The sequence below is a fragment of the Natrix helvetica genome, assembly GCF_964273705.1.
Source record: "Natrix helvetica genome assembly, chromosome: 3".
Classification (NCBI taxonomy): Eukaryota; Metazoa; Chordata; class Lepidosauria; order Squamata; family Natricidae; genus Natrix; species Natrix helvetica.
Genome location: NC_138549.1, coordinates 89,017,077 through 89,089,165, shown reverse-complemented (window position 1 = coordinate 89,089,165; position 72,089 = coordinate 89,017,077).

The window sequence follows — 72,089 nt, the reverse complement described above, 5'->3', positions numbered from 1 at the left end:
TTTTAGGCCCAGTACTCGTCAACATCTTCATCAATGATTTGGATGAGGGAATAAATGGGGAACTCATCAAATTTGCAGATGACCAAGCTGGCAGGAATAGCCAACACTCCAGAAGATAGGCTTAATATACAGAAGGATCTTGACAAACTTGAACATTGGACACTATCTAATAAAATGAAATTCAATGGTGAAAAGAGTAAGGTTCTACATTTAGGCAAGAAAAACAAAATGCACAGGTACAGTATAGGTGGTACCTTTCTCAATAGTAGTAACTGTGAAAGGGATCTTGGAGTCCTAGTGGACAACCATTTAAATATGAGCCAGCAGTGTGCAGCAGCTGCCAAAAAAGCCAACACAGTTCTAGGCTGCATCAACAGAGGGATAGAATCAAGATCACGTGAAGTGTTAATACCACTTTATAATTCCTTGGTAAGGCCACACTTGGAATACTGCATTCAGTTCTGGTCACCACGATGTAGAAAAGATGCGGAGACTTTAGAAAGAGTGCAGAGAAGAGCAACAAAGATGATTAGGGGACTGGAGACTAAAACATATGAAGAACGGTTGCAAGAACTGGGTATGTCTAGTTTAATGAAAAGAAGGACTAGGGGAGACATGATAGCAGTGTTCCAATATCTCAGGGGTTGCCACAAAGAAGAGGGAGTCAAACTATTCTCCAAGGCACCTGAGGGTAGAACAAGAAGCAATGGGTGGAAACTAATCAAAGAGAGAAGCAACTTAAAACTGAGGAAAAATTTCCTGACAGTTAGAACAATTAATCAGTGGAAGAGCTTGCTTCCAGAAGTTGTGAATGCCCCAACACTGGAAGTTTTTAAGAAGATGTTGGATAGCGATTTGTCTCAAACGGTATAGGGTTTCCTGCCTAGGTAGGGGGTTGGACTAGAAGACCTCCAAGGTCCCTTCCAACTCTGTTATTGTATTGTATAACTTGCTACACAGTGAAGTGTTAGGCTGAACCATTTACTGGCTTCCTGAATGAAGCAGGATAAAACTTGGTTATGTCAATGCTGATAGTGTTCAAATGGTGCTCCAGATGTTTTGGAACTGCACCCAAGACATCTATTGGTACTGTCTATTTGTTCTACTTCTGTTTGCAGGTCTTTATATTTTGTGATTTCCTTCCGTTCTTTCTCTTCTATTCTGCTGTCTCCAGATGTTGCAATGTCCACTAGACTTTTTCTTACCAACAGTTGTTACAGCTGGGGTTTGTGTGGCAGATGCTTGTCTGTTTGTATCATTATGTCACTTGATTGCACAGCCAGCCAGATGTTTAGGTTGGTTTTGGGACTTTTATTCACCTGTCAAGCACTTCACAAGGACCTGGAATAGGCAGGTGTTGTTTGATAGTGTTAAAGGTATTGTCAGAGGAGATGACTTTGTCCATGCCAATGGTGTTCAAGTGGTGCTCCAGATGTTTTTGAATTGCACCCAAGGCACCTATTACTGTTGGTAATATCTTTGCTTTCTTTTCTCACCATCATATTACTTCTACTTGCAGGTCTTGTATTTTGTGATTTTCTCTATTTATTTCTCTTCTTTTCTTTCTCCAGGTCCGGCAACATCCATTATCCAGACTTCGTCTATTTTATCAACAATTGTTAAGTCTGGAGTGTCTGGCAGGTGTTTGATTGAATTTTAAAGTTCCAGAGCACTTTGGCTTCGTTTTATATTACTTTTGTTTATTTATGATCCTACCAGTTCTTGCTTGCAGGCAAATGTTATTTCTTGCAGATATTCCAATGCACCATTGTTGCTACTTTATCATGCTGTTGTTTATAGTCAGTCTCTGCGATCTTCTACTTAGGTAATCCACTGTCAGCTTCTTCATAGAGGTGGCTTTTTCTGTTGCTGTCCTCTTAATTCTGCCTTTATATGCATTTGTTCTTGGTTTTGTGCAACCAGAATTAGCCCCTCTGTCTCTTTCTTTAACTTTCCTTCTATTAGTCATTACCAGGTCTTCTTGTTTTCCTCCTTGCTTGTTATTGTTTTGCATACTGGCCATGAAATACTTTACCTTCCGTGCTTCTTTTCTATTCTTCACTTGGACTTACTTGTAGGCCACTTTGGTCTCTTCAGTACTCAATAAGTCTAATATGCTAGCTTCAGTGCAATTTAGCTCCAGTGCATCATTTTCACTGTCCTTCAGATATTCTTCTAATGTCCCTTTTTATTCTTTTATCATTATTCTTATTCCTGGGTTAGATCTAAGGAGCTACTGACTAATGGTGGCCGTAGTGGAGACTGCAACAATTAGTGCGAAAGAGAGAGTGAGTTTTCTTGACTGCTGTTTCATGGCCATTCCAAGAGCTATGGTGGTGCAGTGGTTAGAATGCAGTATTGCAGGCTAATTCTGCCGACGGCCAGCAGTTTGATTCTCACCAGCTAAAGGTTGACTCGGCCTTCCATTTTTCCAAGGTCAGTAAAATGAGGATCCAGATTGTTGGGGGCAATATGCAGACTCTGTTAACTGCTTAGAGAGGGCTGTAAAGCACTCGGAAGCGGTATATAAATCTAAGTTTTATTGCTATTCTAATTCATGGAACTGTCAAGATGAAACAAAGTAGAGGAGGCTTCTGAACTTCTGGAGGAAAGGTAGGATATAAAGCAAATAAGGACAACATGTTCACACACAACTCTTATGTACTGGCAAAATTAATTTAGACAGATGATTACCCTTCCCAATCTAGCCATATGTCAAATACACCTCTTCTCCCAGACCTATTCCATATGAAGGAGGAGCTGAGCAGGGACGTGCGGTCAGGGGAGGCAAGGGAGGCAGAGCCTCACCGCTCTTCATGAAATAAAAGTATATAATATTATATTATATTATATACTATATACTATATACTATATACTATATACTATATACTATATACTATATACTATATACTATATACTATATACTATATACTATATACTATATACTATATACTATATACTATATACTATATACTATATACTATATACATATACATATACATATACATATATATATAATATATTATAATATTATATACATCCGCCCGGCCGCGCCCGGGAGCTGCAGAGGCAGAAATGTTGTTGGCGCTCCCGGATGTTCTCGTCGTTCCCCAGTTGCTTTCGTGGCTTTGTCATCCCGGAGCGCCGACAACATTTCTGCCTCTGCAGCTCCCGGGCACGGCCGGACAGATGTAGCCAGAGCGACGCCAAGGCGGTCCGGGCGGACGAAAGAGCGAGCGAGCGAGCGATGGAGGTCCTCGGTCGCTCGCCCGCTGGACTGCCTCGGTGCCACTCTGGCTACCTCCGTCCATCTGTGCCCGCGAGCTGCGGAGGGAGAAATGTCGGTGCTCCCGGATGACGAAACCACGAAAGTGACTGGGGAACAACGAGAACCTTCCTGCCTCTGCTGGACTGCAAAGTGCAGCAGAGGCAGGAAGGTTCTCGGCGTTCCCCAGTCGCTTTCGAGGACTGTGGAGCGCGAGCCGGTGGAGCACACTCAGGAAGGCGGGGAATGGGATCACGTGTGCTGGAGGCTGAGGCAGCCTCAGCCTCCAGCACATGTCCCATTCCCCGCCTTCCTAATGACGTCACCAGCCTCACCAGCCGTAAACCTCACCGCACATCACTGGAGCTGAGTGGATATTTTTCCACCGGGTGGGGATATTTGATGGAAGAAAAGGGAAACAAAACAGTGAATCTATCAATCCCTGCCCTTAATATGATCTGTATAACATAATTAAGAACAGCCTGTGGGAGGATGGAGATAATCAGTGGGAGCAACGTATTTTATGCTTGCATAGTTTTCTGTTGGCTCAAGGACTGGTGGAAAGCAGTTGGACATGAGGGAAAGCCTTTGGTGTCTTCCAGAGTCATCCAACCCTACTTGTGCTGAAATAACATAATGAGGGTATAATGAGAACAAACTTTATATCAGTTCAGCGATGACTGGGAGATACTAGAAGATAACTCCAAGGCATTAGTGACAATTTAAGTCTGCTTCACTCAAGAGATGGAGATGAGATGAGAGCATCATGTGATCAAGCGGGGAGCTAAGATTCTGAGGCCTTGTTGCGCCCTGGTAACTTCAACAGAGAACAGTTCTTATGATCACCCCAGTTCTGAGTAATTATTTAAAAACATTTCCTTGTATTGCTTCTTGGGTTGAAACCCACAGGATTAGGCTGCTGGTCTGTAATCATAAACAGCAGGCCCATAAGTATCATTGACATTAATGAATGAGCTATTTCTCTAAAGGTGCTTTTTTTTCTGAAGTAAAAGGGGCGATTTATATGGGATTGTTGTTTCTTTCCAGGCTTCACTTGGTCGTTGGGATGTTGACGAAATACCTACATTTTATGCTAGGAAGAAATAAGAGACTTTAATCTGACCTGATAGACTATGAAACAGAAGGCAAGCAGGATGCATTGTATTGAAGTCAGAATTAAGCCGAGGTTTACAGTGGCAGCTAGGACTACAGTCCTACATGACAGTAAGTACAAGCTTACAAATTCTATCAACTTCTGTTTCTATAAAGTTTACCAAATATTTCTTTAAAAGTAAAATCAAATTATTAATATTATGGCAATTTACAAATCTGCCACAATGTTAGTGATTCTTATGTTTTGTTAATCTGGCATAAGGAGCAAAATGGATGTATTTAAATAGCAAATAGCAATTAGATTTATATACTGTACTTTACAGTGCTTTATAGCCCCCTCTAAGCAGCTTTACAGTGTCAGCATTGGCCCCCAACAATCTGGGCCCTCATCTTATCCACCTTGGAAGGAAGGAAGACTTGAGCCGATGAGAATCATTTTCTGCAGCAGTAGCCAAAGTGAACATTTGAAGGAGAGTAGAAACTGAAAAGAAAGATAAAAGAAGTGCTAGAAAATGGAATAATTTTGCTGTTGTCATTGACAAAACAAATGAATTTGCTAAACCATTGAGATAATTGTGTGGCAGGCTGTTGTTTAAATAACTAAATGTGATACCAATAGAAGAGAATATTGGTAGCTCATGGTTGAACTGTAGGGTCCCTTGGTGCTCTCTGAGCTTAGTTGTTTTCTTGCAGATGTTTCATTACCTAATGAGGTAACATCTTCAGTGCACTGCTGAACATTACTTCAGAGTAATGAAACATTTGCAAGAAAACAACCAAGCTCAGAGAGCACCAAGGAGACCGCAGCTAAATGCAAATTGTTCGTGCACGCATGCATGCATGCACAAACCCATACAGAGGTAATATTTTTTAAAAGTCAGCTCCCTACCTTAAAAACATGGGTGGGTCTCTTGAATTATTTTTCAAACTATGATTGAAGTGGGTTTATTCAAACTTTCTGCAGCCTGATTTCATAGGGCTTGAGCTATATACACTTGTACGCTTTCTGCTTCCTTCATGAACATGTGATTTATTATTTAAGGCTGTTTAAGGTGATGAGAGATATAGTAATCAAAACTGGAAATTAATTCATATATGCAACTTTTTTTGGGGGGGGGCATCCATTTCTATGGGAGGGAGCCATTCCTTGAGTAGGCCATTTCATTGGCTTTTGTTTTGTATAATTTATTTTATTTCTTGGATTTCTAAACCGCCCCCTCTCCCAAAAAGGGACTCCCCTTTACAGACATAGAAGAGCCAAACCTGATTGGCAAAGGAGAAACAATTAAGCTTGCATACCTTATTAATGGGACATAAATATATACATACATAAATGGCAGCTTGCCTCTTCTTGGTCCATGAGGATCCCTTATTAATTGCTCTTATTTCTAATGAAAATGGCCACACAAAGCTATCTGCTTAGCTATTCTGCCAGCCAGAATATATGTAGGCTTTCTTTTCATACATTGTTTTGTTTTTAATAATTCTGGCCATTTGTAAGTAGCTGATGTTTTGTTTGGCTGCTGTTTTATTTGCTGTCAGAAAGGATTTGATGCAGAAACCATTTAAGCATGTGTACAATCCAGGGAGGGATTCATTTGACCTCATTATACTGCAATAAAGAAGGAATCCAGTTTGTTAAGTATCACCAAACTGCTTGTATTTTGCATCAGATCATAGAGCTGGGTTTCAAAAGGCTTTCCCAGGTTAGTGTGTCTGTTTATTTATTTATTTTTGTAAAGGAAGATGGAATGGGTTAATTTGGCTTGCCAGAAGGTATTCTGACAAACACAAGAAAAGGGAGAGAAATGCAGCCCACTCTTAGAGCAGAGCCACTGCAGGAAAAAAAAAGATTTATGCTTTTTAATTAATGGCAATTAAACCATGCCTGTTGGCTTGGCCTATGGCAATTGTTCCCTGCAAAAAAGGAGGCCGAGCTGGTGACAAGCATTTGAATCCGCTAAGTTCTGTCAAGGGAGCTGACTCTGCAGGCATCAAAACCAAACTAAATCAATAAAAGAATTAAACTTTTATAAATTGCATTTTGACAAGTATCAGATACCGTTAAGCTTTGATATTATGAATTCCTTGGAGGTGATGCAAACAAGAAGGGCCGCAGTTAGAGATCCAAACAATCAAAGAGGCTTGTTAACATGCACTGTCAAATGCATCAGTGCTATTAATTACTACAAATTAATGTGACTCTCTCTCTTCCTCTGGTGATTGGAATAATAATCAGATGGCTTCATGGAACGAGCACAGAGAGCATATGCAACCCTGCCAAAAATAATAAGACAAGAAACCAGCAGACAGTTTGCAATCTTTCAGCTCACCAAATTGATAATTTGCTGAATAACACTGTGGCCCGTTTTAGCCAGTTGCACTGATGACTGAAGAAGGGGGGGGGGGCTCCTACCACAAAAATGGATTGCCTCTCCAGAAAGAGGGCGCTGTATTAGTTTACCAGTCCAGTTCCAGTGACAGTCCAGACACGGGGAACAAATGATATCGAAGTCCTGGAATTTCCCGTCCTGTTTCTAGAGCTCTAAAAGGCAGATCTATGCAAAAGCAGGCTAATGCAGTGGTGGGATTCAAATAGCCTAACAACCGGTTCTCTGCCCTCATGATTTCTTCCAACAACCAGTTCACCAAACTGCTCAGAAAGTTAACAACCAGTTCTCCCGAAGTGGTGCGAACCGACTGAATCCCACTACTGGGCTAATGGCTGCTCTTAAAAATGGAGTACTGGGTAAAAGAGACCCTTGTTTAAAGTTGTTAGGCATTGCTTCTACCACTCGTATTATTCATACAGAGGAAAGATTCTTGTTATTCTCCAGTGGCATAAATGGGCAGGAGTCAGAGAAAAAAAACTGTGTGAAAATTTACCATCGTTCCATGCTCACTGGACAAACAAGAATGTCATCGGCAAAAGTTTATCCCTCCTTGTCAGATGAGAAGATCGGGGGAAATTAATTGGTTCGTTGCATTTAAATATCCCACTTTATTCTCCATAGAACTCAAGGTGATTGACCTCTGCTTCCTATTTAGGCCCTGGTCACTAATATAGAGCTGACCAGCTAGGTGGCAAACGTAGCTGACCTTGTGTAAGTTCAAAAAGCTAAGATAACAATCTTGGTTAGAGCATCGGACAATACTTAGATTGGGAAGAATGCAGGTTACAAATAGGTCTCTGTGGTTGCAATACTATAAAGAGGTCCATCCAAAGAAGATCTTACTTTCTTTATAGGCCCCCTTAACTCCAACATGTTTTTTGCAAGTCAGACCAGATTCTATTTTGTATTAAGCCAGACCAGCAAGCTACCATGGAAGAAAGAATTTCACATATCATGGTAGTGAGCCTTCTTTTTGTTTAGAAGATTGGTATGGTAAATTGGCCAAACTTAATGGGATTGTTACTTAAATGCATCAACTGGAGATAGACAAACTTTCTGGCTTTAGGTAAAGATAAAGGTTCCCCCATACATGTGTGCTAGTCGTTTTCGACTCTAGGGGGTGGTGCTCATCACCATTTGAAAGCCAAAGACCAGCGCTGTCCAAAGACTTCTCTGTGGTCATGTGGCCGGCATGATTAAACACCGAAGGTGCATGGAGCACTGTTACCTTTCCACCAAAGGTGATCCCTATTTTTCTACTTGCATTTTTTACATGCTTCTGAACTGCTAGGTTGGCAGAAGCTGGGACAAGTAACGGGAGCTCACTCTGTTACACGGTGCTAGGGATTTGAACTGCTGACCTTCTGATCGACAAGCTCAGCGTCTTAACTACTGAGCCACCACATTCCTATTCCTGGCTTTAGGGACCATAACTATTTGGAAGCTGCCCATATATGTTCCTAGTGTCACAGACTCTTGTTCCCTAAACAGTATCAAAGAGACTACTAGAGAATAAATATAAAGCCCACAAGTCCCACCTATCGCTAAATCCGTTCAAGTTAAAATGGCTCTTGATTTTCTGGAAGGTTGTGTCTGCCAGGGTTCAATCCTCAGCACAGAGTAGAATTTGATGCTCAAGATTTTGTTTGGTTTGGAGAGTCATTGATGGATCTTAATAATGCCATGGACATGTTTTTCTTGACCATAACCCTAGATCAGACTCTTTAGTATGTTAATGATAATCACAAGTTCTGACATTCCTAGGGAATCTAATAAGCACTACTGCTTCAAGCACAGTTGAGTTACCAAGCCGTAAACTTCCCCCACTATGAAAGGAAATCAAGCATTAGTTACTGAAAAGTCACCTATTTTTATGATATTTTGTGTGTTGGTCCAAGATTTCATACTATTTCAGGCAATAATGCTAGACAATGATAGGCATTAAATTTAAATTTATCACCTTTCTATATGTCAACATTTGCCAACTTCACAATGGGATGCTTTGTTTATCTGACCAAAGTATTTACTCTTATAAAAACCTGAGTTTATCTCTTTTAAAATGAGATTTGAATAATGCTCCCTCCTACTCAAAGGGTATTTCTTTTCTTAATTTCATTTATTTTCTCTGCTTCTCCCTTACCCCAGCCCTTACCTACCTACCAATATACAATACTAGTTCAGTGATGGGTTCCTACTGGTTTGCCCCGGTTCGGCTGAACTGGTAGTTGTTTGGCAGCCTGGGTTGCTGGAACCAGCAGCGACCCAGTCTTGCCACGCCTCTGAACTGGTTCCCTGGGTGGCGCCATAGGTGCCACCATCTTGTTTTTCAGTTGTGCACATGTGCAGAACAATTTTAATTGCACTGTGCATGCGCAGTGCTCACACAGGCAAACCGGCAGTAGTGCCTGCTGGAACCCACCCCTGTACCAGTTGTGTGTATGTATGTATGTATGTATGTATGTATGTGTGTGTGTGTGTGTGTGTGTGTGTGTTGTATTTGTGCTGATAAATAAATAAAGGGAGACTAGTAATACAGCCCAGGTTCGAATCCCAGTAAGGGTATGGCTAGCTGATGAGAGCTAAATAGCTTGAAATGGATCCATACTGGTCTCCCTTTATTTATTTATCAGCACAAATACAACACAAATATAAAAAGGCAACATTAAAAATAAAATTATGGTTTTATGCCTGGATGGTTTTCTTTGATGAGCCGAAGGACAGAAAGAGGAAGTAGTGAACTTCCTCCCATATTTGGGCATACCAGGGGTTGTAACACAAATACATACATACATACATACATACATACATACATACATACATACATACATACATACATACATACATACATAAAATCCTGCTGCATTTGAGGAGAGACAAGATTGTCACCTCCTTTTACGTCCTTAAGTGAAATTCAAAGGAGGGTTTTTGTTTAGAAGCTGTGCTATTTTTTGGAAATCAGTAACTTGAAATGCCAAGCCCAGCTGCTACTCCCTTGCCTTATGGAAAAATGGCTTTATTGCAAGCAGATGTCCATCCTTTTCCGTATCATCATGAATTTGGAGGGCCTGCCTGGGATTTGTCACTTACTTTTAACAATATAATTCTCTTTAGAAGACATGAGCTTCCTTAGCATGACATATGATATTTAATCACATATTGACCACTCAGTCTTATTTTAATAGTTCCTGTCAGTTCAAGTGCAGCTAACAGAGTTCAAACAACACTTTTGCCTGGAGTTCAGTATCTATTTAAATCAAATTCGTCAGTTTTCAATTTAAAAAAAAACATGCACCATTTTATATTTATTAACATGCAAGTGAATAATGCCTTGTCAGGCCAAGGGCATGTTTTAATGTGAACAAGTTGGATGTTAAACAAAACTGGAATCCAGATGCCTCTTTTAATATATTCCTATGTTTGATTTGGTGTCAGGGTCTTAATATAAACATTCACTTGGTGTTACATTATTTTTAACTGGTAAAACCTATAACAAAAGCAATCTGTAAATCAAAATAATAATCCGTCCATGTTGCAGACCATCTGAGCAGCAGTTTTCATAGAATTGGCTTATATATTTTGCAGCCAAGTGGACTATAGGTCCATGATTTATTTATTGGTTATTTTTGTCTGCCTGCCTTTTCTTTTCTTTTCTTTTCTTTTCTTCTCTTCTCTTCTCTTCTCTTCCCATCCCAACCCAACCCAACCCAACCCAACCCATTCCATCCCATCCATCCCATCCTATCCTATCCTATCCTATCCTATCCTATAGATATATGCATGTGAAAATAGATATAGGTACCATAGTCCTCAACTTATGACCTTAACGAGCCCACCCATTACAGTTGTAAGTTGTGACATTGTTAAAGCACGTCATCGACTGTGATAGCAGGTCACAGTCATGCAACTGACCCAATTTTACAAGCTTTTTTGTGGCAATCATTAAGTGAACCCTGTGTTTGGATTGTTCACCATGGGCTGGTTTTTGCCAAAACTGGAGGTAAATGCCAGGTTTTGGCAAAAATGTTGTAAAATGTAGTCACACGACTACAGAATGCCTGTGGAGATTCTCAATCATCCAGGTCATGGTTGTCCCAAAGGTGTTTTTTTCAAGAGGCAACTGGACTTTCTGGTTTTTCTTTGAAGATGTTTCACTTCTCATCCAAGAAGCTTCTTCAATTCAGGATGAGAAGCGAAACATCTTTGGGATGACTACAGGATGCTTCAAACAGCCATAAAGGCAGGCTGGAAGCCGAATCCCCAAAATGTAGTCACATGAATATGGGGGGCAGTCAGAATTTCAGAATCAGGTTGTAAGTAGCTCTGGCATGGTCAGTTGTAACTTTGAATGGTTACTAAGCGACCGATCGTAAGTTGAGGACTACCTGTACATAATTTTCCCAGGGTTTTTTGGGAGGGGGGAGAACAATAACAATCATGTCTGATGATGTCATTCATCACCCAAACACTTACTACTTTATCTTGTGATGTGTTTCAGATAGACATAAGACGTAAACCTAATCATATGTGTATTTCCTTTTACTTTCTTGATAGAAATTGCAGCTATTTTTTTTTACATAGAAATATGACAACCTACTTTTATGAAGATTTTTGAAAATATCTAACTGAAGATATGCTATACAATACATAGGAAATAATAAGTAGGCTCTGTTGTTGGTAACACAAGGGGAAGATTTTTGCAATTGGTCTATCTTTTTCATTGCAATGAATGAAGTAGCTATTATATAAGTCATAAATGGCACCCATTGGATTAGAATAGCCCTTCTTCTCCTCTCTCCTATAATTGGCATATTTATTAACTTCACATGGATGACTCCACCATTAGGCAGAGACAGGAAGTTCCTTCAAAACATAGATGATCAATAAGAAGAAAAGGAGAAAACTAAACTGCTGGATATGAGAAAAGAAAGCTTGAGAGGTCATGTTTCAAAACAGCTGGAGTTCAGTACGATGCACCTTGGATTAAGTGGGTTAGTAAATGCAAGTACCCTTCCCATGAAGTTCCTTATTCTTACAGGAAGAGTGAATAGATACTCATCTTTTTCTATAGACCAACATGACTATGGCTAGGGCTGCATTTTTTTTTCTTGCATGCTTACATTTTGCCATTTGCAGGCCTGTTCTTGGGTTGTCAAATGCTTTTTTTTGACTAAAATCCAAAGAATAGCCAACAGGCATATAAAAGAAAATATTTCTAGCATAACTTTCCTCATGAAGCCCTTCATATAGGCCAGCAATATAAAACTAATCAAAATCAACACACATTTTTGAGCTACCTAAAAAGGCAAAATAATTGGGACATGGATTAAAAGATTAAAAATAAATAGTCTGAAAGGAGTCTGGACCAGACAGAGTTTCTCTTGAGGGGACCAGTATTGTCATACAATCATAGCTATGAAAGGCTCAAAATGGATTTCTAGCAATATTGGTTTTTTTTAATTTAACTCTGTCACATATTATTGTTGTCACAAAAAGACCTTACTTAGAAAAGATGTATGAATTCAGCTTTCACTGACAGTATGTTATGAACCATGTTTCTGTCTTTATATATTTATGGGCATGTCTGCACATGTGTTGAAGGAAAGCCATTAAAACTACAATATTCAATTTTTTTCTTTGTATGGCTCATCTCTAATCTCTCGAAGTGAGGCTGGGTGACAAACAAATTTTAAAAATTAAAAATAATTAAAACAATGAAACACATAAAATACATAACAGTTGGAAATAAATTGCCCATCATTATGACTAAAGTAATCACAAAACAGGTCCCTGAACACACTCAAGGCCCTAGGCCTGGCACAAACATAGAAACTTATGTTATTTCCGGCGGAGCTTCACGTCACGGTGATACGGTGACTTTGCCGGCTTCTCTGGATAGCCATCGAATTCGGATCATCTGGGTGGTCCAATCCGGATCTAAACCATCCCGAAGAGACGGTGAAAGGTAGGGGGAGAGCCTGTGGTCCCAGAGACACCCGCAGGGTCTCTGGTGACCTGGAAAAAGCCCCCTCTGCCAGCAATCGCGAGTCAGCCCCCAGGCTGCTGAAACTGCTGACAGCTCCTATACGCAAGCGCAGGAGAGAAGCATGTCATTTTGGTGAGAGTTTTTAAATCTTTTTTTCTAATGGAGAGAGAACACCCTAAATTTGGAAATTTAATTTAAAATAAAGGCTGACTGGAGAGAAAGCGGCGGATTTAAGATGGCCAATTGAAGTTTTTCTTTTTTCCCTTTTTATTTTCGGAAGCCAGGCTGGACTTTCAATTGCAATTCAATATGGATTGGCTTATTGCCCTTTTTTATACTTTTACTTTTGGACTTTGTGGGGACACTCAATATATTTAAATCTTAATTGCTTTGAATATTCTTTTTTCTCTGTTGGCTTTTCTTTTTGTATTTCCGATTTTCTGTTTTGTTTTGTTTTTTGAAGTTAAAAATAGAGCCGGGAAAAAATTAAGCATTGAGAGTTGATACAATTAACACTGCCACCTAGTGGACTTGAAACATTGTTACTAAGTTTTGTTATTTATTACTGTTTAGAGAGAAGCTGTTCCTTTGAAGGCTATTTGGTTAAGAACTGATAGGGGCAGGAATGCAGTTGTTTACACAGCTGTTTCCTGTGGAACATTCAGTATTTGGAAACCTACTTTGGACCAAACAGAAACTCTAAGGGAAAGCTCAGAGTGACCTTGGAAAGACTTTCATCTTTAAAAAAAAGACTTTGAATCTTTTTCTTCTAGCTTTGTGGCAGTGCTATATTATCTTGCTGGAGAGGTGGTGATTTTTTTTCTTCCTTGGCTCCTTGACTCCTTTTTTTTCTTGAAGCTTTGAAGTATTGATTCCTGATTTTTCTTTGCTCTCTTTTCCTTTTGAAGATATTGGAGACAAATGGATGGGTTGCTCTAAAATTTGAGTAAATTGGACTGAATAATTTTTCTCTTTTTTTTTAGTAAGAGATCCTCTCTTTTTACTCTTTCTTCTCTCCTTTTTTCTCCTTTCATTTTATCTATAACTTTGTATTTTTATAAGCTGGTGCTTAAATTTTTGTGATACTCCAGTGGTTATTTGGGACTTTTACATTACTTGATATTAATTGGACTAGAATACAAAAGAAAAAATTTAGAAGATGAGTAGAAAGATAACATCTGTTGGTTCTACAACAACAACCCCTGCCTCCTCACCTGCAGGAGGACAAAGATCAATACAGTCAATGCTTCAACAAGAAAAAGAGACGGGAGTAACCTTAGAGGCAATTATGCAAATGATACAGAAATTAGAAGCAGGAGTTGATAGCAAGGATGAAAAGTTAGATACCATTATAAAGAAGATTGAGAGTATAGAAAAAAGAATTGAGACAATAGAGCAACGAACTGAAAGCATAGAACAAAAAACAGCTAAAACAGAAGGAAAAAATAGAAGATATGCAACATTGGATGATGAAATATGAGGACAGAATCCAAAAACTTGGAGAAAAGGTTCAACAAGAAGATAAGAAGGTTGAGGAGTTTGACAGCAGATTGAGTGACATGGAAAGGGGTAGCAGTGGAATATTAGGATGGGAGATGGATAGGTCTGAATTTTTCTTAAGATTTCAAAACATAGAAGAAGAAAGAGGAGAGAACCTAGTACAAATAATATCTGAAATTTTGACAAACGTAATAGAGATATTCCAAGAGAGGATGATGGATGGCATAAATGAAGCGTTCCAAGTACATACAAGATATGCAATGAGAAATGCCCTCCCAAGGGAAGTCCATGTAAGATTTACTAAGAAAGCAACTAAACTACAAATATTACAGAAAACAAGAGATAGAAAATTGGAATATAAAGGCAAGGAGATTGTAGTTCTGAAACAAATTCCGAGAAGAGTGAGAGAGAAGAGAATATCAATTTTTGATTAAGGTTCTGATTTTAAAAGGTGTTAATTATAGATGGCTCATACCGGAAGATCTATTATTTGCATGGCAAGGACAAAGATACAGAATAGATACAATCGATAAGGCAGAAGCTTTCTATGCAGAACACTTCAGAGAAATGGATGAGAAAACTGGAAAAGAAGAACTATTGGTACAACTACTGGAGGCACTCATAATTGAGATTGAAAAAAATAGAAGTTGCTGCAGGTGGAATTGATAAAGAAGAAGGTGCGGTGGGTGGCGTAAATCCCAGAGAACAACGAGAACCCAGATCAACTAGAGCTATAAATCCTGTATATAAAGTATAAACATGGAGGTGGGGAAATGGTCACAATCAATATAAACGGACTTAACTCAGCAATTAAAAGAAGGAAAATATTTCACAAACTAGAAAAGCTAAAACTTGACATAATCTGCCTACAAGAAGTGCATATTCAAAAGAGACATGAATACCTACTAGCACAACCAAAGCTTGGAAAAATATTTACTACACTGGCGAATTGTAAGAAAAGAGGAGTGATCTTCTATATTAAAGATAATATTCCAGCGAAACTAATCTATGCAGATGAAAAGGGAAGAATCTTGATGGTGGAAATTATGGATAATATTAAAAAAAATACTCTTAATTGCTGGCTGGGGGATTCTGGGAGTTGAAGTCCACAGGACTTAAAGTTGCCAAGTTTGAGAAACACTGCTTTGGAATATTATGAGGCCCATCCCGAAAAACAAATGGCTTTGATGTTTCTTGATGCACAGAAGGCTTTTGATAACATGAATTGGCAATTTGTGTTCTTACAATTGGAACAGATGAATTTTGGTAAGAAATTTATTCAAACTATACAAATGGTATATCATAATCAAACAGCAACGATAATGGTAAATGGAGAACTGACAGACCCTATTGAAATAAAGAGAGGTACAAGACAAGGTTGCCCACTATCACCGTTACTTTTTGTCTTAACATTAGAAATTTTAAACAGAAAGATTAGAGAAGAAGAAGAAATAAAAGGAATGAAAATTAAAAAAGAAGAATACAAGCTACAAGCGTTTGCAGATTATTTGGTTTTTATCCTTGAAGACCCACTAGAGACAGCACTCAAATTGTTAGAAAGAATAGAGGAGTATGGAAAAGTAGCAGGCTTGAAAATAAACAAAGATAAAACAAAGATTTTAACAAAAATCATACCATAAAGACAAAAGGAAGAGTTGGCGGAGGTTTTGCAGATTCAAGTCACAAACAAGGTCAAATACTTGGGGATATACCTATCAGCTAGATGCAGCACTCTTAAGGAGGACAATTATACTAGACTAAAGCAACAAATTGCGACTGACTTGATGAAATGGGAAAATCTACAACTATCAATGATAGGAAGAATCTCTACAATTCCTACCCACAATCTTATACCTGTTCCAAACAATCCCAATCAGATTGGACAAGGACTTTTTTGAAGATCTAAACAAAACAGTTTTGAGGTTTATCTGGCAAGGGAAAAAAAGCAAGAATAAAACTCAAATTGCTACAAGATGCTAGAACAAGAGGGGGTTTGGGCTTACCTGACTGGGAGTTATATTATCAAGCAACGAACTTGATGTGGGTTAAGGAGTGGATAACACTAAAAAATTCTAGATTATTGAATGTAGAGGGTCATGATTTACTGTTAGGATGGCATGCTTTTTATGGTATAAGGGAACTAAAGCACGTGGTTATTTTAGAAGACATTATATAAGGGAGGCTTTGCTATTAAATTGGGAAAAGGTAAAAATATCACATTACTTAAAAACTCCAGTCTGGATATCAACCAATGAAGCATTTTCATATCCAATAATATATAAAAAGGAACAAACAGTTAGATATGTTGAAATACTGAATGCAGAGGGTGAACTCAAATCTATCCAAGAGTTGAAACAAGAAGGAATAGAAATGAATTGGTATTCATATGTGCAGATACATTCTAGATATAATGAAGATAGAAAATCAAAAGGTCTTTACAACAAAATGACTGAGCTAGACAAAATTTTAACAGGTACTGGTGAAAAAGTAATTTAAAAACTATATGGATATTTATTAGAGGTCAAACTACAAGAGGAACAAGTTAAAGAAACTATGATAGCTTGGGGGGAAAATTTTGGACATGGGATTGATTTAGAGAAATGGCAGAAATTGAGGTCTCAAAATTATAAAATGACAATGTCAACTGCATATAGAGAACATTTGTATAAGACGCTTTACAGGTGGCATCTACCCCCAATGAGAATTGCAAGAATGTCCAAGAATAAATCGGAAAAGTGTTGGAAATGTCATCAGACACCGGGCTCATATTACCTCATGTGGTGGACTTGCATTGAAGCCAAAAGATACTGGTCTAAAATTCACATGTGGTTGGAGAAAATGCTACACAAACGCATAGACTTTAAACCAGAGATTTTTTTACTGGGAATCATACCAGAAATTTACAATAAAGACTTGAAATATTTGATCGTAAATGTTTTAACAGCAGCTAGAATCGTATTTGTAAAAAATTGGAAAAATGAAACAATACCAAAACAGGAGGAAGTTATTCGAAAGATAATGGAGTGTGCTGAAATGAGTAAATTGACATTTGAAATTAGAGAACAAGAAGATGAACAATTTTATAAGATATGGAATTTGTTTTATCAGTGGCTGAACAAAAAAAACCTGGAAATGAAAAATGTTTTATTTATGCTTTAATTGAAGGAGATAAATGATAATATAATTATGTTGTTAACTAGATTAATAACGATACAATGAAAGACTGACATATATATGAATTGAATAATTTAGAATATTTTGTTTTAAAATGAAGGATAAGGATAATAATGAACCTATGTAATTTGATAGATGATTGGTGATATTATGCATAACTCTAAGTATGATGTATATTATAAAGATATCTTGTTGTTGATAAATAGTTTAATAAGGAAGTAATAAAAGATTGGTATATGTATGAAGTGAGTATTTAGAATACTTTGTTTAAAAATGAAGGAATAACATTTTTGCTTGAATGTATGATGTACAAGGACAACAATGAACATAAGCATACTTGATGGATGATTGGCAGGATTATGCATAATTGAAAGTAGTGATGTATAAACATAAACAGTTGGTAAATTCTTTTACACTGTAAAAATAATCAGAATGAGATAAGTGATTACATAAAAGTATATTGTTATTAAATAGACAATCAAGAATGCAAGGGAATTAGGTTCGCTGAAAAAAAAAAGAAATATTAACCGTAATTGAATATATGATGTACAATGAAAGTGAGGTACCTAGTTATATTAGACAGAAATTTTGGGGTTGTATATGTAATTGAAATTATGGATGCACAAACGCTTGTAACCAAACGACATGCTGTATTTAATGGATGAGAACTTTTTATGTTGTCCTTTATGTTTAAAAATAAAAAAAATAAAAAAAGAACTTATGTTATTTCCAAGAAAGAATGTTCCATAAGGTGGCTGTTACAGCAGAAAGTCTTCTAGGCCCCATCCACTGGCATTCATTAGCCAATAAACCATGTCCATCCTGCCTGACCAGATTGGACCAGTAGAAAAAATTGGGGAATACATTCCCTTAAGTAATACAGTCCAAAGTTTTAAAGGTGACAACCAGCACCTTGAACTGCACAGGAAGCACACTGGCAACCAATGCATTTCCCAGAGTAGTGTTTTACACGCAGAATAATTGGTATGATTTGCTACCAGTGCTGTGTCTTTTGCAGCAGTTGAAGCTTCCAAACATTCTTCAAGAGCAGCCCCATATAGAGTGCATTGCTGAGGTCCAGAGATGCGGTCATGAGGACATGAGTGTCAGTGAGCAGGGCCTTCTGGTCCAGGAATGGGTGCAACTGGCACACAACCTGAAGGTGTGCAAGTTTCCTACTAACCATGGCTGCCAGTTGTTCTTTGAGCAGAAGTCTGTGAGTCCAGGAGGACCAATAGATTGGGTATTGGGTCTGTCTGAGGCTGTGCCACCTCATCCAAGGCCAATGATGGAAGGTCCCCAGCCCTAATATTTGCATATAATGCCTCCTTATGTTTTGTAATGGTTACCTAGCACAGAACATAAACTATGATTATGTCTTCGGTTTTTATGTAAATAAATGGCATAGAAGGAATTTGTCCCTCTGCTTTCCTGAAAAAAATTGATAGAGGCTATGTATCCATTGTATTTTTAATAGCATTCGTTTATAGTATTATAAACTACAGGTGATGAAGCCCTGTGTCTTTTTACAGAGATAATAATTAAGAGGAATTTTCAGGTCCAGGTTGCAGTAACACATTAGACCAGTGGTTCTCTACCTGTGGGTCGGGACCCCTTTGGGGGTCGAACAACCCTTTCACAGGGGTCACCTAAGACCATCGGAAAACACATATTTTCGATGGTCTTAGGAACCGAGACACCAATTTTATGGTTGGGGGTCATAATAATAATAATAATAATAATAATAATAATAATAATAATAATAATAATAATTTTATTTGTTAGCCGCACCCTCTCCAGAAGGACTCGGGGCGGCGTACAATAAAAACACATAAAATATACAAATATAAACAGTACATATACATATACAAATGCATGGAGGTGGTAAACAGATGAATAAAATAGAATTAAAATTTCAATTTAAAATCCCCTCAATTAAAATACAAAATACACAATTAAAAACCCGTCAGGAGCGATATGGTAAAACTATGGTTGAGCCAGGCCGACTACTTGGAAGAGGTGGGTCTTGAGCTTTGCGCGGAAGGAGCGGAGGTCAGAGGTAGTCCTGATATCAGGGGGGAGGTCATTCCACAGGGCTGGGCCCGTCACAGAGAAGGCTCTGCTCCTAGGCGTCGCCCCCCGACACTGTCTGGTAGACGGCACCTGGAGAAGTCCCTCTCTGTGCGAGCGAATTGGTCGCAGGGATGTATGGGGCAGGATATGATCCCGCAAGTAACTAGGTCCTGAGCCATGGAGCGCTTTGAAGATCGTTATCAGAACCTTGAAACGCACCCAATAGACCACAGGAAGCCAGTGCAGCTCGCGCAGGAGAGGTGTCACATGGGAGTACCTCATACTCCCCATAATCACCCGCGCGGCCGCATTCTGGACCAACTGAAGTCTCCGAGTGCATTTCAAGGGAAGCCCCATGTAGAGAGCATTGCAGTAGTCGAGGCGAGACGTCACCAGCGCATGAGTGACTGTGCGTAAGGCATCCCGGTCCAATAGGGGGCGCAATTGGCGCACCAGGCGAACCTGGTGGAACGCCCCCCTTGCCACGGCTGTCACATGGTCATCCATGGACAGCCAGGCATCCAGGAGGACGCCCAAATTGTGCGCCCGCTCCACGGGGGCCAGTTGTACGCCCCCAATGGCCAGAGATGGAAGTAACTGGTTGAACCGGGGGGCCGGAACCCACAGCCACTCCGTCTTGGAGGGGTTGAGCTTGAGTCGGTTGTCATCCATCCAGACCCGTACGGCTTCCAAGCACCGGGACATCACTTCGACGGCCTCGTTGGGGTGGTTCGGGGTGGAAATGTACAGCTGAGTATCATCAGCGTACAGATGATATCCCACCCCGAAACCACGAATGATCTCACCCAACGGCTTCATATATGTGTTGAACAGGAGCGGCGAGAGGACCGACCCCTGTGGCACCCCACAAGTGAGGGGGCTTAGGGTCGACCTCTGCTCCCCTGCCAACACACGTTGCGTCCGGCCGGAAAGGTAGGAGCCGAACCACCGCAAAACGGTGCCCCGAACCCCCAACCCCCCCAGTCGGTGCAACAGGATACCATGGTCAATGGTATCAAAAGCCGCTGAGAGGTCTAATAGGACCAGGATAGAGGAACAACCCCTATCTCTGGCCCTCCAGAGATCATCCACCAACGCGACCAAGGCCGTCTCCGTGCTGTGTCCGGGGCGGAAGCCGGAATGGCGCGGGTCTAGATAATCATTTTCCTCCAGATGTCGTGGAAACTGATAAGCTACCACACTCTCTACAACCTTCGCCAAAAAGGGAAGGTTGGAGACAGGACGATAATTGGCCAGCTCCGTAGGGTCCAGGGAAGGCTTCTTGAGTAAGGGTCTCACCACCGCCTCTTTCAAGGCGGCCGGGAGAGACCCCGCACCCAACGAAGCGTTCACTGGGCCCAGGAGCCAGTCACGTGTAACCTCCCAGGATGCCAGTACAAGCCAGGAGGGGCACGGGTCCAGTAAACATGTGGTAGGTCGCAGCCGTCCACGCATTCTGTCCAAATCCTCGATGTCAACCAAGTCAAACTCCTCCCAGAGTGGTCTCTCAAGACTCGCCGTGGACGTCTCCACTAGACCACTGAAAGGGACCCAATCCTTCCGGATTTGAGCGATTTTATCCTGCAGATATTTCCCAAATTCCTCTGCTCTACCCTGTAAAGGGGTCTCCCGCGGCCTCTGGAACAGGAGGGAGCGGGACACCCGAAACAGGGTGGCAGGGCGGTTCTCTGCAGATGCAATGAGAGCGGCACAATATTGACGTTTGGCCGCTCTCAATGCCACAAGGTACGTCCTTAAGTGGGTTCGTACCTGTGTTCGGTCAAATTCGGAATGAGAGGATCTCCAACGAATCTCTAGGCGTCTCTTGCGGCACTTCATCACCCTTAGCTCCTCGGTGAACCAAGGGGCCAGGGTGGATCGTTGCCGCCGGAGAGGCCGCAAAGGCGCCACCCGGTTTAAGGCCCCGGTAGTCGCATTATTCCACGCGACCACCAGGTCCTCTACCCGGGGGCGGGTCAGGGCTACAGGAGGTGGCCCAAGCTCCATCTGGAACCTATCTGGTTCCATCAGGCGCCTGGGGCGGAACCATCTGGTGTTTTCCGGTTCCGCCTCCCCGCGGCGGGGGGGGGGTAGCACCAGGGAAGTCAAGTCGGAGGAGTGAGTGATCTGACCATGACAGGGGAGTGATGGTTAAATCCACTCCTCCCAGATCACTCAACCACTGGCCAGAGACAAAAACAAGGTCCAAAGTGTGGCCTCCCTCGTGTGTCGGGCCCTGAATCAATTGAGTCAGGTCCATGGCTGTCATGGAAGCCATGAACTCCCGAACCCCCTCGGACGCTTCTCCCACCGATGGCAGGTTAAAATCCCCCATCACTAAAAGTTTGGGGGTCTCAACCGCCACCGATGCGATCAGCTCGAGGAGTTCAGGCAGGGCCGCTGATGTATAACGAGGAGCCAGGTATACTATCAGCAGGCCCAGCTGTCTCCCAGGGCCCCACCTCACGACAAGGGACTCACACCCGGATGTCTGCGGCACAGTGGACTCCCTCGGCTCTAAGTCCTCCCAAATAATCACTGCTACCCCACCGCCCCTTCCCTGGGCCCGGGGCTGGTGAAATGCTCGATAACCTGGAGGGCACATTTCCATGAGGGGTAAACCTCCCTCATGGCCCAACCAGGTCTCCGTTATTCCTGCGAGGTCCGGCTCCCCCTCAAGAATTAGATCAAAAATGAGGGGGGGCTTATTAACAACGGACCTCGCATTGCATAACAACAGCCTCAGGCCCTGGGTCTGCAGCTCCTGACCACCTAGTACGCGGGGGTTGGTACAAGCGACCGGGTGTGACCAACAGCCATGGTCTCCCAACCGACTACGAGTTCTTGATCTGTCCTCGCATCTGCCCCTCCCTACGACCGTTGGAATCAAAGAGCCCTGTATTGGAACGATATCCTCCCCCTCCTCCTCCCTTCCACTCCCTCCCCTCGTGACCACACCTAGTGACCTGGCTCTGTCATCACTCCTGACCTCCACCCGCCCCCCAACCCCAGAACCCCTACAAATTCTTAAAAAACATTTTACTAAAAAACCTCTTAATTTACGCTTCCTCCACCTCTCTGGGTTAATAAACCCATCCTCAAGGTGGGCCCTCGAAAGGGCTGGAGGCCAAACCTGCGAGAAAGGGGATTCCCGCAGCCGCAGTAATTCCGACTTCGTGTGCATAAGAGTGAAATCATAGGGGCAAAATTAATTGGTTACAGGTGCTGAAGATGTAGATGTGCCATAAAATCATAGTTTGTCGAAGAAGTTTTCCTTACCCTAGATGAAAGGGTGAGTTAGTGAGCTAGTCGACTAACTGGGTTTCACTCGGGAGGGTCTCAAGATGGTGTAGGAGCCGGCAAAGCAAGGTGTTAAAAGATGTTAAAAAGCAACGGCAAAGGCAAAGTCAAAAGACGCGATGGTAACATCTGAAGTTCAAACCTAGATTTCAGGTTTGCCATTCTAATTGTCTCTGCTCTGACGTGCTTTACTCAGCTCCCCCCTCCACCAGCTGCCTCGTTTAGGTCTTCCCACTTCTCCTCTCCACACAACGAGGCAGTCCTCCAGCTTTCCGACCAACGCCCCAGCTAGCACACCAACACGCCAACACGCCAACAAGCCAACACGCCAACATGCTTGCCATCTTTCCATCTCTCCACCTCTCCACGCCTCTCACCTCTCACATTCGTTTCTCTGCTCAGCGCCTGGCGTTCCGCTCCACGCTCCACATCTGACGCTCTCACCAGCCAGACGGGCACTTCATACCTCCACTCATCTCTTGCCTCGTCTTCTGCCACAACTCCTTCTCCGCTCCATTCTCTGCCCAGGCGCCCAGCGAGAGGTAAACGGTGTTCGGCGTTCAGCACTCTCATGCTTAATCCGCGCTTGGCGTCCTCCGTGTCCTCGGTGTCTCCAACTTCCCGCTAGCCAGCTGACCACCCGAACGCCCTGCCCGACCCATCCTAGTCAGGGCAGAGTCGGGGGGTGGTCGTCGACAAAGCACGACCCTCAGAATGGCATAGAGGGTCGGCAGCACCTCTCCCAGATGGAAAACCCCTCCGCAATTTTGCGGAGCTCACACGGCAGCCGCCATCTGCCTCGGAAGCTCTCCTCATCACAACATGAGGAACTGTATTAAAGGGTCATGGCATTGGGAAGATTGAGAACCACTGCATTAGACAGTTTTACATGAAGGAAAGCTTCCGGGGCAAATTATCTTTTACTTCCAAAGGAGTCATAGCAAATAAGAGAGGAATGATGCAAAATCTAGAAATAAAAAATGTACCAGTGCTGTTGTACCTTTTTTTGCACTGGAGTTTTATTAAGATATTCTTCCATTAATTAGGGCCATGGTTATGTGTTATTTATGTGGGTGATTCCCTTTTAATATATGTTCCTATTTTCCATTTTGGTATATCACCTGCATGTGTTGTATATGACAGGAGGTGTATAACTATTCTGCATATCCAAAATAAATAAATAATGTCAATATTAAGACATAATGGAAGACCAATTACTTAAGTTTTAGACCTTGAAGTTCTAATTGCCCCACTTCATGTAAGCCTGACATTGATGGGCAATCCTTAATGGTTTTCTTTCATCACACTTTTATCACATGCTTACCCAACAGTAGTAACAAATTTCAAATTTCTATTTGAAATAGAAATGTAACTGCATAACTGGCAAAAAATAATTGAAAATATGAATTTACTAGACTCCTGACTTGCATTCTTCAGTAATGTTTGAAGGCATAATTTTCATGGAACAAGTTGCTTTTGGGAGCATCATCAAATTTTGAAAAGAATGTAAATAATATGTTATCAAAAATTACAGTTAGTTTTTAATGGAAAAGGTTGCCTTATACATTTTTCATAATCTATTCACTAATAAAAAATTGGAACAAGAGGCTGAGGTATACAATTTCTTTCAGTTGATAATATAAACAAATGTCTTGAAATTGATAACATAAAAAATTAAAAATGTGTTTTAGACAAAAATTGGATCTTACAAAATAGGTTTTTTTTCCAGCTGTAGATTCCAGGTGTAAATTGATAAACTGGCTACTAATGCTTTCAATTGTAACATGTTGACCAGCTCACATGGCACACACAAAACCCATATCCAAGAATAGAGGAATTGCTATATCTGATATTGTATTGATCTCTGCAGATTCAATATGTAACAATTGTTATTGTAAATAGGAGAATTGTGGGATGAAAGTCGGTGATAAAACAATGATGTTGCAAAACCAAATTTCTTCCTGGAACCTGAGATTTTGATTTGACATCATTAGAATCCTATCAAAATATTTTCATAGAGCTCTCAAGTCAAATAAACCATCTTTCTCCAAGATATTCTTAGTGCTTTTGATGTGCCAAAGAGCTGGTTCTTACACTCGGTTTCCCCCCCCTATTCTGTTATGTATTTTAGACAATACAGGTAATTAGAATCAATTATTTCCATATCAAGTGATCAAAAAAGATGTTAAAATGATGACTATAATTATCTCTTGAGACTGTTTCCCCAATAACATTGTATGTACAACTGGACAGGTGTGATATGTTGCATGTAATATGATTCCTTCTGTCTTTTGCTAATATCTGTGCTGACTCTGACTTCTGTGAATGAAAATGTTTGGCAATCTTTTACTAGCTTCTTCTTCTCAGTCACATCAACAGCTGGTTTTAATTTACCCTACTTGGATTTTGTTCACTCAAAATACTGAGCCAGGAGCTTTGTGATAATTTTTAATATATGCTGAACGTATACAGGAAATTTCTCCTCAGTTTTAAGTTGCTTCTCTCCTTGATTAGTTTCCACCCATTGCTTCTTGTTCTACCCTCAGGTGCTTTGGAGAATAGTTTGACTCTCTCTTCTTTGTGGCAACCCCTGAGATATTGGAACACTGCTATCATGTCTCCCCTAGTCCTTCTTTCTCTTAAGCTAAACACACCCAGTTCCTGCAACCGTTCTTCATATGTTTTAGTCTCCAGTCCCCTAATCATCTTTGTTGCTCTTCTCTGCACTCTTTCTAGAGCCTCCACATCTTTTCTACATCATGGTGACCAAAACTGAATGCAGTATTCCAAGTGTGGCCTTACCAAGGCATTATAAAGTGGTATTAACACTTCACGTGATCTTGATTCTATCCCTCTGTTGATGCAGCCTAGAACTGTGTTGGCTTTTTTGGCAGCTGCTGCACACTGCTGGCTCATATTTAAATGGTTGTCCACTAGGACTCCAAGATCCCTCTCACAGTTACTACTATTGAGCAAGGTACCACCTTTACTGTACCTGTGCATTCCATTTTTGTTGCCTAATGTTATTGCAGAACTTTTGCTCATAACTTGTAATGCGAAGAAGTAGATTCAAATTTTACTTCAGCCGCTCAGGTGGTAGGTGCTGGAGAGGACCAATAAATTGTTGAAGGATCAAAAGAACTGTGTGCCACCTGTGCCTAAACCAGTTTGCTGCATTCATGTTTGGTAGAAAACAATCAGTCCATCATTACTATCGTGGAATAACCCACAGATTTACGTAGGAGCATTTTGTATATAAACTGGCACATCACTTTTTCTTTCTCGGACTCAAGCATCAATATTGTTTGGATGGGCTCTGGAGATTACAGTGTTAACCCACCTTAGAAGATTGTCCAAGGATAAATGACAGTGCAATCCTATGCATGACTTCTCAGATATAACAGCAGTAATCACTTTAAGCTTGGCTAGATTAAAGGGAGGATTAGGCAGATTCATGGCGAAGTCATCAGTGGTTGTAAGTCACAATGACTATTAATTACCCGAAGAACCAAATGCAGGATTGTCTCTGGGGAAAAGTTCCCTGGGAGCAGAAAAGGGAGGGTGCAGTTACACTCATGTTGTTAGCTGTTTTATTTCTCAGACCAGATTATCAATTCCCAAAATTCGCAGCCAATGAGATGAGTGTCAAATCTCCTCTACCTTCCCTCGACAAGACAGACAGACAGATAACTTTAAAGCTGCTCTTTGCTGCATTAAAATGACTCTAGTGAAAGAATGCATTAATTAAACCAGAATAAATTCTGCTTTGGAAAATGAGGTGAGGGATGCAGAGGTTTGCCACTGCTATGCTCCTCTCAGCTGTCAAAGTAGAATTAAAATTCTGATTCTGTTTATAAAGTAGCTTAAAAGCAGGTGACAAAGTCCATTCATATGAGTTATAATTGCACAGTTCAAATACTGGCGGGTTTACGTAAGGGTAATTAGAATCACAATTGACCTTTGCATAAATGTAGGGTTATACTTAATTTTAGCCAGAAGCTTTTAAAACATGAATTTAAATATTGCTCATGGTTTATGGCTTCTAATGAATTTTTCTCGCTACCTTTTTAAAGAAAAATTGTACACTATCCTCAAAAGGATATGCACTTTGCTGCATTCATAACCATAATGCTACATAAGAAATTAGGAAAGCTATTATCTAAAAACAAGGCTGCAGCAGACGACTGTACCAGATGTGGAAGAACAGGTAAAAGTGATTGGTCAGTCCATACAAGTTTAACCTTGACTAGAGAAACAATATAACCGATTTTTTTGTTTTGGTTGGATTTCTATCAAATGGAAACCTTAGTCCAGATTTTTGTTGTGCCTCAGTAGATAATTGTTAAAATACTAAACCCGACTTCTCCAACTTGCTGTCTTCCAGAACTATGGGACTTCATTGTTTAGGAATGATGACGTTTGCATTTTGCAAGTTTGCAACAGTTTGCAAGGCTGGAGAAGGCTCCATTACACAAGGCATTTTCAACTGGGTAATAGATACATACCCCTAAAAAAAACCCAAGAAACAGTCAAACACAGCAAATAATAGAAAACTCTAATCATTTGATGCCATCCAGAGGTCATCTGGATATTTACAGCCAAAATATTGCATACCAACTACAGTGGAAATAAGTTGTGATTTTGCTATGCCACAATCACAGCGTTCTAATGGATGAGAACATCCCTCTTTCCTTCCTTGGTGCAGGATTTTAATACAAAAGTTAAAATGTGAATATTTAAACCGGTCAAAATTAATCAAGGTCAAGAGAAGATACTAGACAACCTGTGCCTTATTGGATCATAGTTTCAAAGATAGTTCCTTACATAAATGCCTGTGGAGTTTCTCAGTCATCCAGATCATAGTTATTCCAAAGGTGCTTTTCAAAATGCAACTAGACTTTCTTCGGGTTTTTTTAAAAAATGTTTCACTTCTCATCCAAAACTGAAGAAGCATCTTGGATGAGAAGCAAAACATTTTCAAAGAAAAAACAAAGAAAATACAGTTGCATTTTCAAAAGCACGTTTGGGATTCCTTATCTAAACCTAAAATTGAGTTTCCTTGTGAGAAGCTAGCAGGGAGCATCAGAAATCTTCCTTCCTTCCTTCCTTCCTTCCTTCCTTCCTTCCTTCCTTCCTTCCTTCCTTCCTTCCTTCCTTCCTTCCTTGTCTCCCTCCCTCTCTGTTCCTGCCCTCCCCTTCCTTCCTTCCCTCCACGCCCTTCCCTGTCCTGTGAGCAGGTAAGTGGCAGCTTCTGGGTGGGGAATGAAAGATGGATTGCAAGGCTGGCTGGGACATTATCCTCGAACATTGAAAATGAAGATCACGTGATCACAGCAGCAGCCAGTAGCAATGAAGCAGGGGTGGGTGGGTTCCGGCAGTCACTACTTCCGGTTTGCTAGTAGGCGTGCTGCATTCCATGCGCGCTTGATGCGCAGTGCAACAAAAACCCAAATGGCGGCACCATAGGCGCTGCCCAGAGAACCATTTTGGGGGCGTGGCAGGCCTTGGTTGTTGCCGGTTCCAGTGACTCAGGCCAGGAAACCACTACCGGTACGGCCGAACCGTTCCGAACCCGTAGGAACCCACCACTGCAATGAAGTAGCCAGAACTTCCCCACTTCCATTCCTTTGTGAGTCACGGATCCTGAAAGTTAGACTATTTGAAGTATCTTGCTTCATAAGTTCTTGACCAATACTGCACCATTTCACCTAGTTAAAGCACTTTACATTGAAAGTTTTAGTGGTATATGGAGATACAGCTACGTAAACTGGCAATATTCTACATGTTCTACTCTAGAAATCTTTTCAGGAAAGATTCCCTTCTGCTTTCTGACTCACTCCTCCAGGTAAGAAGTTATAAACTCTGGGACAGAGGTTGTATCCAGCTGGTTCTCTCTGGTTCAGACAAACTGGTAGCTGTGGCTGTGGGCTCCTCTCCACCCCAACGTAAGGCAGTGCGCATGCGCAGATGAGCCGTGTGTGAGCGAAGTGAGTGTGAGCATGTGCGCGCTCACATTTGCAAACTGGTAGGGAAGGGAAGGGAATCCCACCACTGCTGTGGCAGGGTTAAACCAGTAATGGACTTGAAATATCCACACCCAATTTATATTTTAGTGTTGCATATAACTTTTCAGGACTAATTTCAGGACAGGCTGGGCTACAAATGTCTGCTTCATCTGAAGTTTATCTATCCAAAACTAATATATTTCTAGGGACTATTTTCAGGCAATGTTAACTTGCCTATTGCCTATTTGTCAAAGTTGGTTATTAATTCTGCTTAAATGTGATCTTTTTAAAAAAATTATTTTCAGAATTATTATCGTATTTAGCTAAGGTTTTTTTTTTCTGTGAGTATTTAAAAGTTCTACAATTAATAACCCAGAGGACATGGTTAATTGGGCAGTGTTACAGATGATGCAACTATTTATTAATTCAAAAGGAAGTCAACACTGAATGGAAAATGATCCCCCCTAAAAGGAAGATTAGATATATAATTGGAATTAACGACAAATTAATTGCCTGCACAATAAGCCAACCATTTATAAAATTAATTAATCCCTCATGCATTTTTTATATACAAACCATTCTCTTGTATGTACATATACCATAGATAACTATATTGAATACCCACATGAAAAACATACTGGAAAACTGAGTTTAGCAAGCATAAATCTAAGCATACTTCCTTTTGTAACCCGTTTCATTGATTTTGGTATTTTCTTCTTCCAAGTAGGTATACATAGGCTGCAACTCTTCTGGGATATAGAGGTGGATCTGTTTAGACCAGGGGTCAGCAAACTTCAACACTCAAAGAGCCATTTGGACCCATTTCCCACAGAAAAGAAAACGCCGGGAGTCACAAAGGTCCTAACCGGAAGCCTCCTGTTCAATTCTCGAGCTGACCGGAAATTCAGTTCCAACACCATAGACTCTCCTCCTAGCGCGGCATACTTTTTCCTCTATCTGTCATAACCGAATGCCCCATCAATTGTGAAGACAACTGGAAAACCCTTCCCTTGCCATAGAGTCTTCTCCTGGCGCACTGTGTTTCTCTCCCCACCCCCGGAAGCTCCTCTCAAAATTGTGGCGCCGACTGGTGACGAAGCCGCAGCAGAAAGAGGAAAGAGCCACATGTGGCTCCAGAGCCGCAGTTTGCTGACCCCTGGTTTAGATCAACTTAATCTATATAAACTGAGGTAAAAAATTAAGAGATCTATGTAAACATTTAGGGTCCCCCCCTTCTCCTTGCAATGAGCAGGTAAAATGATTTTGTGGTGGTGTGCAAAGACAAGGAAACCTATGTACCTTGAGTTCAGAGGCTCTAATTGCCCAAATATATTCTTAGGATTTCTGGTCCTGTTAAGTTGCCTTGCTACATCACTTGCTCCTCTCCTCATAGACCAGGTGAATGTCTACGCTGGATAGTTTCTTTATCCACCCAGACTTTCCACAGATTGGAGATCTTTCTCCACAATCATACTGTTTACAAATATAAGGCAGCTTTCCTCAATCATGGCAGAGAAGGCCCACACCCCAATAAAAAGTCCAATTAAAGTTCAGACTGTAGGACAAGGCAAAAGAAAAATTACAGAAAATGAAGACGTTAAATTGCTCAAGAACTTTAGAATTCAAACAGAACACCCCAGACTTAACAATTAATGCTAAGAAAGGCAAAAAAAAGTCTGAATAGTGGACATGACAGTACCTGGAGAGCAGAGTAGAAGAGAAAGAACTGGAGAAATTCCTAAAATGCAAGTATCCACAAATAAAGAAGTGAGATGACTTTGATAAAAGAAAGCAAAGATAGTACGGTACTATTAGTAAGCAGGTAGTCCTCAACTTACAACCAGCTGTTTAGCAACCATTCAGAGTTAAAATGGATCCCTCAGAAGCTACTTAGCACCCAGTTTTGAAGTTACGACCACTTTAATATCATATTCATTTGCTCCAACTGCAGGGATATTGCAGCACCCATCAGGTTATCTCCTCCCCATCCCACATTGCTGGTCTCTGTAGGCCTAGGACTGATTTTCTCGCCCAGCCTGGGTCCCTGAAAGCTTGGGGCAAGCTTTCCATCCTGCCAGATACCACCCTCCTCACCACCCTCAGTTACCTATCACACAGGTAGCTTTAGAAGAACTCTGGAGCTCATGTTAGGACCAGTCTGTCTCTATGCCACATGACTTCATCCCAGAAGTGGGTGACATTTTCAGAGTGGCCAAGGGATACTGCCCTCCTCCTCTAACATGAATTCCAGAGTTCTTGAGATGTTCCAAAGATAAATGCACAATTGGTGATGAGAGTGTAAGACCCAACAGAGTAGGAAGCAGTCCCAAGGCCTTCAGGGAATTTGGGTGGGTGGGTGGGGGAACAGGCCTAAAGGTATATGAGGATCCCAAGAGATGGAACGTGGAGACAGGCTGTCTCAGAGGGGTGAGGGAGGCCCATCCCTTGAGAGGTCCAGGCAGGCAGGCAGGCAGGTCTGGACCTATGCTAAGCCTTTCAGGGCATTCCCCAGCCTTGGAGCATGCAGTGCTCTGCTTAACAACTTGTGGTCACTTAACAGCCCTAAACAGCTCTATTATGGTCATAGGTTCTGGACTACCTATAAGTGCCTTGGATGCAATCTCAAAACAACTGGACCCCTTGAACACTATTGGCACTGACAAAATGATCATCAGTCAATTATATCTGTCAATTCAAGTCTGCAGATACAAAGGAAAAACCATACTTCTAACAACTAATAGAATCAGTAGATGGTTCCTTTGCTGATTTCCCAGTATAACAGGGAAATGTCTGAATATATCCTAGAATATATTATGGTGCAGATGTCTTCACAGAAAATGCTCAGTGTTTTTAATCACTTCATTAAAAAATCTTGTTAGATCAGGTAAAGGAAAGGCACACTCAGGTTTAGGCAACAACAGCTCTTTATTAATTCTGAGACAACTATGTACAATCTAGCGAAGGTTCAGCCTGACAGCAGCCCTTTTATAGGGAGCTGTCAGACCCTTCGACCAATCAGGTTGAATCTCTGTTCCCGCCGGAACAGAGGACCTTGGTGTAAACCATTGTAACTGATTCTGGTATCTAACACCCATCCCCTCTTAGATGGGATCAACCGACTTGTGACGTAGTCACGCAGGTAGGCGGGTTTTCTGGTGGCTCGCCCAGACCTGTGCAATTCAGTTGGTGGGTGTTCTTCAGTCAGGTAGGACTGACCTGTTGACTCTGCGGCTTGGAACCTTTCCCAGGCCGCGGCTGGAGCTTCTAGAGCCAGTTCGCTTGGAGCTCACCTGCGGGCCTGCAACACTAACAGATGAGTACCCCGCTACCTTTGGACTTGAGTTGTCTGTGGAAGGAGTGACTTTGTGCTCCTTTTGGGTAGGGCTTTGGCTAACTCGTGCAGGAGTTACCTCTGGCTGCCTAAGATTGGAGTTGGAGAGGCGGCCACGGAGTGCCTTCTCCAATTCTGACCGTCCTCGAGCTCTACTAGGTAAAAACAAGGTCCGGTGATGCCTATCACTGTGGCAGGAATCCACAGAGTTCCCACAGTGTAGTTGTGGGTGTAAACTGAATCCCCTACACTAAAGTTCCTTATTTTGCTTGTCGAATCAGGGGTCGATACGGCAGAGTAGTTTGGGTGTAGCCAGTCTAAGTGGGACCTTAGCCGGCGACCCATTAGAAGCTTGGAAGGACTTCTTCCAGTGGTAGCACTTGGCGTGATATGCTGTACAAGGGGGAATTGATCAACCTGTGTTTGCCAATCTCCCGGGCCCATCCTGGATAGGGCCTCTTTTGCAGATCTCATCATTCTCTCCGCCTGACCATTGGAGGCTGGATGAAATGGAGCGACCAGGGCAGGTCTGATTCCCTGCGCTGCTAAGTAGGTCTCGAACTGCATGGCCATAATTTGGGGCCCGTTGTCAGAGACCAAGACATCGGGCAGGCCGTGACTGGAGAAAAGTCTCCATATTGCCTTGATGACTGCTTCTGCCATGGTAGAGGTCACGAGGACTACTTCTAGCCATTTCGAGTAGGCGTCCACAAATACCATGAAAGTCTGGCCGTGAACTGGGCCAGAGGTCGCTCCCACTCCTTAGCGGGCGCCTCTGGGGGAGCTTGTCTGGACTCCTGGCACAGTGTGCAGGTAGCCACCCATTCTTCTATCTCCCTGTCCATTTTAGGCCATCACACATACTGTAACTCCTGGCCAAAGACTTCATCCTGACAATTCCAGAATGCCCTACATGCAAAGCCTCTAATACTGCAATGCGCAGTTTGGGTGGAACAATGACCCAGTCCCCCCCACAGTAGACAACCATTTATTACAGACAGCTCATCACGTTTGCAGTAAAACATTTTAAATTCAGACCCAACAGGCCCCCTGGGCCACCCACTCCACACCGAGTTTAAGACTTGTTTGTGTGTAGCATCTTTAGCAGAGTGGCGGGCAACGTCACTAGACGAGACAGGATCAGTCTCTAGGCAGTCAATGAGGAGGACTGGCATCTCGGGGGTAGGGTCTGCAAGCGGTTAAGGCAGTGGGCATTGACTCAAGGCATCAGCATGCCCCAATGAAGAGCCAGGTCGATGAACAAGGCGATAACTGTAGGCCTCAAGGTAGATTGTCCACAAAGAGGCAGGAGTAGGCCGGTCCCCAGCCAGCAAGCCCAGAAGTGGTTTGTGGTCCATGATGAGTTCAAAATCATGGCCATAGAGGTACTCGTGGAACCTTTTAACGTCGGCTGCTTTGACTTTGCCCCAGGACCACTTTGCGTTCTTTGCAAGAAGCCAATGTAAAGGTTCAGCAACTGTGGCTTTCTGTTTGAGAAAGACGCTGTAAAAGTTAAGGAGCCCAAGGAACGCCTGCAGCTCGGTCTGATTGCGAAGTGTAGGGGCGTCCTGGATTGCCTTAATTTTTTTATCGGTCGGGTGAATCCCAGAGCCGTCGATGAGGTACCCTAGGAATTCAACCCTTGGCACATTAATTTGGCATTTTTCTTTTTTGAGGTGGAAGCCTTTGTCTCTGATTCTAGCCAGAACAGTTCTCAATCTTTTGAATAATTACGCCTTATTTGCAGCTGATACCAAGATGTCAGCGAAATAGGGGACAACTCCTGGAATCTCCTGCAAAAGCCGTTCCATGATGCTTTGGAACAGTCCAGAGGTGATACTAACTGCAAATTACAGGCGGTTACATTTGAATGCACCCCTGTGCGTCACAATGGTTTGGGCCTCTGCCATGGTGCCATCTACAGCAACTGCTGGTATGCCTGCGCCATGTCTAATTTTGAAAAAACTTTTCCGGGGCCTAAAGAATGTAGTAAATGATGTACAATGGGTACAGGATAAGCGCTTTGTTGCAAAGCTTTATTTATTGTGCACTTGTAGTCTGCGCAGATGGGGTCTCCCAGCATGCGTGATCTACTGGCTCTAGGATTCCCTGGCCTATTAATTTGTCCAGTTCCAAATCAATTTTAGGGCGGAGAGCAAAAGGTACTCTTCTGGGTTTCAGCCTGATGGGGGCTACATTGGGGTCCAAATTGAAAGATATTGGGGACCCCACATACTTACCTAGACTGGTGCCGAAGACATCCTCAAACTCCTTAAGGAGTTCCTCAGTGCTTTCATCTCATATGGTGTTGATTCCGGTCACTTCTAGGCCCAGGGCTTTGAACCAGTCAAGCCCCAGGAGGCTCTGCAGGTCTTCGTTGACTACCGTCACTGGTAGCTGGCCGCAGAACATCTTGAATTTCACCTGGAAGGTGCCCTGGCCCATGATGAGGACTCGGTTCCCCTGGTAGTTGCGAAGGCAGATGTCAGGAACCCATAGATGCTGTTTCTTAAGGCTAGGGATAGCCTGCTTGAGTGCTTCCCAAGGCATTATGGTCAAGGATGACCCAGTGTTAATCTCCATTTCGCATGAAGAGTCCTCGATGAGGACTATGACCTTCAGCTTTTTGGGCCACTTCATGCGGACTTGACCTATGGAGGTGTGGTCAGTGACTCTGGTGTCGCCTTCTATTTGCCATGGTGGCTGCTGCCATGCCCCTTGGTTGGGCCTCTGCTGGCGGTTAGGTCAGCTTCCGGGCTTCCAGGTTGTAGCGGGGTGCTCACTTCTGCATACCTTGGTGACATGCCCTTTTCAATCGCAGCTTTGGCAGATTGCGTTGCGGAAATGGCAATGTGCTCTGAGATGGTCTCCTCCACAGCCAGCGCAATGCGGGAGATGCGGTTTGAATTTTCGCACCAGCTTGGTGGGGCCACTGCGCATGCGGTAGTTGTCATCTTCACTCTCCAAGCCTTCAGCCTCTGTAGCCTCGTGATGCACGTCTGCACTCTTCCACGTGCTTTTGGGACTGTTTTGGCACTGCAGGGTTTCCGTTGATTTCACGGCAGACTCAGTAATCCTGGCTTTGTCCAGGGCAATTTGGAGCGTCAGATTGGATTTTGCAAGTATTCTCCTCTGCAGGCCGATATCTTGAACACCCCATATGATGGGTCAAGAATCAGTTCATCAAGATCTCTAAACTCACAGTACGCTGCGGCCTTTCTGAGAGCCGCAATGTATTCATTAATGGATTCACCCTCTTTCTGATTACGAATATTAAATTCGTGCCTTCAGACGTGTTTAGACAGTCTGGGAGCATAGTGTGTCCTCAATGTCTGTTGTAGCACCAACCAAGCGACAGATTGGAGTGGTGTTGGCTCGGACAAGTCTTTTGCTGTCTTGAACACCTCCTGTCTGCAGTAGCTCAGGAACATGTTCTTTTTCCGGCCTTCGGGAATGCCCATGAGGTCGTTGGCTTCAAGGAAGCAGTCGAACCTCAGCATGTAGGATTCCCAGTGCTCGGTGACTGGGTTGTACAGAGTCGGTGGGGCATGCATTGACATCTTGTGTCCCTGACCACATATGAATTTGCCGCTCAAAGATGGCTGCTCGATGCCGCACTGAGCTCCTGGCTCGATTTACTTGCTGGATTGTTGTGCTCTTTTTGTTTGCCTAGTTGCCTTCCAATCCCACCTTCGTCGCCAGTGTTAGATCGGGTAAAGGAAAGGCACATTCAGGCTTAAGCAACAACAGCTCTTTATTAACTCTGAGACAACTATGTACAATCCAGCAAAGGTTCAGTCTGACAGCAGCCCTTTTATAGGGAGCTGTCAGACCCTTCAACCAATCAGGTTGAATCTCTGTTCCCACCGGAACAGAGGACCTTGGTGTAAACCATTGTAACTGATTCTGGTATCTAACAATTCTGGTTATCCATTTTCTCTTTGATTCTTTAGTTACCTGTAATTGTCCCCAGGAAACTAAATTAAGCACTGAGAAAGAAGGGCATTAACATGTGAGGAAAACGATCAAATATGAACCTTTGGGGCAAAATATTTATTTTCTTTTATTTGCCTAGGCATTTGAAATCTTTACAGAAATTTGGTCTAGAGAATCTTCCTTCTGCATTCTTTCTACTCATTGTTGCATAACCTTCACTTCAGAAAAAGAAAAAAAAATCCAAATGCATGATTAACCATCTTTTGTATCCTTCTACTTTTCTAAATCATACCAAAGACCTTAGGAGAAAATGTCAGGAAGTTGGCTAGCTTAATTGTATTGCTCCAAGTCCAAATGCATACATAATTTGTAGAAATTCCAAAGTGATGTCCAGAAGGACAAAATATGGAAACAGCTGGATCAGTGGAGGAAAAAAAAACGACAGATTTCTATACAATAATTTGCCTGATCACCTCTAATGAGTTTCACCAAGAAGTGTGAGCAAATTTTATTATTGCAATCTGAGCCCTGCTGTGGGCATGGTGGCTGTTCTTAGGGGAGCTTTTGTTTTCTTTTGAAATTTTTAATCATCATCTTTATTTTAATGTTGGACTAATTTATTCATCCAGAAGTGCTGCTGCCAGCCTCGTTCAACCAAGATGTATGTAAACTGTAATAAATACAACAACAACAGTAGCAACAACAACAACAATGTTTGTCTGTTTTGGTGCTCCTCCTAACCTCCCTCCTTCCCTGCCTTCCTTTCTGCCTGCCTTCCCTCCTTTTAACTGAGCATTCTGCTAACAACTTTTATGCATAATTAATAAAGATTTTTTAGCCACAGAAAAAAACCCAGTGCTACTGTGGATATAAATGTAATTCAGGTATAGAAAAGAGAAAAGAGCAAGCTGAAACTCAATAAATACTTTCTCAGTGGTTATTTCTGTTTTATTTCTGTCTTTATTTCACACTAGGTACTAGGAAATATAGATTTAGTTTTAAAGATTAATATCTAGGCTAAGTTGAAAAGTTTGAGCCTCCTTTAAAAGATTAACCCTGACTTCATCTTCTTCATCTCATTTCCCCCTTTCCTATATGCTGCCTCTGAGAAAAGAAAATGATGGCATTTCTAAGGCAGAAAATCTAGATGTGAAGTTCAGAAACTTCAATTAGGATATTTTTTAAGGACACATTTAAATCATCAAGTAGGTACTCTCCGCCATTTCCAGGTCGTATAACCTGATAGTGAATTTGATCATTGCTGATAACATTAATGTGCATATTTTTTGCTAGGCAGAACAATTTACTCACCCACCACCACCATTGGATGGAAAAGGGGTATATAAACACTTGCCCCTCTACTGGTTGACAGTAGCCCTTCAGCTTGAAATCTTCCCACCCATCCATGACAAGTTCTGTGCATGGAGTTGAATTACTTGTGACATCACTGTTCCCTACAGATAACATCTCAAAGTTGGCTTGAATCCACCATCCCAGGATAGTCTTCTTCTATGTTGGGTCCCTTTAAAAAATATTAGAACATGGAGATCCTCTTACTGTCTTCATTGGAAGAAGGAGTTGGAATAGAGGGAAACAACCATCAAGAAGAATATCAAGGATCAGGACTATTACCAAGTATCATTCATAAATTTGGATGCCTTGAGCCAACAAGATCATCAGAGATCCTCCCGTTTTTAAATTCTAGTGTCATTTACAGTTATTCTGCTCCATATCAACCTTTATAAACCGAATCCTACTAATGATGTTGGATAAGAGTATTTGATTATGATTTAAGGAATTAAATTGATGTGGGCTTGTCATCAGCAACCTGACATGACACAGGGCTTCTGAAACTGAGCCGGTTTTCAAAAGCAGCGTATGCTGTTCAATAAAGGAGAGGTATTTCCCTCCTTTTTTCTTTAAGGATAAAACAGGGTGCATCTAATCCTAAATCAGCATTTTTTTGATCAGGCCTTTATGTAGGATGTCAGCGGGGTTATTTCATGCAACTCTACTCTTTTGATTTGGGATTGTTGTTACAGAGTGTGCATTTCCTCTGCGCAGGCTTGTCACAACAAATTTTGGGGAATGCATTGCACAAGCTTGCCTTCGCTTGGCAATGCTACATGAATGTCAAACCTCTCATTTCACAAGGCAGTCAGACCTACTGTACAGCAGCACCGGGGGTGGTGTAATGCTCTTCCAATACTCCACTGCATACAAACATGAATTTGCAGACAACAGCTGCTGCAAATTCCCTTGACTGTGAAGAATAACTAGCATTATCACCTAGATCATTAAATTGGGTTCAGAAATTGTTGAGGGTCTTCCATCAATTCATCTAAGAGAACTTGACGCCAGCTGGACCCCTTCAGTGAGGACTTGACTTAATTGGCCAATAAGTGGCTGGAAAGAGGGCATGCCATTTGATACAATTACAAGCTGAACAAGCGATTACAGCAGGGAGAACCACAGAAGGTCCCCTCCAGGTCAGCGCTTTCAGAAAGGGCTAAGTTAATGTCCACTGTTAAGTGGCGAAGTGAAAAATGTTGGCTTCCTTGGTGCTCAGATGCAAGGAGAAGTCGGGTCATCCTTCAGTCGACAGAGAGCATGCCAGAAGTGCTCATTTATCACTGTGTTGGCCTTATTTCTGCCTGGGTAATAGTCATGCTCTACCAACTGCTGGCAGTTTCAGAGTTTCCTGTGAACCTTTCATTTTATTGGCATAACTAAAAGATTACTTTACCAGAGCAATCCATCTGCTATAGAAAAACAAAACCCTTTCCTTCAAGTATGTCCCCAGAGTCTTTTCTCTAGAAAGGTTAACACATGAGAATCTACACTATTTGAGTTTTATTCTCTACTGTGGAGTCCATTGCTTTTTTCTAATCCCATTCTAGATGAGGAAAATGTGGTCTAATATTGTAAATGCAAAGCATTAAAGAAACCATTGCTTCTCTCTTCCACGTTTTGAAGGCTTTCCCCGTTGGTTGAACAGTAGATCTGTGTATACGTATTTTCCTAAGAAGGAGGACCAGGATGTGAATTAAACCAAGCAGATGGTTTTAATCTCTTTTTAATCTCAGAATATAAGTAAGATACAAGTGATCAGGATGCTTCAGTAAATTTCACAACCAGAGGGAGGAGGATGCTAGCTAATGTGAAATATACCTTCTCTCTTTTTGTGGCACTAGAATAGAATAGAGACAAAATTTGTTTAGGGTTTATTAAAATCTATTAAAAACAGTCAGCAGGAAACACTTAATGATTCCAGGATGTAAATTTTATGTCTACCAGTGAAATACAAATGCATCAAAATGTTATCATATTGCACCTATAATTTTGTAATACAATTGCTTAAAATATATTGTGATTATAATATCCTATAAGACCAGCTAGCAAGCAAATAATAGTTTGAGGAGCCATCAAGATAAATCCCATACTAATTAAGAAATATCGACCATTATGGAAGCTTCATTTCTTTTTGAAGCCATCTCAATTCTAAATACTCAATAGAACTCCATTTCTCCAGTTTGGGCTTATTATTTTCCCCGTTTCCTTCTTACACTAGATTCCTGCTTCACTTTATGGACAGCTGATCTCAACTATCCAACCCACCTATGTTTGTTTACTTACTGTCTTCTCATTTATCCTCTATGTTGCTAGTCAGCAAGCTAAGTGAGATGCCTCCTCCAAGTTGATAGAAAGAGTGCACTATTAGTGGTTGGGTGGGATGCACTCTTTGCTCTTGAACATAACTCCTTATTTAAATGCCTATCAAGATAAGTAGTAGAAAAATTACTATTTTGAAATATGTCCATTCTTCTCCAGGATATCCTAGGAAGACCATCACTTCCACTATTATCAGAGGAGCCCTGCACTTTGTGTCCTACTATGACTAATTTAATGGCTCTGTTAAGTCTACAGAGCCTACTTATGTTCTATAGTAACTTGTAATGAGAGACTTACTGGTTCCAAAACTGGATGAAATACATCATCATCATGATAAAAAAAAAACTGCCAAAATTTTTCACCTCCATGTATTCATTGGCCAACATTATGTTTCATAGTAGCAAATGTCATAAATGGAAAATATCTCCTGCATAAATATTTCCTTTTATACATCCTGAATGAACAATCCCATGTCTGGGGGCGGGGGGGGGGAGGGGGACATTTTCTGACCCAACTTCTCCATACCGCGTGTTAATTTAATTCAGCTGTCCATGGCTTTTCTTTGTTTCTTTTTCTAATTTTAACAACTGCAATGTGTTCAGAATTCAAAATTCTGGATCTTCTTTTCTGTATCTATTCCAGCTCCGTGCATTCTTTTCTGAGGTTCAGCAACCAGGACTGTAGATAGTTTTCTAAGCACAGCCACGCCATAGCTTTTTATTGCAATATTGACATTTTTATTTTAGACTCCTTGTTTAATGATTCCCAACATAGAATTTGACAGTTTCACAGCAGCTTACATTGGATCAATATTTTCAGTGAGCTGTTTTTTACAGCAACTTTCCTGACCAGCCCCAGTCAGTTCAGACACTCTTATATGAATTCTTTGCATTAGTATGTATCACATTTTATGTGCTTATGTTCGGGCAGCATTTGCCATTTTGAAACTCATTTCCTCAGGTTCAGAGAGAGATTTCTGGTGATTATAGGAAAATATCCATGTTTTCTTGGTAGCTTTCTCCTTGGCTTGTAGGCTACTTAGCTATATGGAAATGGCTTGCCACTATCTTATGGACTTTTTAAAAAAAACACTCTGAGTCAGGTCTATAAACAAAGGGCAAAAAAATTACTCTTTCAGACTTTAGTCTTTGCTGCTTTTAAAGATTTTAGCAATGAATCTATCTACATTGCAATATAGGTAGTCCTTGTGTTATAACCACAGTTGAGCCCAACATTTCTGTTGTTAAGTGTTGTTAAATGGGTTTTGCCCTATTTTATGAACTTTCTTGACATAGGTGCTAAGTGAATCACTGCAGTTAGTAACGTGGTTGTTAAGTGAATATAGCTTCCCTATTGAACTTGCTTACCAGAAGTTGCAAAAGGTAATCACATAACCATGGCAGGATATAATAAAGCAAATATTATTACCTGTATTATTATTGTTGTTGTTATATACTTTATTCATTAAACATGAAACTCAGTCAACTGAACATTCAAAAATGTATCACAAATATCATTGACTGGTGCTAATGGTTGATACGGATTGCTGCCAGCGTCCTAGGTATCAACCAAGTATCTTCTTAAAATATACCTTCTTAAAATAAAAGATGTTCCAAGTAGCGCAGTTTTTTGCAGTTCCGCTGGTGTTATTGCAGGAAGCTGCAATTTGTTGATGTATCTTATAAAATTCTTGGACATGGTACCAAGTGCCCCGATGACAATCGGTATCACTGCTACATATTTCATCCATAATCAGATAGTTTCAATGGCCAGGTCGCAGTATTTTGTTGTTGTTATTGTTATTGTTGTTATTATGTTTATTTAATCTAGCAGTACCTTTCCTGATCTGGGACTCATTAATCTATGACTCATCAATCTCATGGGGAAAAATTGCCAATTATCATAGAAGCTGAGAATTGTAGTCTATATCTAAAAAGATTTAAGCTGAAGAAAGCTACCTAAGATGCTATTTCCAGTCATGACCTGCCTAATCCATGAAGGCAAACAGCTCATTCTTGTTCTCTTCTATGTCAATCAGCACCATTTCCAAAATATACCTGATAAAATACCAATGCTCTAATTGTAGGGAGAATGTTAGGATTAGGTTTAGCTGGGAAATGAATCAAATAGCAATAATACTGCTTCACAGTGATTTACAGCCCTAAGCGGTTTACAGAATCAGCCTCTTGCCCCCAACAATCTGGGCACTCAAATGAGTGAATGTTCAGTTATATTGTATCAACCTATTTTTGGTGGACTTTGAAGAGTGAAGGAAAACTAGAAGATCGCCTTCTATTTATTTTGCAAAAAAAGTCTGTTGGATTGACTTGGTTTGTAAACTGTTGCAAGGGCAGCTATTCCTTACCAAGAGTATTGAAACAATGCTTAAAGTACAATGTTATCTCCTGTACACAACGGAGCTGGGAAAACAACATAAAAGTATCTATGGAGATTTTCAGTCATGCCAGTCATGGTTGACCCAAAGGTGTTTTTTTTTCAAGAGGCAATTGGACTTTCTGGAGGTTTTTTTTTTCTTTCTTTTTTTTCTCAGAGCTGAAGAAGCTTCTTGGATGAGAAGTGAAACATCTTCAAAGAAAAAAAAATCAGAAAGTTCAGTTGCCTCTTGGGGGAAAAAAGCACCACCTTTGGGACAAAATAAAAATGTATTATTACCCAAGTGTTTATCTTGTATTGCAACCATTGTTAATGTTTTATGAATTTATGATATGGCAGGTGTATGTATGTATGTGTAAAGTGTAAATACATACATACATGCATACATAATTTTCCCGTAGGTGCTTTTGAGTCAGTTATTCAGAGGGCTTCTTACGCAGTTCTTTGCAAAATGTGTTGTGCATTAATTTTGATTATGTACAAAAACCTTTAAGTGGAAAGTGGAAAGACAAAAACCTCTGAATCGGTAATGCTGATAAAATGAGCAACTCTCTTGGGGTTTTGCCAAGAAGCAAGGTACTGGACAAAATTAGAATCTTGTAGCTAAGGCTATTCATAATGTCATTAACATAAAGGCAATTAAATGAGTTTTTAACCTACCACCTTTTATTATTATTAATGAACATTAGGAGAACACAGGAGATGGAATTGGTAATTATCTCCGCACCAAGCTATGCAATAATGTGTTTAAATATAAAAACAAAACAAATGATTATTGTTAGTATTTTCAGTCGGTGGAACCCCAAGGAGCAGCTCCGTCACATTTAATCACATGGTACTACAGCAAGAGGGTTAATTAAATGAGGGCTCCACTTTCACTTGGATGGGTTATTCCACTTAATGTGGAATCAACAAAGCTCCACATATATTTGCAAGTATTTTCACATCTGTTTGTCTTCCCTCCCACCCTCTCTCTACCATATCATTTTCATTTTCATTGCCTTTGCAAAACCAGAACCAGGCTTTATCCAATGGAAGGCCATTGACTATCAAACAAAAGTTAGTTGATATGGCTTAACAATGTTAGCTAACAACTCTAGGAGAGAGACTAGCCAATCCAGGGGAAGGAATCAAATGGGGACTTAGTCTGAAATCTCTATGTGAGCACAAGAGGACAAGTCCAATCTCCCTTGAATGCTGTTGAACCTTATCTAGTCTCACCCAGGTGCAAATTGTCAGTCTGAGAAGATTCCAGTGTATAGACTTGAGCAATAAAACAGCTGTTTGAAACCTTCAGCTGTGCATCTGGTTATTTAACCTGACAACAGCAGAGTCAGAGCCCATAACAGATAGAGTTTGCAACCTTGGATAATTTTCTCTGCATGTTCCTCATTCCTTTTTTACCCTCTTCTTTTCTTTTCTCCCTCTCTTACCGGACTTCACAGAGTTTGCACAACACACTAAACCATGGTTTAACTATGGTCTATGACAGACCAATAGTATAGAATTCAAGCACATTTCAGTAATTTCCGCAAATTTTATAAATAGTACCATTTCCAGAGGGATAGAATCCAGAAGTCAGAAATGAGGGCACAGTAACAGAAAGGTTAGGATGAGGATTTTATGTAGCCCTTGGAGCACAGTTCCTCATCCCAGCTTTAGAACAATGAACTACAGGCTGGTAATCAACATCTTATGATCTCATCTCTCGAAATTGGTTTCAGGATCAGTGGTAAAACTTTAAATTAAAGACAGAAGTAGATGATATTTAGACAAATGTATATGTAAAAGAAATTGAGAAATATAAAACTAATGTCAAGATTGAAGCGCTTTTGAAACTTTCGAATCTTATTGCTATTCAACTTGCCAAAGAACTGGGGAGAGGGAAGGGTGAGAAAGAATGCATATGCTCCAAGGATAGACCATGAGAACCAAGAACCCACCTGACAAAGTGCCCATCAAAGAAGTTAACTGTTCCCAAAACAAAAACACGATTCATAATTGGACAATGTGAACATCCATAAGTGGGGAGAAGGCAAAGCTATTGTTTAACCTTGCAATCATTGCATAGGAAAAACCAGAGCTGGTTTTGATTCTTCAGTACCGAAATGGTGTATCCAATAAAGTTTTGCTTTTGGGATTACAAAGTTCCTGAGAGTGCCTATTTGGGGGGGGGGGTTCACTAGTCGGCCCATTGACACCTAACAGCTCGGGAAGGAATACTGCTGCAAACCCTGGTGCTCCATAGAATCAACTTCAACCAAGAGCACAAATTGATAATAACCAGTCCACCAACCTGCCTCTTCTCCAACACCCCAGCTATCTCCAACTACACTTCAAGGTCCCAGATTTTGCCTCAAAGGACCATAATATCTCCCAATACTAATAATCCCAGCAGCAACATATTTATTCTTTCAAGCAGAAGCAGCAGCAACATATTTATCCTTTCAAGCTAAACAATAGGCATTTTATCTGTTAGGAAACAAATCATAATATATTACCATACAACTTGCATCAACAGATGGAAAGCAAACCAAGAAACACAGGGACTGTAAAATATACCGGGAAGTTTAAAAAAACTTAGAAAGTTGTAATGGCAAACTACCTCTGTATTGTTGCCACAACATTATATTGACATATCCATGAAGTTATCAGGAGACATGTTGACTCAAAGGAGATTTATTTTATTTTTTTATTGATCAATAATTTTCTGGGCAATATTGATCAGATTTAGCAGAAGTAGAGGAATAAAAACACAGTGCCATCAAAACCTTGAAAGAATTCAATCTAATATGACCCTCAGAATCAGTGAGTGAGAAATCTGCTGTCACTCTGGATTATTCAAGTATCAGTTCTGGGTTTTTTCCCAATTTTACAATAAAAATGTTACAAGAATCCACCACCCCGAGTCCCTTCTGGGAGAGGGGCGGTCTAGAAATCAAATAAAAGTTAAGTTAAAGTTAAAGAAAACACTGGCAATGGGATTGTGTTATTCTAGATGTCAATGTTTTAAGATAGAAAATGGAAGCTTTCACAGAGCACTTAGCTATCCAAAGTTTGAGTAAAATATATTGGAAAGGAAAGCCAGTCATAATTCCAAATAGTCATACCTCTCGACTTATGTGATCCTTGGCAAACCAATCTATTTGCCCACAAAATCAATGGGAACGGAGATACTGAATTCAGCAGGCAGAGGATAACATCTCAATTGCCTTTAATTGAGTAAGATTAAAATAAGATGGGACCTCTTGTCTTGTGAAGATGTATTGGAGTCCAGCAGGGTGGAAAATAGCTGAGGATTTTTAAAAGATAGTATAATTAAACTTGGAAGGAAAAGGGGAGACAGAAACCAGAAAGAACACAATGATGTTAATATAGTTTCATGGGGCACCGTTCAAAGATCTAAGAGGGTTTTTTTTTCTAATCTTGTACAGAAATTAATGAAGATTGGGGGTCAAACTCAATTACAGAATCCATTATGATTCATGCAACTTCCAGAAAAGAACAAATCACTTCAATGCAAACATATTAAAAGCAAACAAAAAAGGATGCTGCCCTCTATACTTATATAATAAGAAGAAAGACATATCAAGACATTTTCATCCGTTGCAGTTGACTCCCAAATGGGCCAGAAATTATAAAAAGCCTTTGAAGTGAATTTTTGCTGACAACTTGGAGGTAATTAACTTGGGAAGATCAGCAAGGAGAACACATAAGGCAAATGAGTCAGAGTTAAATAACACATGCATTTAATAAAACAAACAGGTAAATGCACAAAGTAAGTAAATAGTAGCGAGACTAAATAAAGAGATGCCTCTTTAATTCATTAAGCAAATTAGCCAGTTGGCTCAGTAACAAGAATGTTCCAAAAGGTTTTGACAGCATAATATAAAAATTCATTACAATAAACAAAACAAAAGAACACATAGCAAATACATTTTGAAAACTCAGTAACTATATTGTGCAGATCCTTTTTTGCTATTTATTCAAGGAGAAACTGTGTGATAGAAATATCTCACCCACCCATTTATCATCTTCAAAGAGAAAGTGATTTAACTTTTTAATTACAACCAGCCTAGGAGATTTGGCAGAATCGAACATTGAAGAAATACGTTTTAAAAAAATACTGGAAGAAAATGGGAACTATTCTTTCTAGAAATAATACCTATAATTTCCAAGTAAAAGCAATGCATGAAACCTTAGGGTGAAGGAATTTCAAAGACAACTCCTTACATGACTTCTCCAAGTGCAATCAAATCAAAAGATCTAGGGGTCTGTAAGGCACAGGGTTAGAAACCAGGAAAGTGTGAGTTCTAGTCCTGCCTTAGGTGTGAAAGCCAACTGGATGACTTGGGCTTGTCACTCTGTCAGCCCAACTCATCTCCCAGGGTTGTTTATTGTGGAGAAAACAGAGGAAGGAGTATTAGATGTGTTTGCTACTTTGAGTTATTATAAAAATAATAAAGGCAGGATAAAAAGGAGGAGACTAATTGCACTTAGTGGTATGCACTTAGTGGTATGATCAAGATAAATCAGACTGATGCCCTTTGTCTACTGACACTGTGGTGTTGTAGGAATGCTCCATGGTGTCATATGGAGTTTGTGGTACAATATCACATGATTGTGTTCATCATTCTGACTACATTTTTTTAAAAAATAAATACATCAGCAGCCTTAATGCCTTCCCTAAAAAATCCCGGATCAAAAGTTACCATATACTCCAACCCAATCCATTTGGTCTCCTTATTATCCAGCAATTTATTCTCTGTCCAACATATTTCATATATACATACATACATACATACATACATACATACATACATACATACGTGTGTGTGTGTATGTATGTATGTATTTATTGGTATTCTTATTTCAATGCAATTATCATGAAAATAATACATACATAATGGGCTGTTTTTCGTTATAGATTTTTAGACCGCCCCTCTCCCAAAAAGGGACTCGGGGCGGTGTACAGTCAATATAATAAAATCAGTCATAATAATTAAATACATTTAAACTACATTTAAGATACATTTGGAGGGGGAGATAGGCTGTACTAAGAAATAAATAATTCTAATCTTAAAACATCACAATTAAAACCCCAAACCCTAAAATAAAATAAATCCCTGGGAGGTAAAACTAAGAAAGTGCCAGGCCAGCTGATTGAAACAGGTGAGTCTTTAACTTTTGCCGGAAGGAACGGAGGTCGGTGGTAGTTCGAATGTCTGGGGGGAGGTCATTCCAGAGGGTTGGGCCCATCACAGAGAAGGATCTACTCCTAGGTGTCGCCCGCTGGCATTGCCTAGCAGACGGCACCAGGAGGAGCCCCTCTCTGTGTGAGCGGATAGGTCGCAGGGACGTGTGTGGTAGGATGCGATCCTGCAGATAACTAGGTCCTCTGCCATGGAGCGCTTTAAAGATGGTGATCAATACCTTGAAACGCACCCGAAAGGCCACAGGTAGCCAGTGCAGCTCGCGCAGGAGAGGTGTTACGTGGGAGTAACGTGTACTTCCCATAATAACCCACGCGGCTGCGTTCTGAACTAGCTGCAGTCTCCGGATGCGTCCCAAGGGAAGCCCCATGTAGAGGGCATTGCAGTAGTCCAGGCGAGACGTCACCAGCGCATGAGTGACCGTGCGCAGGGCACTCCGGTCCAGTAGGGGGCGCAATTGGCGCACCAGGCGAACCTGGTGGAACGCCCCCCTTGCCACGGCTGCCACATGGTCCTCCATTGACAGCCGGGCATCAAGGAGGACGCCCAAATTGCGCGCCCGCTCCACAGGGGACAATTGTTCGCCCCCTATGGCCAGCGATGGAGTCAGCTGGCTGAACCGAGGTGCCGGTAACCACAGCCACTCGGTCTTGGAGGGGTTGAGTTTGAGTCTGTTGTCCCCCATCCAGACCCCGACGGCTTCCAAACACCGGGACATCACTTCGACAGCCTCGTTGGGGTGGTTTGGGGTTGAAATATACAGCTGAGTATCATCAGCGTAAAGATGGTACTCAACCCCAAAACCACGGATGATCTCACCCAGCGGCTTCACATATGCGTTGAACAGGAGAGGCGAGAGAACCGACCCCTGTGGCACCCCACAAGTGAGTGGCCTCAGGGACGATCTCTGCCCCCCTGTCAACACACATTGCTTCCGGTCGGAGAGGTAGGAGCCGAACCACCGCAAAACGGTGCCTCCGACTCCCATCCCCTCCAACCGGCGCAATAGGATACCATGGTCGATGGTATCAAAAGCCGCCGAGAGGTCTAATAGGACCAGGATAGAGGAGCAACCCCTATCTCTGGCCCTCCAGAGATCATCAACCAACGCGACCAAGGCTGTCTCAGTGCTGTGCCCGGGTCGGAAGCCGGACTGGCGTGGGTCTAGATAGTCGGATTCGTCTAGGTGTCGTGGGAGCTGCTGCGCCACCACATTCTCGACAACCTTCGCCAAGAAGGGGAGGTTGGAGACTGGACGATAGTTAGCTAGCTCCATTGGGTCGAGCGCAGGCCTCTTGAGCAAGGGTCTCACCACCGCCTCTTTCAAGGCGGTTGGTAAGTATCCCTCACTCAGTGAGGCGCTCACCAGGCCCAGGAGCCAGCCTCGTGTCACCTCCCAGGCTGCCAGTACCAGCCAGGAGGGGCACGGGTCCGTTAAACAAGTGGTGGGTCGCAGCCGTCCACGCAACCTGTCCAAATCCTCGGGGGCAACAGAGTCAAACTCCTCCCAGAATGGTCTCTCAAGACTCGCTGATGGCGGCTCGTCTGGTCCACTGACGGAGGTCCACCCGCTCCGGATCTGATCGATTTTGTCCTGAAGATATTCCCCAAACTCCTCTGCTCTACCCTGTAAGGGTGTCTCCCGCGCCCCCTGCGATAAAAGGGAGCGAGTCACCCTAAACAGGGCGGCAGGGCGGTTATCCGCGGACGCAATAAGAGCAGCACAATGTCTACGTTTGGCCGCTCTTATTGCCACAAGGTAAGTCCGCAAATAGGCTCTTACCTGTGTTCGGTCAGATTCGGAGCGCGAGGATCTCCACCTGCTCTCTAGACGTCTCCTGTGGCGCTTCATCACCCTGAGCTCCTCAGTAAACCAAGGAGCCCGGGTGGGTCGATGCCGCAGGAGAGGTCGCAAAGGCGCAACCCGGTCCAAGGCCCCAGTCATCGCCCTATTCCAGGCAGTCACTAGGTCCTTGGAACGGGAGCGGGACAAGGCTACAGGTATTGGCCCAAGCTCCGTCAGGAATCTATCAGATTCCATCAGGTGCCTGGGGCGGTACCAGTTTATAGAGTCTGGTTCCGCCTCCTCGCGGTGGGGGATAGCGCCAGGGAAGTCCAGCCGGAGGGATGAGTGGTCTGACCATGACAGGGGCGTGATAACTAAATCCCCTATTCCCAGATCACTCGTCCACTGTTCAGATACAAAAATGAGGTCCAGTGTGTGGCCCCCTTCGTGAGTGGGGCCCTGCACTAATTGGGTCAGGTCCATGGCCGTCATGGAAGCCATGAACTCCCGAGCCACCTCGGAAGCCGCTCCCGTTGACGGCAAGTTGAAGTCCCCCATGACCAAAAGTCTGGGAGTCTCAACTGCCGTCGCTGAGATTAGCTCGAGGAGCTCGGGCAGGGCTGCTGATGCATAGCGAGGAGCCAAGTATACAATCAGCAAGCCCCACTGCCTCCCTGGGCCCCAGCTCACACCAAGGGACTCACACCCGGGTATCTGAGGAACAGTGAACTCCCTCGGCTCTAAACATTCCCGCATAACCACCGCCACCCCACCACCCTTACCCAGGGCCCGAGGCTGATGGAATGCACGAAAACCCGGTGGGCACATTTCCACGAGGGGTAAACCACCCTCGTGGCCCAACCAGGTCTCCGTTATCCCTGCAAGGTCTAGCTCCCCCTCTGAGATCAACTCATTAATGAGGGGGGCCTTGTTGGTGACAGACCTTGCATTGCAAAGCATCAGCCGCAGGCCCTGGCTCTGTAGCACCTGTCCACCTAGACTGCAGGGGTTGGTACAAGCGACCGGGCGTAACCAGCAGCCGCGGTCTCCCAACCGACCTTGGGATCTTATCCTGTCCTCGCATCCCCTCCTCCCCGCGACCGTTGTAATAGGACAACCCTCTGCTTTCGTGACCTTTATATTCCCCCCCTCCACCGCATCCCCGTCCTTCCTGGACTCACCTGTCTGTCCGGCTCTGGCCCTCCTCCCGGTCTGATTAACCCTCCCCCCCACCCTGGGACCCCCTAAAAAAGATAAAAAACATTTTACTAAAAATCCCCTTAGCTTCCAATTCCTGCACCTCTCGGGGTCCACGAACCCATCCTCGAGGCGGGCCCTTGAAAGAGCCAAGGGCCAAGCCTGCGAGAGAGGGGCCTCCCGCAGGCGGAGCAAGTCTAACCTCGAATACGTTATTAAAAGTCCCAATAGGGTAAGGTACTGATAAAACAAAGTTGATAGGTCATAGCCGGCAAGGCTAGGGTCTCAATGAAGGACCAGAGTCTTAAAGTCTAGATGGTAAATCATAGTAAGTAATGTCTGGATGGTAACTTCAGAGGAAGATGGTAGGTAATAGGTGGTAAATAGATGGTAAATAATGTCTAGATGGTAACTAGATGGTAACTTCAGAGGGAGGGGGGAAATGGGAGGTAGTCAAGTGTCGCAAATGGTGGGGAGAGGCAAAGATGGTAAATGGGAGAAAGATGGTTCAAATGGCCCCAGGCGAATAAAAATTCCTTAATGGGTGGGGGGGCCTTCTTGTCCTAATTGTTTTATGCTGGGCAGCTACTCAGACCTGTCCATGGCTCCAAGTGCCAGCTCAAGCTGCTCAAGCCTGTCCATATCCCCAAGCCATGATCTCCAGTGGCCTCCAGGCTCCAAATCCTCCCCAGCCATAATTCCAGGGCCTCACCGATGTCTTTGGTGCCTCTCCGGTGCTCTCCGGCACTCCGTTGCTCCTTCCTTGTTCCTCCCTGTGCCCCCGATGCTGGTAATGACCCTCCGGTGCCTCCGGTAACTCTCTGGGGGCTCTCCGGGGTTCCTTCCCTTTGTTCCTTTCTCTTTTTACTTTTCGGCTTTCCGGCTTTTTTAAATTTGCCGGCGTCAGCGCTGCCCGCGCAGCCGCACTGCGCCGTCGCCATATTCACAGGCTTCTTCCCAGCCGATTGCCGCTTACGATCTTCAACTCCTTCCTGCTCTCCGGTCTTCACCGACCACCCTGGAGGGCCGAAACTGGCCCAAAACAAGCCAGGGTGGTCGGGCTATCAACTCTCAGCCCCCTCTGATGGCATAGGGCCGGTTGCAGTCCTTACCCGGTCGGGCGCTCCATAGTTCAACTCCGGAGCTCAGGAGGCGACCGCCATCGTTGGAAGCTCCTCCTCCTCCTCCTCCTCCTTTTTTCTGTGTATGGCTGTGTATGGAAGGCACCTCAAACACACGCAGGCTCTCCATGCCATTCTTGGCATTTGTTGGCAAAACCTGTGTCTCCAATCTGGAGGTCTTGGATCATGCAGAATCCACCATGCAGTGCCCAGCATTGAGCCCCTGTGTCAACTCTGAAGCGAACCTGGCTGGGGCCATTTGGGAGACTTCAGGGTTGCCACAATGTGTAGAAGGAAGGGGGAGCATAGTTAGATGGGGGTTTTGTAGCCAAAACAAAATAGTTTCCTGTGGGAACCGAGGACATTCAAACAGGTGGCTGGAGAAGAAGGGGTGAAGTAACCAGGCAACCAGCCAGCACCTTGATTGGACAGCATGACTGATTGTTTGGGGAAAGGGGGAACTTTCACTTTTTAATCAAGTGAAAACTGTAGGAACTTTCAGAGTTGGTTTTGACCACTTTGTGCCAATATGATATCTCCATAAAACTGTTCTTTGAGGAATCTACCTGCCTCGGAGTGCTGCTTTCTACAAGGCTATTATTTGGAGCCTTCACACCCTGATTATCACAGCCCAGATGAGAAAGGTGGGACACACACATAATCAGAATAGATAATCTCTGTGTTGCTCACCAGTCACTCTGTAGTGTATTGAAGTCAGGGATGAGACTTCGAGGTTGCTAGTGCTACAAAGACACCACACTACTATGACATCCACCAAAAGAAACCAGAAGCTGCAGCTGTGGCACAACCTGGGGGCAAGGCCTGTGCTATGAAGCCACCACCAGCTTTGAAAACATGCACTGCCAACAACTGATCAAAAAACAATGAGCAGCATCACAGAATAACACCCACAGTTATTACAACAATGGACTTCCAGTGCCTCGATTGTGCTAGACTCTGGCTTCCAGACTGAGACTGCAGAGCCACTCTGTGTCCACAGATGAACTTCTCAACAGAGTGTCTTCTTTGAACCCGAAGGACTACAGTGTCTATAAGAACAAGATAATTTAACAGACTTCGGCATAGCTATCAAGGGAAATGCTGTTTTTAACCTCCTGGGAAAGATCATTCCAAAATGTCAGTTTCTCCTAGCAACTGAATATATCCATTCAGGGTAAGTTAAAATGAGCTGATCATATTGCTACTAATAGTGCTATTCCTACAGGGAGAGTGGAAGCAAAACCGTTCGTAAGCCTTTGTTCTGTGGTCCTGGATTGAGTCTAAGGCAATGCCAAAGACCTGGCTGAATATGGTTTTTCCTTTCCAATATTCATCAGCCGGCAAGCTACACCATTTCTCTTCATAGGCATCCCATTGTAGAGTGCATTATGGCAATCATTCCTCAGAATTTCAAAAACATAGATAATCGTATTTGACAACTGTTAACACACCAGTTAACATGGGGCTGCCCTTGAAAAGTATTTGTAAGCTGCAGCTGGGTCAAATGTGGCAGCCTGAGCAGTGATGGGTGTTTGCAGTTACACTCCGATGACCTCTCTGCTCTGGAGTTCCATTGACTACTGGTTGGCTTCCGGGTACAATTCAAGGTACTGATTGTCACCTTTGAGGCCCAATGTGGCTCTAGATCCACTTATCTCTAGGACTGTCTTCTCATCCAATCATTTTGAACAGGGTCAACTTCCTCCAGGTCCCATCTATCCACAAATCCAAGATAGGATTTGACAGACCTTCTGGGTTTCAGGAGAGCAATTAAGACCTAGCTATTCCATCTAGCCCAGGAGGGATATTGGGGGACCTTGGTGGACACACAGGCCCGTATATGTTGTTCTCTGGCATTGATATGATGATTTCAGTGGGTTTATTTGGTTTTTATGGAAGGCCTCTTGCCTGATGCTTCTGTTTGTTAGTCAGTCAGAACTTTCTATGAGCAGCATATAAATATAATAAATCAATCAATCAGCCAAGTGCTGTCTGCAAACTGTACTCATTCAGTAAGATGCTGTGTGATGTGTGTGAGTGTGAGAGAGAGAAAGAGGGTGTGTGTGTTCGTGGTGGTAGGATAGAAAGATTGAAATACTGAGAAAAAAAGAGTGTCTATGTACGAAGATGACATTTCTAAGTTTTATACACACATACATACATACATACATACATACATACATACATACATATACATACATACATACATATGTATTTGTGTTACAACCCCTGGTATGCCTAAATATGGGAGGAAGGTCACTACTCCCTCTTTCTGTCCTTCGGCTCATCACAGAAGACCATGCAGGCAGAAAACCATATTTTTATTTTTAATGTTGCCTTTTTATATTTGTGTTGTATTTGTACTGATAAATAAATAAAGGGAGACTAGTATAGATCTATTTTGAGCTAATTAGCTCTCATCAGCTAGCCATACCCTTACTGGCATAGTGGCTAAGACTCCTGCCTAAGATATAATACAGCCCAGGTTCAAATCCCAGTAAGGGTATGGCTAGCTGATAAGAGCTAATTAGCTCGAAATAGATCTATACTAGTCTCCCTTATTTATTTATCAGTACAAATACAACACATACATATACATATACATATACATATACATATACATATACATATACATATACATATACATATACATATACATATACATATACATATACATATACATATACATATACATATACATATACATATACATATACACACATACACACATACACACATACACACATACACACATACACACATACACACATACACACATACACACATACACACATACACATCATCATCATCATTGCAGTCTATCCATTGCAGGATGAAGGCCTCTTCTGAATGTTTGCAACCAATACAGTCTTGAGATTTCCTTCGCCAGTTGGCCTGCAGTATTTGCTGATGTCGTCACTCCTTGTTTTAGATCTCTTTTATGGACATATACGTAATCATTTTCTATGAAATCAAAAATCACTTGCTCATGAGGCTTTGCTTAAGGATTACAAGAGTTATTCCCGTTTCAACACTGCCTTCCAGGGCACAACTCTTCATTTTTCTACATGAAAAACAGTCTCTTATTTTTAGGAAAATACTTATTTAGTTATTGTTAGTTATCCAGTAGTTATTGGGCTGGGGGGGGGATTGAAAGGGAAGTGTCACCCCACAGGTGATCCACCTATGTCTTTTCTTTGGGAAGAGCTCTGGTCTGCCGTTCAATAGTACACCATTGTCTTGTTGTTCCCATAAATCTGCTTTGATACATTAATATTTTCTCCCAAAAAGGTACAAAAAAGGTGACCAGAGGGCCGCATCATGAGGGTCAGTGAACTCCCCCTTTATTTATTTATATATCCTATGCTACCTAGCTTAGGTTCGTTGCTTTTAAGCAGCCAGATGAAAACTCCTATTTCCAGTTAGGTCAATTGCCCTGTCAATGTGCCAGGGTAACCTGCTTCTGCAGAACCCGGATCTGAATGTGAAGAGTCCTCTTTCCCAGTTGGGTCAATGCTGGCTTCTAGCCAGGTTGAACGTAGAACCAACTCGCACAGAGCCTGGTGTTCAGAGGAGTCCACTGATAAAAGCTCAATTTGCTTCGGTAAAAAGCTGACAGGGTAGTGGTGCTTTCAGGGCCAATCAACCCATCAAACAGAGCTGCCAGGCGAGTGTGCTGTCAATCTCATAAGGAAAAATCTACTATCCTCTGACCAACCACTGAGCCCCATATCCCAACCTGTAATGAGGTGACCGGATCAGGGTGAACTGACGCCAGTTGGAGCCTCTCCTCTCGGAGTAATATAATCCGCAGTTTGGTAACAAGGTTGTTCCTTTCCAGGAGTGCAGTGAAGAAAGCAAAGCCCGGGAACTAAATTCAAATAAGCTTTCCGAAATGCAGCCTGTTATCCTATGCCTCCCTCCCTTAGTTCCTGCTTCTTGGCTCCCTAGCCTTGCTTGTTTAGACTTCTGGACTTTTGCCATCACAAGTTCATGTTTCTCTTCTAAATGGCATTTCAACATAAGTCTCCCTAGGTGTCCACCCTCCTTCCCCGGATTAACTCTTGGGCACCATATGGTGCAAAAGGCCTGTCACACATTCTTTGGATCAGAATTATTATTTTTTCGGGGGAAAAAAACCCCTGCCAGACTGTTAACTCCTTTGGCATCATGCCTTGTGGCTCTGTTAGCCGATAAGGGAAGGCGATGCGGTTGGAAAATAATTGAGAATGAATTTTGTACCACTCTAAGAAAGGTTTTCTTAGTGCCAATTCTTTATCTCCTTTTTCTTCCTTGTAGGAAGTTATCACCCAGCCCTCTCCCAGAAAAATGAAATATCCTAGGAAATATTGAAAAGGCAGAATATTATATTTCCCTGGATGTGAAAAGGAAGAAACATGTTTTAAATTGAGAATAGCTCCCTGTAGCTTCCTGCTTCCACCCACTTTGTCAATGGGCCATTAAGAAGGCCAAACCAGTCCCTTTACATAACAAAGAGTTCTCCCCTTCAGCTCCAGGGGTTTGGGAATGAAGGCATGATAATATGAGCCTTTACTCAACTGACCACATGGCATCTGAGAACTCTGAGAATTCAACCAAACCTGGACTCAGCCTAGAGAGTTGCCCCTGCATGGGCCCATGTGAGTCTGACAACCAATCAGAATACATTTCTTACACAGGAATAGGAAACAGAGAGGTGGGACTGAACAGGTTATAAAAAGCCTAGCAAGCCCCTTCCCTTTCCTTCTCTTCTTCTCCACCAACATTGAAGCATGTTGATGAAAGAAATGTCCTTCTGGGTTCGGCTCCAAGTGGGGAAAAAGACACTGGAGACATGGAGGCTGCTTGGAAAGGTGGACAGGACCACATGGCCTGAGTCCTGAACAGAAAAGGTGATCACATGCTTCAATGTTGGTGGAGAAGAAGAGAAGGCAAAGGAAGCGCTGAAGAAGGGCTTGCAGGGATTTTTATAATCTGTTCGGCCCCACCTATCTGTTTCCTGTTCCTGTGTAAGAAATGTATTCTGATTGGCTGTCAGACTCACATGGGCCCATGCAAGGGCAACCATCTAGGCTGAGTTTTGAATCCAGGTTTGATTGAGTTCAGATGCCATGTGGTCAGTTGAGTAAAGGCTTATATTATCATGCCTTCATTCCCATCCCCCTGGAGCTGAAGGGGAGAACTCTTTATTATGTAAAATGGACTAGCTTGGCCTTCTTAATGGCCCATTGATAAAGTGAGGATGGACAGGAAGCTGCAGGAATTTACTTTGTGTTTAAAATGTGTTTCTCCCTTTTTCACATCCAGGAAAATATAATCTGCCTTTTCAATATTTCCTAGGATATTTCATTTTTCTGGGAGAGGGCTGGGTGATAACTTCCTACAATGTGATCACCTTTTCTGTTCAGGACTCAAGCCATGTGGTCCTGTTCACCATTAAAACCATCTTTCCAAGCAGCCTCCATGTCTCCAGTGTCTTTTTCCCCACTTGGAGCTGAACCCAGAAGGATATTTTTTTCAACACTTCCATTCAATAAATGTCTCTACATTCCTTAAATATTTCTAAATATTAGTGATTTTTATTATACTTCCTGATACTATATTTGGGCTGCACACAAAGCTACAAATTCTATGAAAAAACTACTGGTAACTATCATTGAAAACTTCACATCTTTCCATTTACCATCTCTAAACTGTTGAGTATGATATAAAGATAAGGTCCATAAGTAAAATTAACGGTAAACATTAACAATATTGGTGACACAGTCAATTTATCTGCTACCTTCAGATCATTCTGTAAGCAAAGAAGCAAAAAAATTGAAACACACTGTGATTTAAAAAAAGGGATTTCTGTCCTTTAAAACAATGGAGACTAAAGAGAGCAAAATCTATTCAAATGAATCAGTGTCTACCTTACACAATATCACAGAGTTGAAAGGAATTTGGGCAGCCATTTTCTTTTGCTCCACTTGTAGTTGGTTTTTTCTGCTCCATCTTCAACAGATGACTAGCTAGCTTCAGCTTGAAGATTTCAATGAAAAGGCCTTTAAACAAATGGAGTGAGAGATTTCAAGCAGTTTTATGAGCATTGGACTACTCCAATAGATTGACAAGGAGTGATTTCCCATAGTAAATATCCCGAATGATTTCGAATCTAGCACAAGAATGCCCAAACCTTATTGAAATCTTGCACAATTCTGCTTCAAACATTTGAGATTTCAGCAATTGTGGGATCCTGGGGGAATACCTGGGTTATATAGGATGAGAAGTAGCTCTAGAGTTCTAGAATGGCTCTAGAATTCTTGCATGCTACAAGGAACTAGATGGCACCTACAGTTGAATATTCTGTATGAATGTGGATCTTCTAGATTTTCCAACTTCCAAATCTTCTACATTTTCCAACTTTTCCTAAAAATCTAAACACAGCTTTTTTCATGTTTACTGACTCACCAAAATTTTAATACATTTATTGTTGTTGATTACCAAAACAAAGATAGTAACAATCTTTGAAATCCCCTGGCAGGCCTTCACATGCTGTTGTTGATGGGTTACACTCTACATTGAGGGTCAGAAATTGTGCAACCTTTGATTATTGTAGAGAACATCACTGCATTGTAATATCTTTTTCTGGTGCCTTGTTTAAAAAAAAAGAAGCTTACTCAGCGCCTGGTATCCATCTCAGTAGGCAGGGGTGGAATATATTTCTTTTTATGAAAGGGAACATATATGTAAGGAAAAAAATGACAGGCAGTGTTGGTTGTACTAGTAGTTCATGTACAATCAGGCAGACAGTAGAGGTGTTTTGTTCTCTTCTGATGTGTTGAGATGAAATATTTGTAACTGGAGCTACACAAAAACTTTAAAAATACTGAGTGCTTTTTTCCTGTTAAGGAAAGATGGAACTTGGCTATTAATTCTGTTTGTGAAATAAAAGCAATGTGGAAGCCCACTATATTCAGATACAACTTCTGAACTGCAACTTTGACAGCAAAAATGCTTTGTATTTGTTATTCGCTACACACTAAGGCTATGAAATGTCTTTGCTGTCATTACTTCTGAGGAAGGAAGGAAGGAAGGAAGGAAGGAAGGAAGGAAGGAAGGAAGGAAGGAAGGGCCAATATCATAGAATTTCCAAACAATATTTATTATATAAATGTATAATGTGCATTGTATACATTTACAGTTCTGCTGTCACTTTGTTTGTTGAATTCTAACAGAAATGAAAGGATACTTGTGACTAAGGTAATGCCAACATGCCTTAACAACACATCTGTTGACTGAGTTGTAATATGATCCAGGAGGTATCAATCAAATTGGTACAGTAGCTTCCCTGATAAAATATTGCAAGCTGCCTATTAAGAAAGAGGGTGGATACAGATTTGCCCCATTTAATTTAATTATGGATGGCAGAGCATGCATTTCAAATATGGGATTAAAACGATAACAGCAACACTAAGAACAAAGAGCAACGAAGTCACGTTGTTTTTCTTTGTCTATACAATTATAGAAAAATCTGACTATTTTGGGGGGCCAAGGTCTGCCACCAAAAATCTCAAGTTTTAAAGGAAGGATGGGAATGCAAATTCCATGTAAATCTGCATTGGCAAAACTATGTTTATTTCACTGCGTTTGGTTAAAAAAAAAAAGCAATTGCCTGGGTCCAATTCCGATTGCCCACTCAATTTGAATAAATAACGCATCTTAGCCTATGGTTGCTATAAGCCTGCTTGCACACAGGGTGGCAGGCCTTTTAACAAGCAATAAGAGTAGACTGCATGTGAGTTTTTAAAAAAACTGAATGACGTCCTTTGCGTCCAACCAGAGAGTCTGACAAAGCCTCTCCTTCTGTCATATGGTCCACGAAAGCAGCATTCAGACAATACACAAAGGGATTAAGCGTACTAGATGTTTATCGTGTGTTTCTGTGGATCTGAAGGATTGTTATATGAAATCCAATCAGCTGCATGCGTGCAATCACTTTGCATTACATAGAGTGCTGTTGCTCTTGCCCAAAATAATTTGCACTGTCAACACGGCTGTGGGTGCAATGTAGCACATTACAATGATATTCTGAGTTACAGTTTTTCCCTATGATTATTTTTCAGGCTACAGGAAGATGCTCGGATGGCAATCCTATAAATCCAACGCAGAAACAATAACCTTTCCAAATATTCCTCAGCTGCAAATTTAAACTTTGCAGGTTTACTGGATTCTTGTTGTCCTACTTCTTGATTAATATCCCAATAAGTGTCCTAAAACAGGAGGAATAGTAATTGGATGGTAACAGAAGAATTTGTTTGTCTTTTATTGGCATATGGTAATTATGCACTGTCAAAGCTAACGTACCCATTGAGAAAATAAGGAACCTATAAAAATTATAGAAATTAGACTACATAATCTATATGCTGGTTATTGTCATGCATTTCTCCCATACATTTGATCTTCTTGTTGTGGAACATATTCGTTGTTTTCAACCCAACAGATACAGAAAAATGGAAACAAGACATCTAATTCCTATGTAATGATCCTACTTTTTCTTTCATATGCTTAAAAATATAGTATATACTCTTTGTTTTAATGCATGTAATGTATGTTTCCTTTACATCTTCTGGATTTTCATATTTTTAATCTGTGACCATAATAAAGATTTGATCAACAGAACAAGGCAGATATGGTCCAAACAAGACAGGAAAAGATTCAAATCTTACATTTAATTGAAGTGCAAAATGTAGAAAATATAAATTAGAAATAAACTGCCTTGCTGCTAAACAAGTTACAATTCTGCCATCCAAAGTTATAATTTAACTAGCCCAAAAGGTGAAATCCGAGGGAATAAAACAGCAAAAGAGATAATTTCCAAAACATTTCTGAGATGTTCCTAATATCTTATTTCCTATCTGTAGCTGTCACTGACCTTGCTTAACTGCTTTAGAAAGTCACCTTTTTAGATGAATGAACCATACTCAAAACATCATCCAGTGTAATGAAATACAGTTCAGATTTTCCCAGGGTCAGCCTTTCTTGAATGTTTCCTCACCTTTTACTTGTTTCTAATTTGAATAATGTTTGTTCAGAAGCTATTGTGAAAGATAGAATCATAATAATGATACAAAAAACAACAATTATGTTCTGTCCTTTATATATATATTTTTTGTGCTGGATTGACATTTCCAAAAATCAGAGGTTAGCCTGTTGGTAGATATACCAGCTTAGATACTAAAAGATCAGAGCTAGCTTTTATTAATGGAAAAAAGGCTAGACATGGGTGAAACTAGCAAACAATTGCAATGGAAAGAGCACCTTCAAAGGATCAGAAAATATTATAGAATCGTAAAACTGAAGGAGGCGATAAATATGATTATTCTATTCAAATGATATGACAGGATGATAGGTGACTGAGGATTCCCAGGAACCCATATCAAGTATAGCATCATTTCCCCCCCCCCATCCCCTCTACTCACTTCAAATAAGACTCTGAATCATGTATAACTGAAAATTTCTTGAGTAATTAGAGGGGAAAGCTCTTAAAATTACAAAAAATGCACAACTCTAAAATTTCAGAATTGTCAACCAACCAAGTCTTACATACGTATTATAGGTTTTCTTGGTTAGAATGGCAGTGAAAAGGGGCATTGAGGATGAAACTTACCCTTACTCAAATTAGCAGAACTTAAGCTAATCAATACAAGTTATTCTCCTAAAATATATACTGATCTGCGGTACTTTCAACAGCAATCCTTTACCAGTTCACCCTAAGCTCCACCGAACTCTTTGGGACTGACTTTTGATTAGGCATAGATAGGGCTGGACTGAAATGAATCCATCTAATTGGTTATTTGAAATTCTAGTCCCTATTTTGCATGGGACCCTTTCTATCTTGTGGGGCCAGGACTGTTCTCTCATTCTCTGTCCCAAAGTCTATAGTAGTTTCTCACCATTCAAGCATTGTTTCCTCTATATTCCTTGGGAGGTGAGCTGATGCTGTCGGATGGGATGGGCTATTTCTTCCTAAGAAGGAAATAGCAGCAAGGCAAATGGAAGCTAAACATGAAACAATAAAAGCAGATTACGCTGTATGGTACTTGCTGAAAAAAAGAAAATACACTTTATATCCTCGCGTACTCAAGGGGGTAAGCTTAATGGGCACAAAATATTCATCCCTAATAAGAACATACTGTCATAATCAACCTCTACATGTGATAAATAGATTACTGGGGAGCTGTAGGCTTTTCTTTCCATCCCCCTCCCTTTTCCCACCTCCCACTTTATATTAAGCTAATGCTTTAGCCACAACGATAATTTAGTCAATTCTCTAAAAGCAAATTGCAGGTTTTCAAGATCCAAAGGAGGGCTTGTTTTGAATCTTGGTTTAGAACCAATTTTATCTAAATAAACTCTCCCCATCTTTTATTTTATTTTATTATTATTATTTGGTAAAGCTGCCACCAACAATTTTGTTGTTCATTATAATCAGGCTCCCAGTTGGCCAACTTCTTGTGGAAACTGTCTTCCTCTTTCATAGGAAGAAGAATTTATCATCCCTGAGTTAAGGCAGAAAACATGTGAATGTCTAAAGCTTATGCAAATTAAGAGGCTATGCACACTGGGCCTAAAAATAGTAAATAATTACAGCATTTCTTCACCATCTTATAATTATAGGCCCCCTGTCAACTTTTCCTTCCACTCTATAAGGTCACACTAGTACTATACAAAATTTACAGTACATTTGCATTTAAAAATTCATACAATAATTAGCAGTTGCATATTCAGCACCATGTACACACACACAGATAATGATCTTCTTGCATTATGTGGACACTGCATACTTTAAATTTAATCATTAATTCAGGCTTCCGGTAAGCAATATTCTCTGACTATTATAATGCTATTTGCCAAGCCACACTGCACCCTTGGGCTGAATTTATTCTTAATGAAAAGACAAGGAAACACCTCCTTTGCAGTCAAACCAATGGTACATCTCTTAAAAACCTACTCCTTTAAACTCAATAATTCCATCTAAGAAACTGGAAGGAAGGCTAGTGGGCTTTTTTATTTTAAAGTCATTATAATGGGTATCTGTGCTTTCTATTTAAAATATTTAAATTCTCAAAAGGGGGTAAAGCTGGGAGATTATCAATTAAAATATCTCTATTTTTTCATTTAAAGTTGGACAGAGGGCTGAAAGCCAATCTCCCTGATATCCAGTATGTCTATTGAAACTTATCCCAAAGTCCTAAGAGCCTGGAAAGTAAGACTAAGAAAAAGAATGGCATTCTGTCAATGTGGATTTATTGAAACCTGTGTATAATGGTTCTTTAAATAATAATTTTATCTTTGTGATGAAACGTATCCTTTACATTTGTGTCCTTTAAATGCTGCCCAAGGGAGAGACTAATCCCCCCTGAAAAAACTTTATCTGACCCAGTGGCCCACTTAAGTCATGTAATGTTCTTTGGACTTAATGTTCATGTGCCTCTCCCTTAAAATAGTAATATGTATGATTTTACTTCCTTTAAAATGTGATCAACCAACCCAATGTGAGGATTGTTCAGTCGCTCTGAACAGCAATAGGGGCAGCATATAAATTTAATAAATAAATATTAATAATTCAATGATTTGGGGACCCTGGATCTTTACACCAAAGTCCCCTGGTACCTCTGATCAGGATTAGAGGATCTTAAAAATATTAAGCCATGGTTTTTCTTTGTTAAACTTATGGCTACATTTCATTTTCACAAAAAATAAATGAGGGTGAATTGTTCCCCCAATCCTGCACTTTCTAAATATGGACTTGAAGTTGTGAATGAAAATGATCTTAGTGGACTTCTTGAAACGTTTATGAACTCGAAAGTGCAAGTTAGCCATTATGTTTTTGTTATGTGTGTTTTGCGTGGAAACATATTCACAAATGCCATTATAAAGACTGCTGAATGACTCATAACATACACACACACACACATCCCATTACATCAGCACTCTATAATTTAATATACCAAACAGCAACAGGAAACTTAGCATGCATTTGTTTTTATTTCTGAAAGATGATTAATTACCCCAACAAATAAAAGTAGTTACTAAAGTTCTTAACTAATAAGGCCACCACCTTAGCTGGAATAACATACTAAAACTTAGGTCAACCTTCCCTGTCCTAGATCCTATCCTAATATATTAATTTCACTTCCCACAATTCCCAGTCCTGGTCATTGAGGAATTCTGGGAGTTAAAAACAAGGCATCTTGACAAAAGCTTGTTTATGTCACCGTGAAAGACCGAAATTGATGAATGTCGACATTCACCGGTGAATGTCGACACATACCAAATACGTCGGTGAAAGATCAAATATTTCATTACATTATTTTACATTCGGACCCTCACCGGTCTATGTCGCCAATCACAGATATGCTCTGGTGGAGGTCGAAAAGAGAGGAGCCGAGGTGTCGAGAGGATAAGGGTATTAGGGTAAGGGTGTCGAGAGGATAAGGGTATTTAGCAAATATTTAGCAAAGAGAGGATCCGAGGTGTCGAGAGGATAAGGGTATTAGGGTAAGGGTGTCGAGAGGATAAGGGTATTTAGCAAATATTTCGGACATACACCAAGCGACTATGTGAATGTCGACATTCACCAGATTTCGGACTTTCACTGTAACATTTACGTGGAATCAACAAAATTGTGCCATACACATTTTGCCATTCTACTGGGAAGGAAACGCTGAAGATCCGCAGCCCGGTTATTCCACTGAAAACCAGGCTTTATACGTGTGTCATTTTTGCAGTTTGATCACAGTGCCCCGTTATAGAAGCCTAATTTTTCCTTACTTTACATCTTCCTTGCCCTACCAGAGCAATATAAATTGGCTTCATAGTGAAGGAGACGGAGCAGCCCAAACTGTGCCATCAGCAATATTTCTTAAAGTGAACCCTCTCTGACAGGGCATTGTTTGAGAATGTTTTCAGATGAGTGTGCCTCTGTGTCAGCTGCTTGCCAGTGATCTTTCCTTCAACACCCTTCCCCAAGTGTATTGCATAAATAAACAGAGTCTATTTGAACAAGACCAATGACAGCAAAATTATTTGCTTGTCTCTAAAAAGACTCTAATAATGTGCACCAAGGGAGAAGGCCTGGGGTTTGACAGGCCTTCCCCTATTCCCTTCCTCATTCTGAAACATTAAGGAAATATATCCGTTTTGATAGCCAAGAGAAGGCACAGTCCATAGTTAAATGCATCCAGAAGACAAATAATCAAATAAAGTATGGAACAGTAGACCAAAAATCCTCAATCTAAGATCTTTCAGGTGCAACTAATTATTGGACTGACAGCTTTAGCTGCCATTGTGACAATGGGGAAGGACACAAGTTAGTTTTACTAAAATATCAGAAAGCAAAGTTCCTTTGGAAACAACATTTCCAGAAAGGGGAATATTCAACAATTTCTTGATATTACATTTTGGCACTTGAAACCATTGTCTGCTGAGTGAATTACAGTGGGCTGCATTTACAAACTACAATAGATAAGTTCACACAACACATAAGCCAAAATTAAGCAAGGCACATTAGAATTCTGGGCAATGTATGAATGCAGAAGTCATTAATTTTTTTTATTTTTTGGTAGAAGCACTTCTCCTTATGTCTCTTCACATTCCAGACTTATCTTTCCCAATTGAGCAATATATTAAATAAGCTATGTTCCTCATCCTTGGCAGCTTGAAGATGTGTGGACTTCAACAGTATGCTGGCTGGAGAATTCTGGGAGTTGAAGTCCACACATCTTCAAATTGCCCAGGTGGAATTTTAGTCTGTCTTTATCTTAGAAACATCATTGTACTAAAGGAACCATTGTACTAAAGCAGGGGTGTCAAACTCGCGTCATCATGGCTGTGTCACGTGACGTATCAGGACTTTCCCCCCGCCTTCACTAAACCAGGCTTGGGCGTGGCCAGCTCGTGATGCATCCGGCCTATGGACCGCGAGTTTGACAGCCCTGTACTAAAGGATACTTCATGTCTCTGACAGCAATACTTCAATTAGATGATCTCCATCCAGGTACAATGCTGCCTGATTACCCAACCAGAATTAAAGATTCTAGTTTTCCTTCATAAACTGTCTTTTTAGTGAAATGGAACTTAGCTGTTAAAAAATTGTTCCAGGTAAAACCTTCTCAACAAGATCTAGCTCCCCAAACACTCCTCCATATTTATTTACAGGATGATTTTAAAGGAATCTTCAAGCACATTTGAGATTCAGGATTAACAAATCTTAATCTTCCTGAACATTGCAAAGATTTAGGCTCAAAAGCTTAAAGATCTGTTCTCCACTCCCCTATAGTTTTAAAATTCAAGGTCTGATGACTACTTTTTATGAGAATTACCCCCACAGGTTATAGTTGGTTTATATGAGATATCTGAAATGGGGCATTACAACTCACTAGTTGATCATGGCTCTGAAGTTGGCAAACTATGAAGCCTAGTAAGATTTTGAGAAAATATCATTCAATTATATTTGGTTTTTTTTTCTGTTGTGATGCTTCCAGGATAAAGAGAAAAGTGAAATCCATCCTGTCTGAGCACCTGAAGATTTGAGAAGCTTCAAACCAAAAGCCAATGTTTTTTTAAAAAAGAATTTTATTGGTTTTTAAATTTTTTGGGAGAAAACGGTAGGTGGATATACCCAAAAAAAAATTTTTTTGGCAACTCCATCATGCTAGAGGTAGGAATCTCTCCAATTCTCACAACTTTTTACAGAAAAACAAAAAACAAAAGATAAAAGATAAGCAGAAACAGCATCTTATTATACATTGTATCAACTATGTGTTCAATCATCTCTTTTGCCACTTTCTAATATATCAACAATTAGAATGATATTCCAGATATATTTATTTTTGTGACCTGAGTCTTTCCCTTATTGTTCCCTCCCCCCTGTCCCCAGGAGGAGCCGCAGCCCCTCCCTCCTTCATGTCTTGTGTGTTGTCGCCTTTTTCACTACTTCTTATATTTCAGTCCTCTAGGAGGGACTATGTTTTTTAATGAAGGCCTCTGCCTCCACAACTGTGTTAATTCTAATTCTCTTTACCTCCCAGAAGATCAGCATTCCTTCTGGCAATAACCATCTAAACCAAATTCCCTTATTATATAATTTCTTTGATAAGGAGGAATACTTCCTCTTCTTATGTCTTATTTTTTTCAGAATTTGCTTAAGAATGGCAATTTCTTTATCTTTATATTTTAGTGGTCCCCCCCTCTGAGCCCCTAGAATCTCATCCCTCGTGGTCTTCCTGAGAAATTTAACATGTACTTCCCTTGGAACATTATGTGTTCCGGCATATGCTGAATTAATCCTATAAACCAGATCCAGATCCCACCACAACTGTTCTTTATCTCTTTTAATATATTCTGCTAAAATTGTACTCATAATATCCTTAAGATCTTCATCTTCTGTCTCCGTTAGGTTCTGGAATCTGAGAAAGAAGGACATTCTTTCAAGTTCTATCTTTGCCATAAAAATTTCCAATTCTATATTCCCCTTCTGGACTGCCTTAACCTCCTCTCCCAGCCCACCCGCGCCTTCCTCCAGCACATCAATTCTCTGTTTATTTTCTGTTATTTGTTGCTGCACACTTTTAAGCTCATCTCTAAAATCTGCTACCTCCTTTTTCAACTCATTTTGTCCCTGCATAATAGCTTGAAACATTTGAGTAACAGATAAATCTTTTGAACTCTCTCCAGTCTTTTCTTGTAAAAATGATGAAATTTTTGTTTGTTGAATCGTTGGACTGGATGCAGTAGAGGTCGGTGTCGAGGCTGCTTTGCCTGTAGGTGGTTTTTCTGGGCCCCATTGTCTAAGTTCAGAAAGAGTACAAATCTTTTGCAAAAGAAATGGCATCTGTGAAGCGCACAGCCGATCGAGTCTGAGAAGACAGGCAAATCCAAAAGTGAAAATTAACCCTCTGTCACAGTTCCAAGCCAAGAAGTCACTCAAAAAATATATATCAAATAATCCAAGTCCAGAAAGACCATGTAACAGGAGAGGCTCCAAGAGTCCTTCATGGGGGATAATATAAAGCCAGACTTTCTTCAAAGGTAATTTCAAAAGGCAGACTTCATTTATAAGTGCGAAGAAGAAGAAGGAAGCAGGCCATCTTGGCTCCTTCTCGGGATCAGGAGCAGAACAATAAAAACTTCCATAAAGCTTTCAAAACAACTCAGCAATCAGGTCTTGCAGTTATGATATAAATCTTTTCACATAGTTAGTTCAAGTGGCTAATTCAATTTTTTTGCTCTCTATCTCCATTCCGCGATTGAGAGACAGTCCAAATGCTGCTTTGCCTGAGAGGGGTAAAAGAACAAAAACAACCCCCCTCCAATCTTCCTACTTCAAACAGATTGAATCCACAATTTGTAAAAAAGCTGCTACTCATTTCATTTCATTTCATTTATTAGCACTTATATACCGCCCCCTCTCCCGAAAGGGACTCGGGGCGGTGTACAGTCCGTATTAAAAAACACCAAATAAAATACATGTATGCATAGGAGGAGGATAAAATAGGCCAAAACTGTACAGCTAATAAGTAAACAATATAAAAATTTAAAATATCATACAATTTATACACTATCCCTCTAAAAGCCAGTAAAAAGTATATGCCAGGGGGTAGACGTTGTAAATTATGCCAAACCAGCCAGTCGGAACAGGTGTGTCTTCAGTTTCTGTCGGAAGGAGCGGAGGTCAGTAGTGGTTCTAATGTCGGGGGGGAGGTCATTCCAGAGGGTTGGGCCCATCACAGAGAAGGCCCTACTCCTCGGTGTCGCCCGTTGGCATTGCCTCGTGGACGGCACCAGGAGAAGGCCCTCCCTGTGAGAGCGGATTGGCCGCAGGGATGTGTGCGGGAGGATGCGATCCCGCAGGTAACTAGGCCCTATGCCATGGAGCGCTTTAAAGATGGTAATCAGAACCTTGAACCGCACCCGAAAGACCACAGGTAGCCAGTGCAGCTCGCGCAGGAGAGGTGTTACGTGGGAGTACCTAGTACTCCCCATGACTACCCGCGCGGCTGCGTTCTGGACTAGCTGCAGTCTTCGGGCGCGTCCCAAGGGAAGCCCCATGTAGAGAGCGTTACAGTAGTCCAGGCGAGACGTCACCAGCGCATGAGTGACTGTGCGTAGGGCATCACGGTCCAGAAGGGGGCGCAATTGGCGCACCAGGCGAACCTGGTGGAACGCCCCCCTTGCCACGGCTGCCACATGATCATCCATTGACAGCCGGGCATCTAGGAGGACGCCCAAATTGCGCGCCCGTTCCACAGGGGGCAATTGCTCGCCCCCTATGGCCAGTGATGGAATTAACTGGCTGAACCGAGGTGCCGGTAGCCACAGCCACTCAGTCTTGGAGGGGTTGAGTTTGAGTCTGTTGTCCCCCATCCAGACCCCGACGGCTTCCAAACACCGGGACATCACTTCGACAGCCTCGTTGGGGTGGCTTGGGGTTGAAATGTACAGCTGAGTATCATCAGCGTACAGATGGTACTCAACCCCAAAGCCACGGATGATCTCACCCAGCGGCTTCACATATGCGTTGAACAAAAGGGGCGAGAGGACCGACCCCTGCGGCACCCCACAAGAGAGTGGCCTCGGGGTCGACCTCTGCCCCCCAGTCAACACATATTGCATCCGGCCGGAGAGGTAGGAGCCGAACCACCGTAAAACGGTGCCTCCGACTCCCATCCCCTCCAGCCGGCGCAATAGGATACCATGGTCGATGGTATCAAAAGCCGCTGAGAGATCTAATAGGACCAGGATAGAGGAACAACCTCTATCTCTGGCCCTCCAGAGATCATCCACCAACGCGACCAAGGCTGTCTCGGTGCTGTGCCCGGGTCGGAAGCCGGACTGGCGTGGGTCTAGATATACGGATTCGTCGAGGTGCCGTGGAAACTGCTGCGCCACCACATTCTCAACAACCTTCGCTAAAAAGGGAAGGTTGGAGACTGGACGATAATTAGCTAGCTCCATTGGGTCAAGTGAAGGCCTCTTGAGCAGGGGCTTCACCACCGCCTCTTTCAAGGCAGCCGGTAAGAAGCCCTCACCCAACGAGGCGTTCACCAGGCCCAGAAGCCAGCCTCGCGTCACCTCCCAGGATGCCAGTACCAACCAGGAGGGGCACGGGTCCATTGAACATGTGGTGGGTCGTAGCCGTCCCCGTAACCCGTCTAAATCCTCGGGGGCAACAGAGTCAAACTCCTCCCAGAGTGGACTCACAAGACTCACTGATGTCGGCTCGTCCGGACCACTGGGGGGGGCCCATCCGCTCCGGATCTGAGCGACTTTGTCTTGCAGATATTCTCCAAACTCCTCTGCTCTTCCCTGCAAGGGCGCCTCCCGCGTCTCCTGCAACAGGAGAGAGTGGGTCACCCTAAACAGGGCGGCAGGGCGGTTATCCGCAGACGCAATGAGAGCGGCACAATGCCTACGTTTGGCCGCTTTCAATGCCACAAGGTAAGTCCGTAAAAAGGCTCTTACCTGTGTTCGGTCAGATTCGGAGCGTGAGGACCTCCACCTGCTCTCTAGACGTCTCCTATGGCGCTTCATCACCCTGAGCTCCTCGGTATACCAAGGGGCCCGGGTGGCTCGCTGCCGCAGGAGAGGTCGCAGAGGCGCGACCCGGTCTAAGGCCCCCGCCGTCGCCCTATTCCAGGCGTCGACTAGGTCCTCCGACCGAGCGCGGGTTAGGGCTACAGGTAACGGCCCAAGCTCCGCCTGGAACCTATCCGGTTCCATCAAGTGCTTGGGGCGGTACCAGCTTGAACATACTGGTTCCGCCTCCTCGCGGTGGAGGGTAGCGCCAGGGAAGTCGAGCCGGAGATATGAGTGATCTGACCATGACAGGGGCATAATCTCTAAATCCCCTATTCCCAGATCACTCGTCCACTGTTCAGATACAAAGATAAGGTCCAGTGTGTGGCCGCCTTCATGTGTGGGGCCCTGAATTAGTTGGGTCAGGCCCATGGCTGTCATGGAAGCCATGAACTCCCGAGCCACCTCAGACGCTGCTCCCGTCGACGGCAGGTTGAAATCCCCCATAACCAAGAGTCTGGGAATCTCAACCGCCGTCTCCGAGACCAGCTCGAGGAGCTCGGGCAGGGCCGCTGACGTATAGCGAGGAGCCAAGTATACAATCAGCAGACCCCACTGCCTCCTTGGGCCCCATTTCATACCCAGCGACTCACACCCGGGTATCTGAGGGACAGTGAACTCCCTCGGCTCTAGACAATCCCGTATAACTACCGCCACCCCACCACCCTTACCCAGGGCCCGAGGCTGATGGAATGCACGGAAACCCGGTGGGCACATTTCCACGAGGGGTAAACCACCCTCGTGGCCCAACCAGGTTTCCGTTATCCCTGCAAGGTCTAGCTCCCCCTCCGAGATCAACTCGTTAATGAGGGGGGCCTTGTTGGTCACAGACCTTGCATTGCAGAGCATCAGCCTAAGGCCCTGGCTCTGTAGTTCCCGACCACCTAGGCTGCGGGGGTTGGTACAAGCGACCGGGCGTAGCCAGCAGCCACGGTCTCCCAACCGACCTTGCGATCTTTTCTTGTCCTCGCATCCCCCCCTCCCCGCGACCGTTGTAATAAAACAACCCTCTACTGGAATAACTTGTTCCCTCTCCCCCCTCACCCCGCTCACTTCCTTCGTAGACTCACCTGTTCGTCTGGCGTTGGCTTCCCTCCTGGCCTGGTTATCCCCCCTCCCTTTCCTAGAACCCCCTAAAAACACAATAAAACATTTTGATAAAAAGCCCCTCAGCTTCCTTTTCTTCCACCTCTCGGGGTTCACAAACCCGTCATCAAGGCTGGACCTTGAAAGGGCCCGGGGCCAAACCTGCGAGAGAGGGGCTTCTCGCAGGTGGAGCAGGTCTAACCTCGAATAAATTGATTGAATAGTGAAAGACCCAGTAGGGTAAGGTGTTGATAAAACAAAGTTGATAGGTAATAGCCGGCAGGGCTGGGTCTCAATGAGGACCAGAGTCTTAAAGTTTAGATGTTAAGTGATGGTAAAAATGTCTGGATGGTAACTTCAGAGGAAGATGGTAAGTAGTAGATGATAGATAGATGGTAAATAATGTTTGGATGGTAATAATGTCAAGATGGTAACTCCAGAGGAAGGGGGGGGGGAAGTGAGAGATATCCAAGTGGCGCAAATGGTGGAAAGAGGCAAAGATGGTCAATGGGAGACAGATGGTTCAAATGGTCCCAGATGAATATAAGTTCCTTAATGGGTGGGGGGGCTTCATTATCCTAATTGTTTTAGGCTGGGTAGCTGCTCAGGCCTGTCCATAGCCCCAAATGCCTGCTCAGGCTGCTCCAGCCTGTCCACAGCCCCATGTCCAGCCCCAAGTCCAGATCTCCAGTGGCCTCAAGGCTCCAAGACATCCCCGGCCATTATTTCAGTGCCTCACCAATCTTTGGTGCCTCTCCAGCGCTCCGTTGTTACTGCCTTGTTCCTCCCTGTGCCTCCGTGCCTCCGGTGCTGATGGTGACCCTCCGGTGCCTCCGGTGGCTCTCTGGGGGCTCTCTGGGGGCTCTCCGATGGTGCCCATTCCTTCCCTTTTATTATCCGGCTTTTCGGCTCTTTTTTAAATTTAC